At 44.5% G+C, this 60706-nt stretch overlaps 2 protein-coding genes across 5 annotated transcripts; one reads left to right on the top strand and one right to left on the bottom strand.

Annotated features, from left to right (window-relative positions):
* The first annotated feature begins 3085 nt into the window (after nt 1–3085).
* On the top strand, nt 3086–31090 carry BEST2 (bestrophin 2). The gene is made up of 10 exons (XM_048490385.1): nt 3086–3163; nt 13040–13219; nt 15004–15098; nt 16633–16866; nt 25151–25305; nt 25763–25840; nt 27078–27230; nt 29738–29818; nt 29992–30146; nt 30514–31090. The coding sequence occupies exons 2-10, from the start codon at nt 13068–13070 to the stop codon at nt 31088–31090; spliced, it is 1680 nt and encodes a 559-aa protein (XP_048346342.1). The 5' UTR covers nt 3086–3163; nt 13040–13067.
* A 1932-nt stretch (nt 31091–33022) lies between these two features.
* On the bottom strand, nt 33023–56634 carry HOOK2 (hook microtubule tethering protein 2). 4 transcript variants are annotated; one of them, XM_048490381.1, is made up of 23 exons: nt 56565–56634; nt 51315–51400; nt 50442–50514; nt 49843–49893; nt 49196–49328; nt 48799–48866; nt 48036–48098; nt 47682–47762; nt 45046–45203; nt 44817–44957; nt 42871–43072; nt 42192–42302; nt 41939–42026; nt 41681–41750; nt 40889–41026; nt 39926–40013; nt 39854–39859; nt 37064–37098; nt 36751–36833; nt 36450–36556; nt 36154–36261; nt 35188–35259; nt 33023–34209 (listed from the first exon to the last, which is right to left on the bottom strand). In XM_048490381.1, exons 1-23 carry the CDS (start codon nt 56610–56612, stop codon nt 34036–34038), a joined length of 2184 nt encoding a protein of 727 aa, XP_048346338.1. In that variant the 5' UTR covers nt 56613–56634; the 3' UTR covers nt 33023–34035. The 4 variants fall into 4 exon arrangements, with proteins under 4 accessions (XP_048346338.1, XP_048346339.1, XP_048346340.1 ...); XM_048490382.1 differs by having other exon boundaries at nt 36450–36553; XM_048490383.1 differs by lacking the exon at nt 39854–39859.
* Between the last annotated feature and the right edge of the window lie 4072 nt (nt 56635–60706).

The raw sequence follows: 60706 nt of genomic DNA, 5'->3' as shown, positions 1-60706 counted from the left end.
TACAGCCTCATTCCTCAGCCACAGCAATTGATAAAGACTCTCCTGATTGGTGCTACTCAAGTACAAGAGCATCTAGTGTGACCACACTGGCCTGAACCTCATAACTGAATTCAATCCCTTTTGGATCCTGCTTGCCAACTACTGCCCCCAAAAGACTTTCTCCTAATAGTTCTGTCTTGCCACGGATGAGACATGTTTGTGTTGAGCCAAGTACATGGCAGACATTTTAGATTAGGCACCTGTGGCTCTTGCATGTAAACTAAAGGATGCTGATGCCGAGCCTCAGAATGAAAGGTTGCCATGCTGGCTCGGTCACTTAAAAAGTACTCAGCAGGAGTTCTCATAGATGCATCCACTCAACTGGCTGGGTTGGGTTCCAGCAGGTACGTCACTCACTTAGAGCTGTGCAAGTCACCACAATAAGCAGGAATCTGGAACTGCTGCACACAGATGCACCTTGAGGAGTTTCTAAAGGTTTGGAATGACCATTGGGCATGTATAGACTAGAAGGGGATGCTGAGCAGCTGGCAGGGTCTGGATTGCTGCTTGCTCTTTTCTGTATGGATGGTGGGAATTTTTCATCAGTCTAGCTGAAACAGCAGGCAGTTCTCAAGTGCAGCTGTACTGTCCACATTGAGAAAGGAATGGTCTACTGTTGATGAGAGCCAGTAGAAAGGGTATTAAGTGTAAGAGTATGGATGCTAGTTCCAAGATGTTTGGGCATACTCTTGAGCAAACCACTCACATCTAGCCTCAGTTCTCTGCTATAAAATGGAGTGACCGCAATTTAACACTTAAGAGCAGTGACAATATTTTATTAGTAGATCATAAGCCTTCAGATAGTCCCTACCTACTTTATAAATATTATTGTTATTGAATGGTAAATTAATTTAAAATGATGGTTTACTAAATTCAGAGAAGGAAATAATATCTAGCACTTGTTCAGCATCCTAGAAGTGGCGCAGTGGCACAGCTGTTCAGACAAGCCTGTACAAATGTAGAACACTTTGAACTGTATTCCCCCTCCTCCCCTCCTCAGACTAACTGAAATGTGGTCTGTCTGGTTTAGGAAGATGGAATCTAGTCCTTCTCTAGATCAAATGGAAAGCTTTGTCTGTATTCTGCTAACTAGTTCTGACCTATCACAGCTGCATGACTCTTCTAACAAAGAGACAAATCTGCTCCCCCAAGTTGGGTACTTGAATCAGTCTTGCTTTTTTTGCTTCATGCCGATTATAAAGGCCTCACCACTGACATTCTCCTACTCAAAGGAGCTGGTTGTGAGCAGCGTGGCTGGGTGCCAGTGTTTTCCAACACCAGTTTGTTCCTGAAGTAGGTGGTTTATTTGCTGTTCAGGCCACTCATGGGAGGGGCACAGGGAACTCAGGATGGCTGAGGAGTATTATAACACAATAGAATTAATTCCAAGCACCCAGGAGTGAATGCATCAGAGCTCAGTCTGGGAGAACCCCGGATTCAGGTTTCCATTTGCTCGGGATTTTAATCACAGGAAACACATCCTCTTTCACCAGGTTGGAAACAGAACACAGGGTTTATGGCTTTCATGTGGAAAGATCCAGGCAACAAGAGGAAGAGAATAGACTTTCCCTACTCCTACCTCATTTTCATATTCTGAACTTGTTCCCTCGGCAGTAGGATTGTTTGCCTGATTATTTGCTTGGCTTGTCACTGACACCAAACCCCGAGGCTGTTGACTTGTCAAAAACTGGAAAAGAAAAAAGCCCCACCACAGGTAGAGTGGTTCCATCAGGTGCGCAGAGGAGATGGGATTAAGAATGTTTATACGGACAGTCAATGGACAGACTCTGGAGATGCTCCTGGGACTTATAGCCAAAGACCAACTCCCCACCCCCCCAACCCAGAGCTGGTAATTGGTATAACATTTCTGGAACAAGTGCAGGATCTAGTGGAATAAAACCTAGTCAGATGGGAGAGACTCAGTACTAGCCTATCAGATATTCATGTACCCAACTCAGTGTTAACACTCCTCATATTAAGCTCAGAACCCAGAAACCATGTTTAGATATTTGTGAGAATCTGTAAAAGGTCATCTAGTATCCTAGGGAAGTGGAAGAACTAGCACTCCAACTAATAAATAAGCAGAGCCCTGAATTTTCTCCCTCTTTTTTTCAGTGGAGCACCAACCCCTCAACTGGAGACCAGCATGGTGTAGTGTTTAAGAGCAGGTGGATTCTAATCTGGAGAACTGGGTTTGATTCCCCACTCTTCCACCTGTAGGGCAGAGGCTTATCTGATGAACCAGATGAGTTTCCACACTCCCACATTCCTTGGGCTAGTCACAGTCCTTCAGAACTCTCTCAGCCCCACCTACCTCACAAGGTGTCTGTTGTGAGGTGAGGAGGGGAAAGGAGTCACCTTGAGTCTCCTTACAGCAGAGAAAGGTGAGGTATAAATCCAGACTCTTCTGCTGCTGCTGCTCCAGCCTCCAGATTCCTTTTCTACAGTAGGTGTGTGATCTGAAGACACCTTGCTATGATAGCAATGCTATCCCACCCGCTTGCCAGAGTCAGGAATGAAATGTTAGCTTCATATCAAGACATTCTTTATGTCTTCCCTCCGAACACATTGAAAATATGCCCAATTCTGCTTGTAAGATTGGGAACAGAATGTGGGAGCGATTCTGGCTCTTAATTCACACAGTAATGCCACAACCTAACCTGGGATATTCCTTCCTCCCTTTATACCATACATTCCTCCTCTATTACACTATTCCCACCACTCTATTTCTGCTATATTGGAAAGCTAGTTTCCTAGGGTTTTTCACCCTTTCCCCCTTCCTGCTGGAACTGGGGAAGAGAACTCTGCATCCTCACCACCCTCTCTGTGAAGCACTTCCAGGCTATTCATATCTGCCTCCCACTCCTCCCATCTCAATCCTCCCTCCAACTTCTGGTGCCAAGTCTTGGGAAGAGGTATAAAAGGTCAATACAGGGAGCGGAAGGTTAGGCTCCTAAATATTTAAACACCAGCAGGGGCTGCTTGAGTTGTTTTTAGACACCCCGCCTTGCCTAAGAGCAGCTTTCCCAGTTGCATTTGGGTTCTAGGGAAAAGGGTGTTGGCACTCTGGATATTCCTGCTTGTGAGATCTTCTCACTGAAGGTGAAGCTGCGCTCCTGTACAGGTTAGTGTCGCAGTGTTAAATTTCTTTCCTTCAGCCCAAGGATATGGACATGTTCACTTTGTCCTAGCCTGGGAAACAGCTGCTTTTCTTACCATTGGCACCTTTGATGTTCTGGTTCCACTGTAATATTTGCAAAACCTACGCTTCTTTCGGTGCTCTTAAATTCCATTCAAATTATTATTGGAAAATGTCACCTACTGAGAAGTAGAGATGTGAATGCTGAGGGGTGGTCCAGATATTTTTTTAACAATGTTTCCTCTCTTTTTGAGGATCTTTTAACAAATTATTTTTGAATGGAAAAATTGGAAAATTTTGGGAGAGCACTGGAAAAAATCCCATTAAATCGTTTTTTCTCCTTTAAAATGAGAGAAACGCTTTTCAAGGCACAATTTTCTTCACTCAAAATGTTTAACTCCTTTCAATTTTTTCATTGGGAATGTTGGTGAGCACTAAAAATCTTATGAAACAGATTTTTTTCTGGTTGTTGTGGGCTTTCTGGGCTGTGTGGCCGTGGTCTGGTAGATCTTGTTCCTAATGTTTTGCCAGCCGCTGTGGCTGGCATCTTCAGAGGTGTATCACAGAGAGAAGTGTGTTACACACTGTGTCCAGTAACACACTTCTCTCTGTGATACACCTCTGAAGATGCCAGCCACAGAGGCAGGCAAAACATTAGGAACAAGATCTACCAGACCATGGCCACGCAGCCCAGAAAGCCCACAACAACCAGTTGAGTCTGGTCATGATAGCCTTTGACAATAGATATTTTTTTCTTTTGCAGTTAGTGAAATGTGTAGGACTTGGTTTATATGCAATGCTATAAGTTGTGTACTTTATGCCATGAAAACCTCAAATATGTTTAGGTTTGATAAGAGAGTAAATATTATGTATTTTTAAAGTTTTTTTAAAACTCTCTTTTCTCCATGGCTTTAAAATTTTTTAAAAAGTTATAATTCTTCTGAGAAGCGCAGTGCCTTATGGTATATTTTATGTGTGTGGGGGTGGGAGATGGTAAGAAGTCTGCACTTCTGAACCAGTGTGGAAGCAGAGGTAATTTGCCCCAATTTACGTCTTAGAGTTGTGACTGTCTTGTCTTGCAATTAAAACTGAAATCTCATCCTGTAGATTTCCTTGGACAAGTCATATGCCATTATCCTCAGTTTCCCATCTGTAAAACAGGGATCTCTTGGCTGTTTTAATGCTTTCAAAATAGAAATGTTGACATCTATCCTGGAAATGGAGTGATGGTTACAAAGTGGTTAAAAAACTCATTTGGGTTTTTTAAAACTTTTGTTTGTTTGTTTGTTTGTTTTAATGGCCAGAAGCAGAAACAAGGAAGAATAGTCAAACTCTCTTGGGCTGATTCTAGTATAAAAGAAGATTTTAGAGCCCAGATCTGTCTTACAAATGTTTAATCAAATGTTTAATCAGAAGTAAGTTCCACATTTAGTATGTTTAGGTTTCTAAGCTTTCTGTCACAGAGGAACATGCATGACTTTGTTCCAAATGGACTGGCTGACGCAAAACATAAATGAAAATGTAACAGTAAAGTAATGCCATTATCAAGAAATGCAATTTAAATAAACTTAAGGATATTTTTTCCTGTGGTACTGTGATCCTTTTGTTGCAGCTCTTGTATATAATTTAAGAGCAAACTGGTTGCTATCATTTGTAAACTATTTTTATTATTTAAATATTGGGAATGCTTGAAACTAAAAACACACACTTTTTTGTTTAAAAGATGGTTACTAAGGCAGAATGAAGACTGATGTTTTCTGCCCCTTGACTCTGGTGAGAATTTATGGACAGAACTGAAACAGGCCCTAGACCCGTGGTGCTCAACCTGGAGGTCGTGACCCTTTGGGGGTTGAATAACCCTTTCACAGGGGTCGCCTAAGACCAATAGGAAAATGGTCTTTTTCTATTTTATATATACCAATTTTATGGTTGGGGGTCACCACAACATAAGGAACTGTATTAAAGGGTCATGGCATTAGGAAGGTTGAGAACCACTGCCATGGAGCTTTAACAAGTTCTCTGAAAGAGTGGCCACCTATGGTTATGTATTTGTTTTAATCTATGGGTATATGACTGTACTCACCAGGGATCTGCTTTCTACGCTGCTCATGGTGCTCGTATCTGCTTACTGTGATGTAGATGACTGGATCTCACTCCTAGAGGGCATCATGTATCCTGGTAAAATTCTACATTGTAAGGACTCCAACATGATTTTCTTCTGGTAAACACTTGCCTCAGGCAGAACAAGCCTGTTGTCCAGAATGGTTTAATAACCCCAATTCAGAGCAGTTAACACTTTATGATCTTTTTGGCCTGCAGACATCTTCCCACACCACATTGGTGCATACTTACTTTAGGGTTACCAATGGCCTGGAGAGAAAGCATCCATTGCTGCCCCTTCAATAAAGCCACAATAGGATTTTCTTATCAGGTGATATTGTTTTCATAGAATCATAGAGTTGGAAGAGACCACAAGGGCCATCAAGTCCAACCTCCTGCAATGCAGGAACACACAATCAAAGCACTCCCGACATATGCTCATCCAGCCTCTGTTTAAAAACCTCCAAAGAAGGAGACTCCACCACTCTCTGAGGCAGTGAATTCCACTGTCAAACAGCCCTGATGGTCAGGAAGTTCTTCCTAATGTTTTCGTTCATATCATATGTGGCCGCTAAAAGAGATTGTCCAGAGTTTGAGGGTTGAGTGTTATCAATATGCATATGGCACCCAGCTCTGCATTTTATTATCCAAGCCTCCAGGTTGTGAACTGGGGCTTTGAGGCTATGGTCAGGTAGCTAAGACAGAAAAAGCTAGATCCAGATCAAGACAAGATAGATTTAATGCTGGTTGGAAAGGCTAATATTCTACACCAGTTTCACTTGTTCAAATTGAAAGATGTTGGCTTTTTCAGGGCAGGTTAAGAGCTTGGGGTGCTCATGGATCTTCTTGCCTTGCTTTTTGAAAAGCAAGTTGACATAGTGGCCAGGAGAACCTTCTATCAGCTGCATCTGATTTGCCCACTTTCTTGTTTCCTGGACTCAGCAAATCTGGCTATGCTGATCCATGCTTCTGTAACCTCATGGTTGGATTGCTGCCATGTACTCTGTGTGGGGCTTCCCTTGAAGAGAACCTGGAAACTACACCTGGTCCAGAATGAGGCAGTCCAACTATTGTCACTGCCTGGGACAGAATATTTTTTCTCCAAGTTACATTATTTTTAAAAATTACCTTCCAAACATGATGTTTGGCTGTTTGTTGAGGGAGAGAGTTCAGCTCACACAATAGCCTTAGCCCTTAGATCTTTGGTGGGAGGAAAATGGACTTTAATGAAAGTGCTCATTTAGGCATCTGGGAGGAGGCCCCCTTCAACGTTCTTGACTGGAATTGTTAAGCCAGGGAGGTTTGATTGCAGTCTGCACAGTGGGGGAAATCTGAATTCTCCATTTAACTTGAAAAAAAACAAGCAGGCAAAAAGGAAATGGAATGTCTCAAAGGCATGCGGGGGGCAGGGGAGAATGCTACCAGGCTGCAGCTGGTGATGATCTCAGGTCAATGGTTACTTCTAGGCAAGATGATGCATCATCATCTGACTTATCAGGATCTATCCAGTTGCATTCTGGGAGTCCCTTAACAAGAGCAAATTGCAATGCAAAGAAAGACTGTTGTGAGAAGACAAGACAGGCTTTCCAATGGAATGGGACCTACACAAACACTTTTTTTCCTGAGGCCTCCTTTACCATTCAGACTAATAGTGAAATCCACAAGGAGGAGCATGAAAAGGCTGTGGAGGCAGTGTGGCCTCAACACCGGTATAAATGGCCAGCACATTGGCTCCAAGGCAATTATACTGGTATCAGGGCATGGCTCAGGAGGGTAAGCAAGGGTGGCATTGAGAGTATAGCACTGGCACAAACCCCCACACTGGCGCAAAAGGGGACGGAACCAGAGGACAAGCCAACGTTAGCCCCAAGATGTCTTTGGGCATAGGAATGCCCATTCTTCAATGAGTAAACCTGCAGCTATGGCTCCAGTCTCGTGGCTGACTATTGAGGACCAGTTCTAGCCCAACATGACGGACATCAAGAAAGTGCACTTGTTTTGTTTGGTGGTTGACAGTGCCAGAGACACTTGGCCTCAGACAGGCAGGTCACCATCACAGCCTGTCGCCACGACTTCTGGCAGATAGCCCCTGAACAAGTGTTGGAACTTGGTTATGCTCAACTGTCAGTGGCAGACTGCAGGAAGTGCTGGAATTATTCCTTCTGCTAGGCAAGGAAGAGTATGGGGTCTGATGGCCATGGGGGCATCCTACGAGTGAGCCCTCAGGATGGCCTGGCCAAACCTGATGTGGTCATGCGAACTGTCATACCAGTTGCTGTAGTCACTGGTTGTAGCATGGAGGTTCTGAATGATGAATAGCTCATCTTGCCTGCCCTTCCTGGGACTCACCTGCTATCCATGCTCTGTGTGACACCCCCTGCCCCTCATGCAGGTGCTGCCGGTGGAGGTGACTCCCTCACAGACCCTTCCTCTCTGGAGAGCATCACCAGCTCTAAGATGTCCCCCTGCTTCCCCAGTAAGCTGCCCTCACCAGGCAGTGGAAATTTGGGTCCCACCCCCAGCCCCCTCCCTCTCCCTCTTCCCTAGATGTTCTGATGAGGGTCCCGCTTGGAACTGCTGCCATCTCTGCCATATTCCCCTGGGGCGAGCTGATGGAGGTGTTGACTGTCAAGGGCCCCACGTGTTCCTTCAGGATGGCATCTAGTACCAAGTGAGTAGGTGCTGGTGGGGAGATTGTGCTGGTGGGGACATCTTCATGGACTGTCTCTCTGTTGTAGATGCAGCTCCTGTATTCCTGTCATTTGACCCTTTGGTCATTGAGTACCTGAAGATGTTTGCCCCTGCTGAGAGGTCTGCCATCTCCAGATCCATGGTTCTGCAGTCTCTCAGCATTGCTGGGTCACCAGGGGCCACTGAGGGAGGCAAGCCATCACTGTGGGTGGCTTCCAAATTGTTGGATGGGGTCCCTACTCCTGGCTAGGCATCTGGCAGGGGCCAGGTGGCCATCGAGCCTCCTTAGAGCCCACAGACATCTCCAGGTGACCCTGCCCCTCTTGCCATGGATGACAGTGCTGGTCCCCCGCCCAGTCGAGGCCATTCCTTGACGTGGTTATTGATGGGGCCACTATTGAGCAGAAGTGTCTAGACAGGGCACTGTGAGTGGCTTGAGCCCACCTCCCTGGTGGATTGCTGGGTGGAGGTTTCTCAGCCACCATCACAAGAGCTGCTGGCAGCCTTGAAAATTTGCTTTTCCTGGTGTTGGGTGTTGCTGAGGGGCAGGCACAGATGAAGAGGGTCTTGGACCCCCTCTCCCACTCTCTGTAGGTGCCTGTGGCAACTGTGCTGACCTTCCTACCAGCACACGAAATGGACTTGTTCAGAGGGGTCACCTTTTCCAGCATAGCTTTCCCTCTAGCTGCCAGGGTCATTGTTGACCCCTATGGCCCTATGTCACCTCTGCAGTTTCCCAATACTTTCCTGACACCCCCTGGGGGTGCTCCTCCCGCACCTCTGCGGTCCCCCTTGGGCACATGTGGGGTGGCTCTTCCCTCAGCCCTCCTTTGCCTGATCCTGCCCCTTCCTCACCTCTGGGCTGGCTTTGGCATCTCCCTGCACCCCAGTTCCTTGCCCCCCCCCCTACTGGCTGTCAGCTGACCTATCAGTCACGGGCCAACCCTACCTCCTCCTTGCTGTCACTCCTGCACTAGCATTCCTTATCCACAGTGTGTGTTTCTCCTGTGCCAACCAGAGGCTGACCACGTGCAGCTACACTCCTTGGGAGATGGCTCATCTGCGCTGTTGCTCCACTTTTTCTTGCTGTGGCATAGCTGCCTCCCCTCAGGAATGCACAGCCTGTGACCAGATGTTTCTACAAACTCAGTTACGAAGCACATCTGAGATAATATGATTCAAAGGGTTATTTTTTCCTAGAGTTCAGTTTGCTTCATTAGGCACAGTACAGAAGTCTGGAATAGCTCACACCACAATAAGCTTGCAGTCAAAATGGTTCCCAGACAGAGGATTTCTTGGGTGTTCTTCACTCTGATCCAGCACCCATAAGTGACACAGATTTTTTGTGCCGATCTTCAAACTGATCTCTAGAAGTCCAAACCAAAGGCCAAGGGATTGACAAGGTGCAAACCCAAAATGGGACTGTTGTGCAAAGCCCCTATAATTTAGCCCTTCTCTCCCCTTTTTTAGGTTTCCTGTTCTTCCAGTTTCAGACTAAATCGTGCAACCAGCAATGTGGGGAGATGCACTCTGAACATACCTTAGGTCTATAAGATGCCACAGTAATCTCTGCTGTCTGTCTTTGTTCTCTTAGCCAAGTAACAACACCCTTATTTCTGAAATTTGTTTTGTATAAAATCTAACTATGAATGGTTTAGGAATGATGTATAATCCTAAGCCTGGCATTTAAATTTACCCAGTTTGCAGCAGACAATGCTATGGTGGGTGGGGAGGACTTCATTGCTCCCAAAAGCTCTTCCGCTTGTAATTTTAAATTGAGACTATTAATTATGCATGCAGTCCTCAAACTAGGCCCTCAAAAATGAAGGTGCTGCATATTCATGTTCCTTGGTTATTGAAACTGATCTGAGAACTTCAAAGGAATGCATGCAATTTCCCTAACTTCTAAGTCTTCTATTCATGATTGAAAAGTTATCACATCTCACCTGCGCCACAAGGGCATGGCATGCAAATGCATCATAAAATGCAAAGTGTGAATTCAACCCTTGGGAATGAAATTTAGTACTACAGTTTTTAAAAGAATTGTCTTCAGGAGTCAGCCAATTTTACCATTACCCATAGGTTTTAAATGTATGCACACTGAGCAGGGCAGCAATAAATCATTCTGTCCTTTGAAACCTTCATTCCATCCAGGTAAGTAGCATAATTTCCAAGTGTGAGGACGTGTTCCTCTGGAAAGATAAGGTGCCATGCAACACCTCCTTCTCCCGGTCAATTCAGACCTCTCATTTTCTGATGGTTCTTGCAATTGGCCATTTTTGAAATAAGGCCAGGGTGGTGCTGATGATGGCGATTGTCCATCACTACTAAGGTATCAATTCTACTCTGCATCATTGACTTTTTACTCAGCTCCAACAATAACTACAAGTGGTAACCACTTCTGTGTTGTCCATATGGTACTTACTTTGTTTTGATTCTTCCCAATTTCCAGTAGCTTCTTCTGGAAATAATAGACCCTCATTGAGGGTGTGTGCGTGTGTGCGTGTGTGTGTGTGTGTGTGTGTGTGTGTGAGAATGTGGGTGAAAAAAGTTGCTTTGGTCAACTATTTCTAATCAGGGAGAAAGATAGGGTTGCCAGTCTCGAGGTGGTATCTGGAGATCTCCTGGGATTACATTTGATCTCCAAGCGATCTCTCCATCTGGAGAAAATGGCCACTTTGGAAGTTGGACTCTGTACCATTATACCCAGTGGTAGGATTCAAATAATTTAACAACCGGTTCCGGTGGTGGGATTTAAATAATTTAACAACTGGTGGTTTACAAGCACCATTTTAACAACCGGTTCTGCCAAAGTGGTGCGAACCTGCTGAATCCCACCACTGATTATACCCCATTGAACTCCCTCCCCTCCCCAAGCTCCACCCTATTCAGACTCTACTCCCAAAATTTCCAAATATTTCCCAACCTGGAGTAGGTGACCCTGTGGACAGAAATTACTCACTCCTAAAACTACCTGAGACCCCAGAGCTACTGTTACAGTGATACTTTTGATCAAGTTTAATGTCATAACTTTAAACTTTTCATAACTGTCCCTAATTTATCTGCCCAGAATCAATTTACCTTTGGACTATGGTAATTCCCTCTATGTTTTTTTTCAAAATCTGTCTGTCCTTTCATGGTAAAGTTTAATATGGTAACCAGTAAAAGGGATCAGAATGGGACATGCCTTAAGGAAGTTCCAGTGCTAAACTGTATTCTCTTTGGCGTCTTTACAGGGTCAAGTATTGCTCTTTAGCTGTTTGTTTACACTATAGATTGCAAGTTAATGGGGGTGGGTTACACCCATGCTCATTTGATTACATTTGGCATTAATTTGTGTTATGCATACCACTGGGACACACCTGCTGTCTCTTACGTTGTTTGACCTTTTGACTTTGATCTAGGGAAAAAATTGTCTTGGATAGTTGTGTGCGTGTATGTGTGTATAGTATGTACATGGATATATTTACTTACCCAAGTGACTTGTTCCATGCATTTATTGAGATGGGCTTTGGCTAATGAAAACGTGTTCCAGGCTAAACACATTAGGCCCAAAAAGACTCTCGTCTACTGCTTGTGAGAAATTTGGGAGCAGGAATCCCATCTCTGTATCTTCTCAGTCATGTTCAATTGACTGCACGGCAAAAGGCACACCAACTTCATGTAGCAGATAAGAGGAAAAAGTACAGACAGACAGAGACTACTCTCCATTGTCAATTACATCCTTGCAGTGGAAAAAATTAGGTCCCTGAAATGATTTCTCACCCCCTCCAGGTCAGTTGCTTGGGTCAGGGAGAGCTATTTGGAAACGATCAGGCTTAACAGTTATACTGGGCTGGATCCAATGATTATCGTGAACAAAGATTATGGATCTTGCCCGTTTCTGCCTCTTTACCAAGCAGTCTCTTATGTCCCCGGGAAAGTTAATTCCCATAGTTTCAGGACCCACATGTAGTAATAGCTGGGCACCCTGAACTGTGGTAAGGAGAGAAAACTTCAGCGATCTAGCGCACCTAACCCTTCCTAAACAAAAACCCACTATTCATGCACCCACCCATTTTTCATAAATAATAACATTCTTTATTACTGAGAAGTCATCAGTATGGTTAATGACATGAACTTTCTAGATAAGATCACTGAGGCTGAAAGACAATTATTTACCAATGGTCAGCTGGTCTCCCACAGTGTTACTTGGGAAGTTGAAATTGCTTACTCCTCTCTGGACATTACATGACCTCCCTGAGGTAACAATAAAAACAGGGAGGGATATTGGAGCAGCTGATTTATAGTGACCCCTCATGGGGTTTACAAGGCAAGAGATGTTCAGAAGTGATTTGTCATTGGCTACCTCTGAATAGTGATCCTGGAATTCTTTGTTGGTTTCCCAACAAAATAATAACCAGAGCTGACTCTGCTTAGCTTCTGAGTTTGGATTTATACCTCACTCGCCTCAACTGTAAGGAGTCTCAAAGCAACTTACAAACTCCTTTCCTTCCTCTCCCCATAACAGACACCTTGTGAGGCAGATGGGGATAAGAGAGTTCTGAAGAACTATGATTAGGCCAAGGTCACCCAGTAGACTTCATGTGTGGGAGCAGGGAATCAAATCCAATTAATCATATAAGAGTCCTCTGCTCATGTGCAGGAGTGGGGAACTAAACTCATCTCTCCAGTTTACAGTTCACCTCCTCTTAAACACTACACCATACTAGCTCCCAAGAGATCAGGCTATCTTGGGCCATCCTGGTCAGGAATTACCTGCCCCTTGGGAATAGAGTTCCCCATGGGGCTTTTGGCTATCCTTCCCTTTCTCAGTGCTCTTGCTGTCTTTTGTATCTCTTCATATTCACTGGAGAAACAGAAGGAAGGTTTTGATGACAATTAGAACAGTAGTTCCGCCCACCCCAGATCCCTAAAGGTTTCCCTCTCTAGAGGGAGCAAAGCAGGAATATGAGGAAAATGTGAGTTTGCAATGAATTAAATGCTAGTATATCGTTGCAGAAGCCTAGAAGGTGCTGCTGGTGGGGTGCTTTCAGTTCTGGAGACCTAACCTTGCTTTTTCCTATGCAGGAGACCCACTTAATCTCTGTATTCAACAATGACGGTGACATACACAGCCCGTGTGGCCAATGCCCGATTTGGCGGCTTCTATAAACTCCTGTTGCTCTGGCGAGGAAGCATCTACAAGTTGCTCTACAAGGAGTTCCTGGTCTTCTTCGTCTTATATGTAGGACTCAGTATCACCTATCGGTAAGTGGATGTATTGGTGAGGCGTACTCCTATTTGTGGCAAATGTTGACATCCCATCACTGCCCAGGGACTGGTGATACATCTTCTGTTTGGTCCAGTTACCCTTGAAACAGCTCCATAAAGCAATTCCGATTTCCTAAGACAGTTTCTTTTTAGTGGTGTGTGTGTGTTTGTTGGGAGGGTGTTTAATGTATAAATATAGCACTCCCCAGAGGGCCATCGCCCTGTTTTATAACATCAATAATTATATTGTTTCGGAGTGATCTGGAAATAATTGGCAGTCAGTCAGAGCCTATAGAAGAGATTCAGCTCCCCCCCTCTGCCCCGCCCAACCCAGGAGAATTTGTTTATGTGGCTGTTCCTGCTCCCATTTCATTATGGTGTTGAATTTTGGAAATATTAGTATTGAGGGGTAGTGTTTGAAAGCATCTTCACGCTTCCTTTGTCACGCTGGTTGCAAAGTGCCATCTGACTGAATTCAGATCCTCACCCTACTTGATTTTCAGCACTAGACTATATAGACATATTTTCCTATCCTGCTACCCAACTGTTTTGGTCTCATGCTGCAGGGGTCTGTTTGTCAGTTTTTAAAGAGTTTCCACATGACATCATGGTTCTTTCATGCACCGTCTGGATTTTCTGCTGCTTTGCCATAATTTTTCCTAAACCTGCTGATATCTTTTTAAAAAACTGTAAGTCAAAGTGGGATAGCTGCCATAGAGATGGAAAGTACAATTTTTCCCACTCTCACCAACATCAGTGCCTTTTCCATGTCCAAGTCCTCCATGGTTGCCATACTCCTCGCCCTGAACCATCAGAGAGCTTTTTTTTTCTTGATTGGTAATTAACATTACCAATTATAGCAACATTACCAATTACAGCAATATGTGGGGGGTGGCCCTAGGGAACCAGAGTCAGAGAAAGTGTGTGGAAACTCACCTCACGCATGCACCATTGCTGCTATGAGTGTATTTGCAGTAAAAGAACCTTCACAAGGTGAACACATGTGAAATATACTGAACCAGACTGTGGTCCATTAAGGTTAGTAGTGGCTACTCAGACTGGCAGTGACTCTCCAGGGCTTCAGGTAGAGGTCTCTCATATCACCTACTACCAGTGGCGTAGCTTCAAGGGGATGGGGCGAGGTGCAACACACCAGGCGCACACCCCTGTGGGGGTGTGGCTTGGGCGTTCCAGGGGCGTGGTGGGGGTGTGGCGTGGTGGGACGGGGGCAGAGAATTCATTGGTACACTGGGCATTTTTCCCTCTTGCTACGCCTCTGCCTAGTACCTGATTCTTGTTTTATCTGGAAATGCCAGGCATTAAACCAGGGACCTTCTGTATGCCAAGTAGATTTGCTAGCAATGAGCCATGGCTCCTCCATCTGGAAACAGCTTTGGTGTCAAATCAGCTCCCAGGTCTAGGACAGCAAGTGATCATGCATATCACTCGCTGTTAGTAGAAGTGTATGTGGAATAGACGCTCATGCCCATTTTTGCATATCTGAGTAATAGAAGTCCTTAGCTCCTGGCTTTTGGGTTTTGAAAAACACTGGTGTAAGAGGTCTCCCCAATATTTATGTGCAGGTCCATCCTAATGTTTACAGACAGTCATTGTTTGCATTTAAATGCCTGTCGTTGCCCTTCAGGCGAGACTCTCCTCTTGCACGAGTGTGAACAGGTGAATCTTGGCAAGCTTGTCCCTGCATGTCCCGGTGGGTGTGAGAAGCCTGCTGCAAGCACACGCCCTCTTAATCCTTGTCTCCTTTTTATTCCCACCTCTAGCTTTGTCTTAAATGAAGATCAGAAACGGTCTTTTGAAAAACTGGTCATTTACTGCGACAACTATGCCAACCTGATTCCCGTCTCCTTTGTTTTGGGTGAGATGCTGGAACGGGATGTTCCACCCTGCCGCATGTGTCCTCATCCAGCTCCATCTGTTGGAGAAGTAATCTGAAACTGGCAGAGTTCAATCTCTTGTTTTCCCTTTGCCTGCTGCATAGGGTTGTTCAGGGGTGTTGAACTCCTCTGAACTCATGACATGGTCCAGTTGGGGCCTGGTGGGGAGAGGTGGCTGCCTCAGCTGGTGACCCTCCCAGCAGACTCACCAGCTTAGATCAGAACCCCTTGAGATGGCTTATATCAGGTCCTCAAGCCAGTGCCAGGCTGCATGTTTGACACTCCTAGGGTTGCTGGATGATAAAGGATAAAATTCTAGGCATAGAAGCAAAGAACAGCTCCTGGTCTGGATATGAGTTTTTGCAGGCTGTCAAAGCGGGGCACAGCAAATGGGCTCTAATAGCTCTACCTGAAAACTGGGTGGAATGTGGCTGGTTAATACATGTGCAAGTCATACATCTAGGACAGTGATGGCATACCTTTTCGAGACCGAGTGCCCAAACTGCAGCTCAAAACCCACTTATTTATCGCAAAGTGCCAATTCGGCAATTTAACCTGAATACTGAGGTTTTACAGGTTCTGGTGGGTTTTCCGGGCTGTGTGGCTGTGGTCTGGTGGATCTTACTCCTAACGTTTCACCTGCATCTGTGGCTGGCATCTTCAGAGGTGTATCACAGAGGGAAGTCTGTTATACGCTGTGTTACACTCTGTGACTTCCCTCTATGATACACCTCTGAAGATGCCAGACACAGATGCAGGCCATGGACCCTGTGATCAATGGGCAGAGAAAGCTTGATGGGGATGGGGGGTGGAGGGGGAGGGGGAGAGGGGGTTGGCTGCTTGGTGCCGCCGGCTCCCGCACCGCGAGAACAGGTGGCCCCAAGCAGGTCGCAGTCGCCATTCCCCCTCTGCCCCAGGGAGAAGGTGGCTGCCTTCTCCCTCGGACAGAGGGGGAATGGCGGTGACCTGCTTGGGGGAGATTCGGGCATGCATGTGCCTGGCGAGAGGCCGCCGCGTGCCAGCTGTGGCACGTGTGCCAAATGTTCGCCATCACGGATCTAGGAAGTGATATTGGAGCTCAGAGCTATTTGAAAGCAATGCCCTGTACCCAGGCAGCCGTTGGCTATTGTGTGAAGCAGGATGCTAGACTCATATGTTCCAGAAGAACTATTCTTAGCCCTGCTCAATATTATCCTATATCTAAAAGTCTGGTTTCTTAATTTTGTGTGTATTTGGGGTCTGGGTTTGGTTAGTCGTTGCAGAGGGAAAGGCACTTTGCAGATGTTCAGATACATTCTTGCTATTTTATGTTTCCAAGACTGAGCTATAGTTTGCAAACAGGTTCTGGAACTGAGTCCAGGCCTTCTATTTAAGCCTTCAAGTTAGCTCAGAGCAGACTGCTTGACTGTTAAGACTTGACTGCCAAGTTTTATTGGAGCCCTCCCCTTCTCTTACATCTGGTCATTGACTGTAAATAAAGTCTTCTTCTTCTCCCCTTCTCTTGGTTTCGTTCAGGCTTCTATGTCACACTGGTGGTGAACAGGTGGTGGAGCCAATACACCTGCATGCCGATGCCTGACCCGTTGATGTGTGTAATCTGTGGGACTGTGCATGGCACTGATGAACGTGGCCGGCTTTATCGGCGGACACTCATGCGGTACAGCAGCCTGTCAGCAGTGTTGATCCTACGCTCAGTCAGCACTGCAGTGTTCAAGCGGTTCCCTACCATTGACCATGTGGTGGAAGCAGGTGAGTTCTTCACAAACAGGACAATCTTTCTTCCTATTAAGGCAATGTGATTACGGGGATGGGAGTGCTGTGGGAAAGATGGTAAGGTGACAGCTTTAGATGTTTTCCTCTAGTGTTGGGGCTGGTCAGATAGCAAGACTTAAAAAAACTGTTTTCTAATAGTGATGCTCAGAACACCATTTAATCTGCTATGTATTGCTTATGAATGCCACTAATACAGTTAAAATACATTTAAATTAATAACTTGGAAGTGGAAAGTATACTTCAACTAGAATTAGTCAAACTACAGGGGCAGAAAATACAAAAATAAAACGTAACTGTCACTTGTGGAAACAGACTTTATTTTATTGATTTATTATTGAATGTATAGGTCTCCTGTCAAGATGGACTTAGAGAAGTTCACAACATTCCTTACACAATGATAAAACCTAAGAGTAGCCAAATGAATAAAAATGACTGAAGGCCTGTAACCATCCTTGAGACAAATCCTGTTCTCTTCCCAATGCCTGCGATGGGCCTCTTGACAAGACATGCATTGACAATAGTGTGGGCCCAATTTGGATAAGGACTGTTGGGAGACAATGTTTAACCTCTTCCTCCCAATGCTGTCTTTGCTAGAAACAGTCCTGGGGATCTACTATTTGCCCACCTGGGGAAACGTATGTGTAGTCTATCAGAGCATGTAGATGTCCCCAATGGGAAAAAATATTGGATCCCTGTGTCCCTTTCAAGTCAGGAAAATGGCATTGGATCCCTGTCTCCCCATGCACCTTGCTTGCTTGTAAATTAAATTCTGAGCACAGAATTGTTGAAGTAAATAAGGCCTGGTGTACAACAAGAGAAGAACCACCCTACAGGGGATAGTAAGAAGAAAGGCCAGTTACATAGGATAGCGAGGTCAACACCTTCTTTCCTTGTGACATTCCTTGATTGTCTCCAGATTGCTACTCTGAGGGAAATATCCTTCTTCTTCTCAGAAGTTCCACAGCTCACAGATCTCTCTCAGCTGGGGATGTAGCCAGAAACAGATCTCTATCTTTATTCCTCACAGTCAAGTATGTTAATTCCTGAGTAAATCTTTCTCTCTACTTTAATCATTTTGTTCAGCTCTGTTGCATAAATGTTCAGCCAAAAGGGTTACGCACAGAGGTGGGATCCAGCAAGTTCTCACCAGTTCCCGAGAGTGGGTTACTAATTATTTGTGTGTGCCAAGAGGGGGTTACTAATTGGGTCCGCTTTTCCGTCTCCACGCCCTCGCCTCCCCCTCTCTTCTTCTTTCTCGTAGCCCGGAGCTTGCCGGCTAGTAAGAGGAGGGGCCCTTTAACTACTGTTGGGTCCAGGGGACTCTTTACTTGCTTGGTAGGCTATTTATTTTGGCACTCCGTTCATTTTATGATACATTGTGATTTACCATGATGCTTGGCCACTTAAAAGCTCTGTATTCCTGTATGTGAGAATGTTATACTAATCTGTGTCTCTAATCCTGGATTAATTAATGTGAAATATTTGCAGAATATACAGTATGGATTGCGAATTCTAGTTCACAATGGATGATGTTCTGGTTTATTTTTTACTTTAAACAGAAGAAGAAGAAGAAGAGTTTGGATTTATATCCCCCCTTTTCCTCCTGCAGGAGACTCAAAGGGGCTTACAATCTCCTTGCCCTTCCCCCCTCACAACAAACACCCTGTGAGGTGGGTGGGGCTGAAAGCTGTGACTAGCCCAAGGTCACCCAGGAATAAAAAGGGAGTGTTAATGACTGATTTTAGATATTTCTGGGGCTAAAGGATTACAAAGCATTTTGTATAAGTGATAGGTTAAAGGTACTAACTATTAATGCTTATTCAATTTTTTCAAAAGTCATGACCTGTGTATCCTGGCAGTAGCCTTGATATCTAGCTCTTGAATATGCCTATGCACTAGGAATGGTCCATTGGATCCATGTTTTAATGAATTTGTGTCTTAATGTAAAATGCAATTATTTTGAGTATTGAATGTATTAGCCCTTCAGAAAATAGTTAACAAACAGTGGTGATGGTGAATCTTCACTAAACTGTAGTGACCACTCATGATTTCACAGTTGGCATAAAGTCCTGTTGTTTCCTATGTGGCTGGTTAGCGAAGGTAGAAAACGGGGTAATTCTCCCTGTTGGGCTGTTTTAAAAACATGTTTTAGAAATATGGTAAAATTCCTTAAGGAAAGTATCCTTCTTTTGATTTCTAGAAACAAAATTAAGTATTTGAAAGTATTAAGTATTTGACAGGCAGTCAATTAGAGAAGTAGTTGTTTCTGTTGGCAGTAGACGATAGGACTTGCTATAATGAGTTTAAATTATGGACAGAAAGATACCAGCTGGAAATTAAGAACTTTTTTTTTACAGTAAGAGTTTTTTACAGTTACAGAGAAATTATTAATGCCCCGCCCACAGAATGCCCTTCCACGCCCCCGTCATGCCCCGCCCAGCCCCATTGGTGCCACGCCACTGTTTGAATCCCACCACCATGGGAACCTGTTAGTAAAATTTTTGGAACCCACCACTGATTACACAGGCCCAGGTTAAGCACGTTTTCTACAAAGGTAGAAAATCACCAGAGACTTTTAAAGTGCCAGCAAGGCAGGAGCAAGTGAGACAAAGGATCAAAGATGGCAACATTCTACAGTCCACAGTATTAAGGAGAAATGGTGCATTTTGTTGCTGGGAAACCTCCTAAGACCAAGGGTTCCCTGTAAAGTACTCTGGTAATCCACCACCATCACTCAGGACCTCCTGAATACTTCTAAACTGACTCGCTCAGAAGGCTCTCTTCTATGGTTAGCTGGTTCCTTAGGGCTTGTGCAGAATTCCTTGTAGTAATGTGAAGTTGAAGGAGTGCTTAACCCCTACCCAACTTCCTGTGGACCCAGTTTCCACTGAAGGCTGAAAACTGAAGACAAATGTGTAGATATTTATGTTAAATGCAGCCAAGCTTCCTTTCTAAGACTGGCCAGTGGATTTCTCCAATCCCTTGCAAATGCCTGTCTCTGATGTAAGACACTACTTTGACAATCGGAGCCATATTTCAGGAGTTAAATCAAGCATTGGTAATGGCTCTGAAATTTCATGATAAATACCTAATCTTTTCTAAACTGGTTCATTCTTTGCACAAAAGGGATGGTCAGCCCAATCGGGGGTGGGGTGGTGGTGGTGGGGTGGTGGCAGACTCATCTCTGGAGCTGGTGCAACCCTGCGCTGGTGTGGGTGCCCACCCTGCTGACACAAGGGGCAAATGCAGCAGTGGGGAGTTACTCTGGTGACCAGGTGCTGTGTGCTTCCATGGTGCCTGATGCAGAGAGGGTGGGGTGGCACTGGAAGAGGGTGCCAGCCCCCTCTGCCTGCCAGCCCCCTCTGGATTGGGCTGTAAGTCTGCTAGGATAGTCCAATGGGGGTGAATTTGAATACCTTCACTGTAGTGTAATCTAGGGTCCTAGATGCTCTAGGTGGTATGCCTGAGCCTTAGCAAGTTTTAGGATTTCTGTCACATGTTGCATAGCCATTGGATAGAAAGAGAACAGTTATCCAATGTGGAGAGAAAGAATGAAGACCTGTTTGATCAAGAGAGGCCTGTGGATGTCACCCAGGCCAGGGGGCCAGCCAAGAGAGCTAAGAGCCAAGCAGCTTGGGACTCCACAAACAATAAGAGGAGATCAGCCATTGTGTCAGGTCTACCAGCTCATCAGTTATTAAAGGTCATTTATACGCAAACAGCCAAAGAGGTGTGGGAGAAATTGCAAAGTTTACATGTCAAATCCTCCCTAAAGTGACCGATGCATCTTCAGAAATGCTTATTCAGTTTAAGAATTAAAAAAAAAGTTGAGAAATCACTTGGATGAGATGCTGAATTCAACTCAACAATTGAGAGCTACAAGAAAAGAAATTCCAGATCAGGATATGCTCTTTTTATGAAAATGTTATCCATGCAACAGAAGCTAAAGATCAGTTGTCAATGAAAGAAGCTAGCTTATGGGTCAGTTAAAGGAGGATACAAGGAAACGTAAAAGATCTGAGACCCGTCAAATGTCTCTGAATACAAATAAAAAAGTTGAGTTAGCTTGCTATTCTTGCAACAAACCTGGACACAGCAAACAAAATTGTCCCTCAAGTACTACTCAGAGAAAAAACTATTCCTGTAAAGAAGAGGGAAGCAGAAAGTCTTGACTTCAAAGTTAATTAACAGCCAACAAACAGAAGCTTTTTATTATCTCAAGAGTGCACAAAAAGCACTACTTGGTACATTGACTCTGGTGCTACTTTGCACATGTTTTTTTTAAAATATGAGATGAATAAAGAAAAGAGAAACTGCCTGTTGCAGATGAAAAAACTGTCAGAGGTGAAGGCATTTAGCTCTGGGATGTTGTATTGCAAGCTTCCAAGATTGTATGTCCTGAAGCTAGAGAATACTCTTATCTCTGTATGAGCAATGACAAAGAAAGGAATAAAAGCCACTTTGGGAGATAAACATTTTATCAGAGACAAAGGTAAATTAACTGCTGCTGGTTATGTGAGTGAGGATTTGTACAGACTTCAGTGGCACACAGAGAGAATAAGCTTTGGAAAACAGTGTAATCACTATTGTTCTAGATAGTGTTATAGGAGATTGGGTTACAGGGACAATTATACAATAAGCCAACTTGAAAGCAAGAATTTAATGAAAGGGATGCTAATGACCAAATGTGCTGATGCAGAGAAGTATATGTGCTGTATCCAAGCAAAGGGGACTAGACCAGGGGTCTGCAACCTGTGGCTCTGGAGCCGCATGCGGCTCTTTCAGCCTTATACTGCGGCTCCGGGTGGCCTGGAGGTTGGAGGGTAGCATGGGCGTGTCCCTCTAGCCCTCCAGAGCAGTGCTGGAAGGAAAGGTGAGTGGAGGGGCTGAACCGGAGGCTCAGTAGATCTTCGGGGCTGTGGAAAACAGGTCCAAATGGCTCTTTGAGTGGTAAAGGTTGTCGACCCCTGGACTAGACCAAGCTTTAACAAGCAGAGCCCAAGCCAAACAGTGACCTCTAGGGCTAATATACAGTGATAGTGGACCCATGAAAACTCAAGTGCCTAATGGAAATAAATATGAGCTAACTTTTATTGATGTCTACACAAAATATACTGCGATCTGGCTGTTGTGAGTTTTCTAGGCTGTGTGGCCATGGTCTGGTGGCTTTAACTCCTAACATTTTGCCCACATCTGTGGCAGGAATCTTCAGAGGCATGTCATGGTATGATGTCTCTGAAGATGCCAGCCACAGATGAGGGCAAGACATTAGGAGCAAAAGCTACCACAGCTTGACTGCACAGCCTGGAAAATCTACAACAGCCAGTTAATTCCAGCCACGAAAGCCTTCAACAATACATTATACTGTATCTTCATCAAAGAGACAAGTCAAGTACTGGAAAAAAATTAAACATATGTGGCAACAGATTCCAAAGTAAACAGATTCCAAAGAAAGCTTATAGTGATTTGGTCTGATAATGGAAAGGTATACAAGGGACATGAGATGACAAACTATGGTACTTGACAGAACAAGAAATAAAGCACCGACTTACAATCTCATACAATGATGTAGCAGAAAAGAGACCACCGCTGTATCACTGAAATGTCAATATGTATGCTCCTTGGGGCAGAACTACCTGACAAATTTTGGGAGAAACCGTCAATGCTATTACCCACCTACAAAAGAGACTACATACTAAGGCTGCATGAAATGCACCATTTGAACTGTGGCATGGGTACAGACTCACCTTGAATCATCCAAGAGTGTTTGGATTAAAAGCCTAAATTTGCATTCCTGAAGAAAAGTAAATGAAGATGGATCTTAGAGCAGGAGAAGGCATATTTGTCGGCTATGCACAGGGATGCAAAGGATACAGAATCCTCAACCCAGAGACAGAAATGGTCAAGATCTGCAGTGTGGTCTACATTTATGAAAGGGAGAAATCAAACAACACTGAGAAAATAGACATTTAAAAAATCTGTATTAACAGAGAAGCATGAAATACAGCAAATAAAAACAATGAATCAAACATGATGGATGGCATACATGACACTGAAGAAACTGGACAAAATGAAGAAGTCAAGTGTCAAGTGTCAAACATACAACCAGGTCAAACAAAGGAATACCACCAAGAACACTTTCCTGTCTAGAAAAAACAGAAGTTGGACCTAAATCTAAAGATATAGCCAGAATGCCTGCCAAAGAAGCCAAGAAATAGAGAAAAGCTGCAGAAGAAGAAACTGGGGTCTATCAACAAACCAGATCTGGACACTTACAGAATTATCACCAGGGAGAAGGCAGTAGGATGCAAATGGATCTGCAACACCAAGCAGAATTCAGAAGGGGAAATACAAAGATTCAAAGCCAGATTAGTTGCTAAAGAATACTCTCAGAAATATGGAGAAGACTGTGGTGAAACCGTCATACCAACATACTTCAAAATGCAAACACCTGAGTGGATTGTCAAAGGCTTTCATGGACAGAATCAACTGGCTGTTGCATGTGGCTGTGGGCTGGTAGTTTTTGTTTCCTAATGTTTCACCGGCAACTTTGGCTGACATCTTCAGAGGCATGTCACAATAAGATGTATTTCTGTCCGTTAGGAGCAAAAACTACCAGACCATAGGCGCACAGTCCGGAAAATCTAGACACAGAGACTACTTTTCTACATGGAGAGATAAAGTAAGATATTTACATGGAAAAATCTCAAGGATCAGAAACCGATTTCTATCTCTATTCTTCAGTCTCAAGTATGTTCATTCCTGAATAAAGCTTTCTCTACTGTGTGGCATAGTGGTTAAGAGCGGCAGTCTCTAACCTGGTGAACCAAGTTTGTTTCCTGGATACACCCCCACACCTTCCACCCCCACACCACTTTCCCGTCCTAAAATGGTTCTACAAAGCTAATATTTACCCACTGGGGAAACACAGAGATCCTTAAGCATTAGCTACTATGAACACAACGCAGACCAAATTAAGTCCTTTTTTTATTTAAACGGAAGAATTAAGAAATCAATCAGAATAAAAAATATTTCGCTTCTGCTGGATCATGAGTTTCTATTTTTACAGTGTATCCTAGACATTTAATTTGAATGTAAATATAACTTTCAATATGTGACAATTTTCTGTACTAGCAAAATGCTTAGATCTGGTATGCAAGTTAGAAGGCTGCTATAGGTAGAGGGGGAGAAGCTGTTACCCTACTGCAGTGTTTCCCAACCTTTTCGAGGTCAGGGTACCCTTGACCTCATTCTTCGTATCTCATGGTACCCCTGCCACCACCCTCCACCTTCCCCTCCCATTGCCCCTGCTTGCCACACACCCCACCTTCCCCTCCCAGGGTGAAGGGAAGCACTGGGGGGGGGGTGGCTGCTGACCTTGTGGCAGGCCCTGCCCCATGGGCCAGCTCCATGTCCTTGCTGGCGCCGGTGGGAGACACCACAAAAATGAGGGGGGCGGTAGTGTTGCCGCGGTTCTCCCAGGGACATGCTCACGGCACCCCAGGGTACCAGGGAACCCTGGTTGAGAATGGCTGCCCTACTGTATTGAGTGTCCCCAGTCCCTATTAAATAAACCACTGGTTCCCAAACTTTTCAATATGGTGGTCCATCCAGGGCTGGCTCAAGTTGTTTTTTGGTTGGTCGGGGTAGGTGGGTGGGTGGGTTGCACTGTAGCTAAACTATGATCTTAGCACCCACCTCAATCAGCATTCCATTTTCTACAGTTGCTAATCAGATGTTTTTGAGAAACCAACAAATATCACACAAAAGGCACAACTGTCCCCACTATGAACTCCAAGAAAGTACCATTGCAACATACACTGCCTTTCATATGGAAATTACATTCCAGCTTTTGACCACCTTCTCCATTATTCCTTCTAATACTCACTAAGATTCTCACTCATTCTAGTGACCATCTAGACATGTTTTACTTGATCAACAGGTATATGCAGTGAAGAAAAAATATCAACTAATGTATGACAAGAAAGATATCATTTTCAGGGTCAGATCTGAATTTCCAAGATGCAAAACAGAGCAGTGGAAAGGACAGGGGTGATCATTAGAGAGGACTGGGTCTCAGTCTACTTGCAGAGGCTTTGCAATCTACCTCTGGGTCCTGACCCACAGGTTGGGAACCACTACAATAACTATACTGAATAAACACTGTGAAAACACAAGAGTGAACCTACTGACTGGATATAGCTGAAGGTTGTGCAGTCTTTGTCATTCTCCCCACCTGCTCTCTGTCTCTGCTTTTCAGGGTTTATGACACGGGAGGAGCGCAAGAAATTTGAGAACCTGAACTCTTCCTACAACAAATACTGGATCCCTTGTGTCTGGTTTATGAATTTAGCTGCACAGGCACGCAAAGAGGGCCGCATACGTGATAATAGTGCACTTAAGCTTCTCATGGAGGTGAGGCTGGGATCACCATCATGAGAGCCTGTGTGTTTCCATAGTTAGACTGTTAACCTAGAAGCTGGGAGAAGCAGGTCCATACCCCTGCAAGGAATCCTGCTTGGTGATGTGGGGTCATTCTCATTCAGACAAACTTACCTCACAATATTGATGTGAGGATAACAAGGAGAAGGGTGGACTATTTACACCATTATGCTGGTCTATGACCATAACGTTGATATATACACTGCACTGAGCAGTTACCCTTGCGTGTTTGGTGTCTTGAAGGAGGTTGTGGATGATCCCTCATTCCCTGTAGCCTATGCTTTACTCTGACAGGGTGCCTCACAGGATGAACTGAATATTGAACAGAGGGAAAGTTTTTAAAATGTCTTTTCTTGTTCTGGAAACATAAAGAGCTCTCGCTGAACAGATGATCCCATGTCTGTTAGTAATGGCTGCTCTCTTTGTTCAGGAGTTGAATATTTTCCGAGGAAAATGCAGCATGCTGTTCCACTACGACTGGATCAGTGTACCACTAGTCTACACACAGGCAAGTTATGGACCTCACCACTGATCTGTGACTGGTCTCACACTTGTGCATGGGGATATGATGTACATCTTGTGAAGCAGCTTCAGTGTGCCAGGTTGGGCTCTGTTAAAGGATACAAAGGGAGAAATGCTTACGTTCATGTGTGTCTTCTCTGCCAGAACTTCCAGGGGCAGAAACTGCATATTAGCTTATCCAATCAATGTTTAAAAAGATCACACAAATATAGGAACAGGGGAGGGGATCAGGGAGACCACTTGTAAGGAAGGATAAGCATGTGGGGAGGGGTGTGTATGCCCTAAAGGTGGGCTTACTTAGGATTTTAGAGCCCAACTGGAGAGAACTTTAACATGATATGGGATTCACTTGTACAAGAGAATTTGTATGTGGCAAAAGGGTTAACTACTTCCCTCTCACATATTGATTCCCCCCTCCCCCCATGTAGTTTAGTTCCTTTCACATAGCTGCACAACACGGATCCACTGCTGGAATTCACCTTAGAGCCAAGAAGCCAGACTCTAGGAATCTTTTCTTCATATGAGAAATGGTCTATTTAATCTCTCTGCTGATGAAGGAACTACCATATGCTGAACTATTGAGAATATTTTCTGCTCCAAAAACTCACCCGTTGATCCAGGCCTGCCTCTGCCAATTTGTTCCACAAAATATGATTCTATGTATGGAATAACAATCCACAAACACTAGTGGGACATATGAGATTTGGGTCCCTTGAAGTGCATACTAGCCGAGAATAATGATTATTCTCTAGTTGTGTGCCTACAATCACTACTTTGTACGTCTGATAATTGCTATAGATCAGCTACCTTTAAGAAACACAAATAACCTTTGGATTAATAATGTGAATCATTCCTATCATTTCCACATCCACTTCGAAGGTGGAAATTCTAGGTCATATTAGTAATTCTACGTGGAATGAGAGGAACTAGCCATTTGAGATTTATTTATCAAGAATGTGTAGGTGGGATCTTCTGCATGAATCCAAAACTTAGAATTCATCCGTATAAACAAGGGCTGGAAGAGTATTAAAATTCATTGCTTCTGCTTAGCAACACTGAACTCGGTGTACAAAAACGTGATTCAAGTGTGTTAAATGCTAGGATGAACTGTGAGATCCTGAGTCTTTCTTGCCTACTAATCCAAACCCACACGGAGCAAAGAAACCTTTAAACCTGCCAGGACACTGCAGTCATTTTACTTGCTCCTTGTCTTGTTCCCACAGGTGGTCACTATTGCAGTGTACAGCTTCTTTGTAGCTTGTCTCATTGGGCGGCAATTCCTTGACCCAACTCAGGGTTATAGAGGACATGATCTGGATCTGCTTGTCCCCGTATTTACCTTGCTGCAGTTTTTCTTCTATGTTGGATGGCTGAAGGTATGACAGGTTTAGAAAAATTAGAGATGTGAAAGGTGATTCTGGAACAGTTACTGTGCTTGTTCTCACACTGTTATGGCAACAAATAAGGCAAGTGAAGGAATGACTTCCCCCTTAACATGAAATGTTGCCTTCCCATAACCCCCCTTTGGTTAGACCAATGTTTTGTGGGCTTGTCAGCTGTGGATGATAACTTTCCTTGAGTTAAATGGGATCCTAGCATTGAAAAAATTGTCATCAAACTATTTAATTTGAGCTTCCTAAAGGAAAAACTGTCAGGATTCTAACCAGTGTAAATGATTCCATGTCCCTAGTTAGTTATGACAACCCAGTAGAAGATATATGGAGGGCCTTGAATAGCATAAATTCTAATCTGAATAGAATACTTTATTTACGGTCAATGACCAAATATATTCTAATCTGAGGAAACGAACAGATTCTCTCAACTCTGGTTTAACATGGAATGCAAGTTCCTTAGAAAGGCACTCAGAGATAAGTGTTCCTACTATAGATGTAATCTAACTGCTGTCATTATGAAGAAAATGAAGAAACTCAAAAATCGATATAAAACAACCTTACAATTCAAAAAGAAACTGGCCCCAATGAAAACTTGGGAACAATTTAGACAAGCTGTGGAATTTTAAAAATTCCTCCCAGTTTTGAAGTGTGGTCTCAGACTGCCCAAAAAGACCTTTCTCATATGCAACACTTCTCCCCGAAATCTGGGAAACTCACTTTAATGCATTGTATTCCTGATTAGAATTGAATTTACCTCAAATAACAGGTTCTGAATCTATTGATAAATTACCCATATGGACAAAAGTTAATACATCTGAGGTAAGGAGATTGAGTGAAACTCTTAGATGTGGGAAAGCTCCAGGCTTTGACTTAGTACCCCTGGATCTATTTAAAAGAAACATGGGGTCCTCCCCATCCTAACTAAACCCTTTAGATTAAAAGAACAGGAGTCTCCCAAAAGGGCGGGAAGTGGTAGCCATAGTACCAATCTACAAGAAGGGGAATAAGAATGACCGATATACATGATTAAGTTTGCTCGTTTATGCAGATGACTTAGTCCTTTTTTTCAAGAACTCCTATTGGCCCGAGGAGAGCTTTATGTGCTTTAGCCAGTGAGTGCCACCCGAACCAGTCAGAAGTCAGTTCTGAGAAGACCAAAATAATGGTTTGTGCAAATAAACCTAAAGTACATTCATGGGGATTAAATGGGTTTCCCCTAGAATGGGTCTGGTTTTATAATTATCTAGGCATTGTCTTTCAGGCCTCGTGTTCTAGGAATTCCCTTATGAAATACGTCTCAACGAATGTGCAGAAAAGCTAGGGTGCTGTACAGATTGTTTTCTGGCATAAAGACGGATGTTGTGTTCCAGCTGCTGTTAAGTTATCTAAAGACAAACCCCTTGTCTGGCTATTATGCAGGGCTTTAATAAGTGTTACTGGTTACCCCCCAAATCTGGAGTGAATACAATCTAAATTTCTGAGAACAATCCTAGTTATCAAACACCTCAAATGCAGCTGTGTGTGTAGAGATGGGAATGGTTATAGTCCAGATAAAATTATGGGTTGCTACCTTAATGCTCTGGCTAAAATTGTATTTTTGCCAGAAAGGATTAACCTTAATTTTCCTAGGTATGTATGTTCCACCTTGGCAAAAAGCACGAACACAGATGTTTGCTTATTATGGTCTCTCTCAACAAGTGTCTTGGATTTTGTTAGGGCTAAAGCATTTGTCAAATTAAGGGTCATGGAGGTCAAAAGGCAGCATGACCGTAACAGGATATTAGATCCCTGCTTTGATTAATCCTTACTCAATAAGTTTACCCTAATGGCCTACCTTTTTAATCCTTCAATTCTGAGTATTGAAGAGTGTTTACTCTTCTACACCATAATGCTCTACCCTCGGCATATTTTGAAGGAAAATACACTAGGCCCCCAATAGAAGATTGGACTTGCATCTCCCAAGATGGGAGCACAGAAACAGCAGAATATGTCCTATTTGAGTGCAAGATTTGTAATCAAGTACAGAAGGGTCCACTGTCACCAATTCTCATAGATTGCCCTCTCACTCAGAGAAAACAGAGGCATCATAATTACTATCAGACACAAACCGGGAGCTAATTTATAAAGTTGCCAAGTATGCCTGGCTAGGAGCTGGAATCAGAAATAACTAGACTAAGATAACCTGACATAATAATCACTGAGCAAAGTTAGATTTCTCCTCACTGTTGTGGTACTGCATCCCCGGATTTAAAATTTTAATGATTTGTAATTGTATTTTAATGTGCATGTTCTGGTCATTGACATACTCTATAAATACTCTATAATGTTTTGCAGAAATGTTTTGTGTTAAGCTTATAGCATATTTATTTATTTGAATGTACTGTGGTCAATGACTGTAATTAATAAATGAAAATGAAATGGAAGAATGACTTAACATGTAGCTCAGAAAGAGAGTATCCTCCTCACCTTGAATATGTATCCCCTTGCAGGTGGCCGAGCAACTCATCAACCCTTTTGGGGAGGATGATGATGATTTTGAAACCAACCTACTGATTGATAGGAACTTGCAGGTCAGTCCACTCTTCTTCTCTTCAAAGCCAATCAACTGATCTTGTAAACAAAGGATCACCTCCGCCATCCATTAATTAGGGCCTAAGGATATGAAGGAATGCTAATTCTCAGCTCCTGACCCTGTCACCTCCTGCTTTTAAGCTCCTCTCTTTGTTCCTCCTCTTGTTACCAGGTCTCCATGATGGTTGTAGATGAGATGTATGGGGACCTGCCCCTCCTGGAAAAGGATCGGTATTGGGATGCCTCAAATCCTCGAGCCCCTTACACAGCAGCTACTGTTTCTATGCTGCATCAGCCATCCTTCCAAGGATCCACCTTTGACATAACGTAAGTGAGGGCAGGATAAGGATCCACCCTAAGAGCAGGCCAGTTGGTCCGTCCAGTCCACTGTCCTTGTCTCACACAGTGGCCAATCGCGGCTGCATGTGGTGAGGGTGGGAGAGAGAAAGGAGGAAAGTTGTACTATCAGAGTAGTTTCCACTCAAAGAAAGGTCAGCTGGCATTGTCTTCACATTGTGTCTGATGTAAGGTCAAGTTTTTGCATGACATGGTTTGAGAACACACCAACTTAGTTCACCACCCACAGTAACACTGTTCTACTATAGCATAACATTTGAGTGCAGCATGAAAAAACCTGTCCCAGAAGTCATACTGCAAACTGGGGTCTCTTTAATATTTTTTTCTCGGTTTACAGCCTGGCCAAAGAGGATATGCAGTTCCAGCCTCTACATAACATTCCAGAGGGCCTTGAGCACGGCCGTCATGTACCTGCTCATCTCCTGAACCGTTTACTTGCCACAGCCCCTGCACCAAGTGGCTTTGGACGCCGACTGTCTCTGTTGAGGCGCAAGAATAGCTGCGTCTCTGAAGCATCTACCACCTACAGCTGCCTATGTCAGGATACGCAGACCACAGACTGCAGCTGTGGGCCTCTTGGGCAATCTGTGCCTATCAACAGTGTTCATTTTGAGATAGACAGGGAGCTTGACCCTGATGCCACTGACATACATGATGATCTCCCAGAGGCCCATGATGACAAGCTGAATAGCCAGAGCTCGCCAAGCCAGAAGGAGGCTCATAACCAAGAGACAGTGTCTCTTCTGGATACAACTGTTCCCACTACAACTGATACCTCATCTCAGCCTCTGCCAGATCCTGATTCAGATGCTGTCTTCTTTCATGCCCAAAAGGAGACGCCCAGTAAGAGCCTTCCCCCAGTCAACTATCCAGCCTGGCTACAGAGCCCCATTGAGGAAGAAAATGTGGCATGAGTTAATACTTCAGTCTTAACAGTTCCGACTGCTGCTATATCAAGGGTTGTCCCATAATTATGGTACCACTCATTTAAAAGAGAGCAAAACTGAGGGGATCAGAGCAATGAGACAGATAAGAGTTTCTTTTGCAGCTGTGGGTGCCAGGAAAATTTAATCTCTGCCCTTCCTCTGAGAGATCTGGCATTGGATGAAGATGCTTATAGAAAGCCACCTGCAGTGGGTACCTCTCTCGACTGGCAAATTGTGGCACAGGCCCAAAGCATGAGATGGAACACAGTCGTCTGATTCTTCCTCTTTCCAGCAATACACACATTTTCATTTGCTCTTGCCTTACATCTGAAGGTCCTAAAGTGGTCAGAGGTGGAAACAAAGGCTGCTCTAGCAGTTTTCTATTCTGTCCCAGACATATGAAGGGCTTGTTATTGCTTCTTAATTCTTTCTTCTTGAACAGTGATCAGAATGGGGGGGGGGGTGAGGAAGGAAGGGGGAAAGAGCAGAGAAAAGAATCCAGAACTTTTTTCTTCAGACCTTTCTCCATGAATGTGTTTAATAACATTTTAAAATAATGATTTTAACATTCTGTTTGCTCTAATGCTTGGGGAGGGGAGGCATGTACCAGTACGACACTACCCTTTAATACGGCACTCCAGTAAGATTCGACTGCAAGATTATGGAGAGCTAGAGTCAAATACAGTCACACCTTAAAAGACCAACAAGTTTTTAAGGGCATGAGCTTTGGAGAGTCAAAATTTCTGCCTGTATACTAGTCACAACATCCCTTGTGCTGCCAGTTCTATCCCACTGGATGGAACATACGTTGTAGGAAAGGGAGGCAGAATCTGTGCTTTGTATCTACAGTTTCCCGCCGCTCCAAAGCACACACCACCTCCATTATACCAGGCAATAAAGGTCAATTTTAAGAAAGTTCTACTATACTTGTTTTAGTTACAGTGGCTTTGAAAGTCAGCAACCTGTATTTTTCAAGTTCCCAATTAGCAACAGAAAGTAGTTACGCATTGCAGCAGCTATGTTACTGAGGATGCCAGAAAATTGAACTAATTATTGCAATGTAGAGATGTATTTTATTATTGGTATAAGAGTAAAAAATAAGTTTTTAGGCTTAGTATCTGTTCAGGTAGCAACTAACATGCTTGGAGACACAAGTGGAGGTACTCACCATACAACTACGATAGAGATGGCCTTTCCTTTCTAATTTAGATCAGTGCTGCCACCTGCTGTGAGAACAAGTTAATTAATTCTATTTTGAAAATTACTGGCAGAAAGGAAGAGAAGTCCTAATGCAAGCTATTCTGGACAAGTCTCCTTTAACCCTTCTATGCCAGTAACTGTCCCTGTGCAACATTGTTTCCTGTGGATTTGACATCCCTTATCTGATTTGGAGTTATTTTCTGAACCCTCTCTGGTCTGTCAATCTGACATGTGATTCTAATGAAACCCAGCACTCCTGCTAAGTTTTGCATAGTAAGAACAATTAATCATAGCCTGTTGTGGGATAGGAAACATCAGGGCAATCTTTGTTGTTTTAGCAATTCACCTGTTCCATCCAGCAGTGATCAGAAGAGTTGCATGTTCTCTTCTTTGTATACTGCAGTTCTTCCTCTCAAGGAAGTTACAGTTTTTAACTTAATTTGTCAAACATTAACAAGAGTGCTAGAATTTTATTCAGATTAGAAAGCATATCTGACATCAGACATTCTCTCCATATTAATTCCCCACGCTCAGTGTTCACTCTTTGCCTGGCACTTTTTGAGGCCGAAGCTGATTAATTTAAGACACCACAGGTTAACTGCAAGTTGTCACGATCAGTGCTGAAAACCAAGTCAAGGAATTCCCAGGGCTTGCCCTCCTAGAACAAGATGACTCCCAAAGCAGCACCTGACCCTGCTACAGAAATCACAAACTACAGGAAAGATGTTAGTATTTTTTATTTGCAGTGTAAAGATTCCAGATATTTTCCCCATATCATTGTAAGCCAGGAGTCTATCCAATAGAAAAATAAAGAGATGCCTGCCTGAATTGGTAGGACAGCTTTATAAAACATATAATTTACATAATTAAAACTATGGTTTTTTCACTAAAAATCAAAATCTTTAAAGAACAGATTTTAAAAGGATACTGCATCTCAATAGTTCCCACAAGAATGGGAACATAATCCAAAAAAGGAAGGTATGCTAACTGGTAAAAAATACACATTAAAAAAAGGAAGAGGGGAAATCCAGACTCAAAATATTGCTGTAGACACAATGTGCACACAACCTATTTACAGGCAGGACTGCAGGTGCTCATAATTTCTTAAATCAGTTAGTATTGGTTGTTTTTCAAAGCCCAGTCCCTCCTTGGAAGGGAGCCAGGAGCCACCTAGGGAACGTTCTGGCAGGGGGGGCTCAGACACTGCAGGTGGTTGCAGGAAAAATAAGGGATAAAGAGGCAGATGCTACCTTTGAAGCAGCATAGGGGACTGAGAATGAAGTAGTCACATCTGTACACACTAACCACCAAACCTGGTGGCACCTTCACAGATGCCATCAGAGTGGTGGAGACTGCAGCAGTCAAGGAAATCCCTGGCTGGCCCACACGAGATGAGATCCTCAGGGAAGAAGTGCTTTAAAATCTTAAGATGCAGAAGACACCTACAAACCAGAACCTGAGGAGAGATGGGCTAGGAGTGGCAGTGAAGGGAGCTGGGAGAGGGAATAGGCAAGGGAAAATTCATCCTCTGCTGCCCATGATTCTTCACATCCCAACATGCACACCTCAAATCACCAAGTCTTAGCCTAGGAGGAATCTTAAGCAGCAGAGAATAAATTCCAACAGTGAAATGGACACTTGACTTTCCCCAAGGAGATGCAGGTTAGGTCCACTTTGAACACTGCGCCCAAAGAAAACATTCACCAGAAGAACCACAGGATGGCTTTGCCAGATCAGGACAACAGAGAAGCCTTGTCAGGACCAGTGTATCGGAGCAGCAAGGGCTGAGCCCTGCTTAGATGGCTTCGTCGAGCATTGGTAGCCAATCTTTGCTGGGCCAAGAAGGACTGGACATTCGTAGGGGTGGATGATCGCTCCTCTGTGGCTCGCTGGTGCAGTGCCAGGCCCTGCAGTGGGAGACAAGGTGTGGGTAGGAAACAATATTTCAGAGCCCTCGGACCAGGATCTTTCACTCTCCCCCTGCAACAGGGGTCTGGCCAGGACTGCATGCAGTCATGCCAAAGAATTCTAAACACTGCCTTAAAAATGGTGAACTACTATAAGAGATGCCAAAGAATGCTCTAACATACCTGCACCACATTTGCTGCATCTAATCAGCATTTAGAACAGGGAACAACAATGTATGTTTGGAATGACCTTTCCATCTGCTTAATAGTTTTGCACAATCTCTGCTGCATGCAGAGGAAGGGCAAGACACACACACTCACCTTCCCAACTATGGGAAGTCCAGCAAACCCACCCTTTGGACTTCAGCAGTTTCACTGGGCAAAGCCTGCGTGGTTCCAACCACTGCATCCCAACAATAATGACTAGAAATGTGTCCTAGAAGACTGAATGTCTGATTCCAAATGTGCACTGTTGAACTGCAGATGTGAACAATTCAGACAACCCACTGCTGCCATCTCTGCAGCAACACTGGCATATCTATGGGGGCCAGAGGTGAATACGACCCAGGCATTTTGGGGCCCCCATCCCCTCTTCCCCCCCAAGCCCAGGCGTAGGCCAAACTTCCCCTCCCGCTGTCTAACTCCCCCGCTAATGCCACATTGCCACCCCTGCACCCCCCCCCCCAAAAAAAAAACAAACGTTTCCCTCCTCTGAGCGGTGCCAGCTGGCAACACACTTGGGGCAAGGACAAGACCAGGGAATAAGCACACCATCCCCAGCCTTGTCACCACCCCCAGTGTGTTGCCAGCTGGTGCTGCTCTGAGGAGGAAAAGGATTGTTGGAGTTTTTTGTGGGGGTGACGGGGGGCGGAGCTTGGCTGGAGCCTCAGGGCAAGTCTCAGGCGCCATTTTGCTGTGCGGCAAAGGAGCATGTTGGACTTCTTCTCACCAAACCCCTTGTGCTATTGGCAAACTTACCATGTTATACCAGGCAGAAATTATGAGCTTTTCTTCTTGTTCCTGTCGAGATTTTGTCTTCTCAAAATCAGTCTAGTGAGGTAAAGAGAAAGGTTTGTGTAGGCCAAACTGCCAAATGGGCCAGACAGGTCAGGGTGATGGGAGCCCCAAGTGCTGATGCATCCCTATTCCAAAATGCATTCATCATCTCAAGACTGGCCAAAATGAAAGAGTGGAATAAAGAAGCAGAATCTGTTTGCCTCTTCCTTTGTGTTGCACACATCTACAGACCCCGAGCCTCACTGTCCAATTGCAAGTGAAAGCAACAGAGTCCACAGAGAGGAGCAGGCAGGTCGAGACAGGCAAGCCACAGTCTGGCTCATTATGGCTCAGGTACCTGCACTGGGTGGGCAGAGGGCCCCAGAACACACAGCCTTGTTGGGTTTAGAAACCTACCATCAGAGTCAGGGTGTTAACTCCATTTTGTGAGTGCTGCTGGGAAATGGGATTCCACGTCACCTAATACAGAGGGTGGACCCCTCACCACCCCTGTACAAGGTCAGTCATTCCCTCCCTTTCCAAGATACAGAAGCTCAGTGGGTGTCTGAACTCTTCACATTCTACTCCATTTCATTTTACTCTAACTTACTTTCTTTGGTAAAGGTTGGGCAGGCTATTTAGAGATCTGAGTCGCAACCTTTACCACCCACCATCACTTTCCACTGCCCGCCCCCTTCCCCCCCATAACCCCTCCCTGACCTGAATGGAATCAAATTCCCAAAGACTCAAGCACTATGTGAGCCACAAATTACAAGCAATCCAATGGAATTCATCAAAACTCCCCACAGCTTTCCTGCCATGTCAGACACTCCAGCCACTTAAAATACAGCTTGGAGTTATGGTGAATCCCAGGAGAGCCTCTCCCACCCTGGGTGTGCAAAAGACAGGCAGAAATCTCTCCCTCATGGCAAAAGAAGAGGCACTTGCCTCCAAATGGTTTATCTTCTTCTCCTTTTCCTGCAGCTGGTTTTTCAGAGCCTGGATCTCCAAGGGAACGACATTTGGCTGTTGCTTGGGATCCAGTTTTTTAATGACCTGTGGAAGAATCCACACGGCCTGCAGGTTAACTGGAAACTGTTTAGTCTCCACACACAATGGTACTAACGGAGTTACACGGACAGCAAGGGTACATGTGTGAGATGCCAAGACATTCCACAAAACTTTATCTCTGAACACAGATATGCGCACACTGTTAGGCACAGCAGGAGGAATGCTTCACTTACTGTGCAGGCCTTGTCCATATAGAGCTTGTATCGCTCCTCCATGGCTCTCATATCCTCGTCCTTCTTCTTCAAAGACTGCTGTAATTCATCAATCTTCTTCGCAGCTGCTAAAAGGCAGGGACATCAGAGTCACCCAGAATGCCAGGGGTGGGGGAGGAAGGAATTTGAATTCCATTCTGAACTCAGGTCAAGTCACTATTTCTAGGTAGTCACAGCTAGAATTCCACCTCACAATACTTGAAGTAAAAGGAGGCAGGCCTTGCCACACAGCTGGGAGTCAAAACTCTGTATTCTTACTTACTAGTGCTATCCACTTTGGGCTCCAGTTGGTCAAGACATTCCTTCTTCTTTTGCAGCTCTGCATGGGCTTCGTGTAATTTTTCTCTGGCCAGGAAAAAAGAGGCAGGAGTTACACATGAGATGGACTTGAACAAAGGGGATAAAGGTCCTGCTTTGCACATACAGCAAACCAAGCCTAGCATATGTAATATACCAGCTTGTGAAACAGGATCTTGGATATATGTCAGATACAACATAAACAAGTCCCTTGATCTTTGCGTGCAGGAAACTCCTTTTCTGGCCTCACCCCAAATACTGTGAATGAGGTCACTTACAGGTGCTCCTCCAGCTTCTTCTGCAGCAGAGAAGACTAAAAAGAGAAGAAGAAAAAGGCTGACTGCTTAGGATCTTTGATCAGTTTAGTCAGCTACCCTGCTCACTAGTCACTTCACTAAAATCATAGAAAGTCAGATGCTATGAGTAGGTTGGCCACTAGAGTGTGTCAGTGCTATATTCAGTGAAGGCAGCATCGGAACGAACACGTCATTTTGTTGGGTCCAATACAGGGACCTATGAATCTCCACACACAGGTTTGGTCAGTCAACTGATGAGATTTTAAACTGGCATCAGAGACATCATAAGTTTTAAAGCTCCCAAGAAAATGGGATGCTGCTAGAGTCAAAAACCATCTTAGCAAAATGGAACAAAGAGATTTCCACTTGGTTGGGCAGGTAGGGCAAATGGCAACAGGAAGAACTAAGAGCCGAATTTGAAGAGCTTTTTGCCATTAAGTCGCAGCTGGTTTATGGCGACCCCTTTTGGTATTTTCAAGGGAAGAGATGGTCAGAGATGACTTGCCATCGCTTATCTTTGCATACCGACCCTGGATTTCTTTGGTCTCCCATTTAAATACTAACCAGGGCCAACCCTGCTTAGCTGACAGTGGGCTGTTCAGGTTAGGGGGGAAAAAAATAAAATTATTAAAAACCCCAAATCCTACTGTCTGTGAATGAACTGCACAGAAAGTCCAGGAAGTGCCTGGAGATGAATTCAACATTGGGGTGCTTTCTTTCTGGGAGACAAGGTACAGCTGAAGCATGTACTTAAAAGCCAAAATGACGGCAAATAGTCTTTGGATGCACTGAAAATGTTCTTTTATCAAAGTAGCAAGCCTAATGGTGCACAGAATAAAGGCTTTGACATAAACAGCACTTTAAATAGCTTTTTAAATGCTATTGGAGAATTGGGACTTTTTAAAATTGTGGGAGGCACGATGTTCACTTCTGCTGCATCACACACGACCACATTTTTTTCTTTCATAGAGAATGGTATAGTCATCAACACAGCCAAAGAGCAAATATCGGGCACTAAGTTCTGACCCATGAAAGTTTTGTTCAGCTTCCCTCTGGCTACTGAGAGTCCACCAAGCGTAGTCAGCACACTGTCAAGTCTCATTTAACAGCATATGGGCTAAAAACATGCATAATTCAACTTCCTGAAGAAATTTTTGCTTTTTTAAAAAGCATGTTAGCTATTCATGCTCTCAGCTTGCTTGCTCTCATGCGTTCAGCTTGCTTGCCATAAGCACATTTTGAGAGCCAGAATGGTGTAGTGGATAAGAGCATGTGGATTCTAATCTGGAGAACTGGGTTTGATTCCTCACTCCTCCATCTGAGTGGCAGAGGCTTATCTGGTGAACCAGATGTGTTTCCGCACTCCTACATTCCTGCTGGGTGACCTTGGGCTAGTCACAGTTCTTCTGAACTCTCTCAACCTGTTGTGTGGAGAGGAAGGCAAAGGAGCTTGTAAGCCACCTTGAATCTCCTTACAGGTGGGGTATAAATCCAAACTCCTCTTCTTCTACTCTTGTGAAGGATTCCCATAGATTTCCCACAGAGTATTTCACTAGGTTTCTGTGGCCTCTGTAATACTTTTTCCCACTTGTCTAACTTATTCCCTCCCCTCTCTCCAGAGGCAATTGGCCTCTAAGCAATCAAGAACACATGGCCTGCTCACTCCCTTTCCGTGATCTGAAAAGGGATAATACCTCACTATTTGGGAGACACTTTTTAGGCATGTTAGTTCCCAAGATGCACTTTTTAGGCATGTTGGTACACAATATGTTTGTGCACCATGTGCTATGCCTCCCACACCAAATCCAGAAACAGTGAAATATAGTGAACAAATTACAGGAGTGAAAGAGATCACCTTTGTCATATCCAAAAAATTTAGGACTGATAAAGTAGTTACCTGGCACCATGTCAAATATTATCAGACTACCATTTTAGAACACCAGACACTGAGAAGCAATAACCACCTCCATGCAACAGCCATGCTTTGTCTCAGGTTCAACACTGATAGACCTGTGCTTGTACCACTCCTCTGAGCCTTCGGAACAGGCCCCTTAAAAGCTTGTGAACCCAGAGAAACTGTTACACCCTGATGCACTAAGACATGACACTGACAGTAGAGAAGCAATAGTGAGTGACAGTAGAGAAGCATAGGAGGTTAGACTGTGCAAGTACTTACAATGGCCTGAACAGGACAGATCAGCCAGCAAGTCAGAGGGGGAGAAAGAGAGCAATATTAACACACTGAGAAGGGAAGCGTCCAGTCAGGAGATCACGGGGAGTTTCAACAGGCCACAGAGGGAGGATATTTGGCTTCTAACTAGGGCAAGAGTCAAACTACACCCCACCCTGGGAGTCCTAACAGTCCTGTTGTTCTAACAGGCAACAGGTCTCCTCCCTCTGAACAGGCAGCACCCTCTTTTCCAGCACAGGTGGGCCAGTCTAGGATTTCACAGCTCCCAAAAGTGTGGGCCTTGAGCCATTTACTATGCACATGCTGTGATCGAAGGTACCTTTACCAACCACCTAAGAACAATTTTGCCAAGTAATACCCATAGCTTCAGCATCAAGATAATTGCAGGGGAAAGAGGGAACAGAGAATACAGAGACAATTTTTCACCTTACACACAAAGAATCCACACAATCTCGCATAAGACAGTGCATCACAAATATTACACATCCCAGTACCCAGGTAATTTAAAGTTCCGCTTTAGGCCTGGCAAGAATGCCTGCTTCCACTAGTGCCAGCTCTAACCTCTGGGATGAAAGCAGCACAATGGCCTCTGCGAAAGCCTTCTCTGACACATTCCCAACCACCTCTGAGAAACCATTCTCCAGCAGACTCACGTCCTCTGCCTTGCTTCCTTGCTCCTGAAGGGCCCTCTGCAGCTCTTCCACTTGAGTTTTGAGCTCCAAGACTTGCTGCTGACTCAATCTAGATGAGGTAAAAACGCACAATTAAGCAGGGAGAAGGAAAGCCAGCTGCAAATAACAGTGAAAAACCATGACCTGTTGTCATTATAAATTATTCTCAGCAGGTGGATACTAAGTCACCAGACATTTTTTTCTGCTTTAGTATGGCCCCACTAAGCTCCCATCCCTATAGACCATCCATAATTTTGCCCTGCTGTCTAGAGATGGAGCACACTTAGTTATCTAGTTGTAAAGTTGCAAGGAATATGAAGTAGTCTGGATGTTAATTTCTGTGAACTAAGTCAAGACTGGAACCATATTACACAAGATCCTTAAAATCGGATAAAATACACAAGCTAGAAAGAAGCATATTGGTAATAACATTCATCTTAAATCAGGCAGAGAATAATTAAATTCAAGTGTCCTCTTCTTGAATGACCAAATACTTTATGGGCAAGCAGTAGATGTTGCCCCCACTGGTTTTCTTTTTTAAAAAGGAGATAAATATTATTACTTCAGCCACTAATATAAAAAGGGATCTAAAATTCTGTGTTTAAAGTGCCACTTTACTGCCACAAGTCAGTCTTGCCAATGTGGCTGTTTAGCATGCTTGCTAGGTATTCTGATGTACCAATTCCTTCCCCCAACATTTTTGCTTGGCCTAAACAGGATATACGAAGAAAGATGGAGTTTTCTCAGACTGGTTCTCCCAACAGCATGAACAGGAGGTAGCAAACTTCTAAGCTAGGGGTGTCCAACTTTGGCCCTCCAGATGTTCATGGACTACGATTCCCATCAGCCCCATGCTGCCAGGGGCTGATGGGAATCATAGTCCATGAACATCTGGAGGGTCAAAATTAGACACCCCTGGTCTAAGCATTTCAGACTGTTGGTTACCTTTGCTGGGCCTCCAGCTGATTCTTAGTCCTGTTTGATTCTTCCAGCGAGGCCTGCAATTCCACTTGCTGTGTTTGGTATGACAACTCCTGTGCGCAGAGCATCTTGTTCTCATGCTGCAGCCTCACAATAGTCTCCCTGAACAGAAACAACATAACATGTTACAGTATAAGTGGCAATGAGGACCAGCATCAGCTGATGGAGTGGACCAGAAAAAAAGCCCTCCATGTATATAGGCCATTCTCTACCACCACCACCACCACCAGGAAGGAATGAATGAATAGTTGCACTTGAAAGGCACAGCAGCTCTTGCAGACTCTGGAATATGATAGTTGTCACAGAGGCCACCATCTTAAAACAGAGCAATGCATGTTGGGATATAAAATCTTCAGATAATACATCTCTGTGTAACGAGGCTACCCACAAGAAACACTCATTGATGCTGGAAAAGTCAGAACATAATACGTAGTAAGCAGGAAAAGATCTGGGATGGACAATCCCACATAACAGTTGAAGACATCCTTGAGACCGATGCTTGTTCTTTCTACAAAGATTGGGAAAAACATATCCAGAAAAATGCCACCCCCCACCAAGAACACCACACATGGTGGGATCACTCCATCTTACAATCCTTCCAAGCTTGCATATTTGGGCCTCACTAATCCCAGCTCTCAGCTAATGCAAGTAGACACACAGAAACATATGAAATGGTAATTCCCTGACGTGGGCAGACACCACAGCCTTTTGCATTCCCCACCCCTAGAACAAGATGCCCAAAGATCATAACTTTACTTGAGTTCTGTTGGCATGATCTCAGCAGCCAAGTTGTCCACAGGAGAAGCAAGTTCTTCTAGCATGGTATCTGCAAAGGTATTATGCCAGAAGAAATACATTAGATAAGACCAGAAAATTGGGCTGCAAAGTAAAATCAAAGGCAGCAGGCCAGTGGGATAAGTCTTCACTATGGCTGTTCAAATATTTACAACACTTAAAATGCAACTGTTGTCTCTCCCAATATAAATACTGGAAGTCATTCCCCTAATGACTTACCAGCTTGGTTTAGGGATTTTTGCTGCACCTGAGCACATCGCAGTTCTTCATTGGCCTCCCGGAGGGCATCCCGTTCTTCAATCAGCCTCTGAGAAGGATCAGGCATCAGTCCAGAGAAGACAGTAGTACTTTGTTCCCAAAAGACATAACCCAGATGCCCTGGACTTTTGCTCCCTCAAGTCTCCCCATTCTTCTACCAGAATTTCACCCTAAGCCTGTACAGTCCACCGAGGACAGCCAAGCCCAGCATTACCTGTTTCTCTTTTACCAGTGCCTCAAACTTTTCCTTCAGGTTCTTGAATTCAAATTGCCACTTCTCTGCTTTCAAGGCTTCTTCTGCATGCTTGCTGTGGAGTTCCTGCACCTGGATGGGAATGGGGGGGGGGGGGGGAACACACAAGAGTCTGCTATTTTATGTCAGTTCTGGCTCCTCTTTTTTACTCTTCTCCTGTTGTTAACCCTCCATATAGATTTCACAGATATCCTAGATCTATTTCTAGTACTACTAAAGCAGATACTTCTCAATGTCCATGCAAGAAAAGATGGTTGAAAGACGAGGTTTTACCTGAACAGTCACACAGCTACCAGTTCACCTCTGATCAAATGGGTGTTTAAATTCTGAAGAATCAGCTGTGGCTGCATAACACTCCAGTGTGGCTTTTGAGCACCTTCTGCTCAGCTAGAATGACACTGCCTTCTGTTAAGCGTTCAAATCCTTCTGAAGGATTGCAAATGCCTTAGCAGACCAGGTGCTCAGGAGCAGCAGCAGGCCATTGCGTTCACATCCTGCATGTGAGCTCCCAAAGGCGTCTGGTGGGCCACTGCGAGTAGCAGAGTGCTGGACTAGATGGACTCTGGTCTGATCCAACAGGCTAGTTCTTAGGTTCTTAAGGTGTCCCACAGCTTGAGAATGGCTCCTCTTGTCACCTCACCTGCCTCTTATGGGACTCCAGTTGTGTGCGCACTGCATTAGCACGCCGCAATTCCTCCTCCAGCTCACAAGTGCGCTGCATATAAACTGTGTTCCGCTCTTCGAGAAGTCGGACCTGTCGTCGAAGGTCACCCAGGTCTTCCAGTTTCTTCTTATAGGAGTCCACCATGGCCTCCAGTCGTGCCACCTTATCTGATGAATGGCTGCAGTAAATGAAGGGGAGAGCAGGCAAATGAAAATGTTCTATCTTTCAGCACTAACACTGAGTGCCCACTGTATCTCTTCCACTGCTTAACCGACACACTAACTCTTCTGGACATGAAAAATATCAAAACATAAAGCACCAGAAGCTGCTGCAGCAAGGCTGAAGTGTACCAAAAACTGAAACAGGCATAAATAACTAATGTCCCCTTCATCTATATCCAAGTTCTGTATATATTCCAACAGAGGATTATTTCATAATTTTCACTATCAAAAGCCAACTTAATCTACACATTCTGGGCCTAGGAAATGATCATAGCATCCCTTGGAGTGTTCAACTGAGAAGATCAACCAAAAAAACGGACAATGGATCTGGAAATCGGCAGAAGGCATACATTTTCCATGAGTTATCCATGTGAGTTGGGAGGCTGCAGTGGTGAGAGGGAATAAAATGTCCTTGCTGCCTCTGTTGTTAGTGGAGTTCCATTGGCAAGAAGCAGAAGGGATTGCTTTCTCCCCCTTTCCAATGCAGCCTTCTCACCCACATGGCTATCAGTCCACACAGCCCCCAAGATCCTAGGAATAAATTTTTCCAGAGTCAGAAAGTACTGCAAGGTGAGAGGGGAACATGGGAAAGGTCTGCAAGTCTGCTAGATCCACCCCAAGGTTACTGTTGATCTAACATCTATACTAGAACTCATCTAGTCTATATTCCCACCAGTTACTCAAAGTTGATGGAGCACATCTACAATTTGACAGTTTCAGAAAATGCAGACTGCGGTCCTGGAAAAGTCCCAGTTGCTTCAAATAAGCAGCCAATATGTTTTCTATAAAAAAAAGGGGGGGGGCTGGAACAATTCTCAGCAAAAGGCCACATTCTCCATGTGGACACAAATTATTCCACTGTCAAAATTATAACCACAGGAATGCAATTCTTTCCCCAAATGTCCAGACTTGAAAAAAGCAACATTTCTTTTCAACTCTGTAATAAATGTACATGAACGATCCTTGAACCCACAGGTTTTTTTTTCTGGATTTCACCTTTCAGAGGCAGCTCCCATAGAATTCCCAAACTGACTTGAAATCAGTAATACAAGTGCATCTCTTCACTGAAGCCCAGTACTGAAGCCCAGGTCTAAGACTCCTTGAAAGCGGCTGCATCCAGTGTGTCCTATGAACACACAAAATTCTATGAACACAGATGATTTCCTCTCTCCTGTGCCTATGTTCAGCCACCACTGGCTGTTTCGGATTCCATAGCATTGCCTTAGGTTGACTCCATACTAAACGTATACAGATTGGAATGGCAATTTATGTATTATACGATTTAAATCTCATCTTTCCCTGGCCTGCATACTTGGAAAAAGACTGTTTTTATCAATGGCAGGGCTGTTGCCACTGGTGTCCACCCCACCCCCAACCACGTCTTATAAATTAGTCTGACAGGAAACAACATTTGTGAAATCTGGCTTCCTGCTGATGCCTTTTTGTCACTGTGAGTCTGCACTTAGGGGGGAACATTGGGTTAAAAGTGTCTGAAATAATTAAATAAGGTAGCTTACAATTCCACATTACAACTGTACACAGTACAATAAAGCCCCTTTTAATTTTCCCCGTCCCCAAAGGAAAAATCACATCTAAGAATGGCTGAATGTGAAAGAGGTTGAGTGGACTCTAAAAGAGGTCTGGCAGCCACCAGCAAAGCCTTTGCCCAGCATTCAGAGGCACTGCATTAGGCGCACTCACCGCAGGACGTCCATTTCGTCTTTCAGCACTTGTGCTTCCTCAGCCAGGCTAGTCAGCTCCTCATTCCGGTGCTGCAGCTCCTGCATCTCCCTCTCCAGATCTTCACAGCGGGTTCGGAAGTCATCTCTGCCACTTTCCAGCCTGGCCAAAGACATCTCTTGTTAGCGAGGCCTAGTGTTGCCCACCGAGCCAGCTGTCACAGGACAGGAGCCCACAGCACTGGCCCTACCTGAAGTTCTCCTCCTGCAGCTGCTCTATCTGAGTCTGAAGCAGAAGCAACTTCTTGCCAGAGAGGCCGGCAACATCTGACTCCAAAGAGTTTTTCTGATCCTGCAGGGTTTTGTTCTCTAGCACCAACGAACTCTTCTCCTCCACCAGGAGTGAGATCTGCACAAAGGGAAAGAATCAGACACTCCAGAAAGCAGGAACCATACAGTTCCAACCCAGTGGCCATTGAGACTTTAGCAGACCCTAGCTCAGGATTCGTGTAGTGCTAGAAGGCCAGAAGCCTCATCCTAGAGAACCACAACAAAGCAGAAGGAGAGAAGAGCCCCTCCTATCTTGGCGGCTGGCTGCTCTCGTTTGCCCTTGCCTGGTAAGCCTTTCCTCCCACCTCCTATCAGGCTTTCTCTCAAATGGTTTCCTGCTACTGTCCTAAGCCAGTCCCCCCATTTCTGGATGCTGAGAATCAAGGAAAACATGCACCTGGCAACAAAGAAGGATCCACAAGTACTTGTGCAAGACAATTTCCATGAATGGCCTCCAACATACACACAAACACACACACGCTACTGAAACTAGTCCCATCCAGCATTACTGACTGCTGTGGGGTGAAATTTTTTTCATCTAAACAGGGATTTGTAAAGCACTGATGTGCTGTTACAGACCATGAGGATCAGGGCTGCCAACAACCTGGAGAAAAAAGATGTCCTGTCCCTTTAACAAAGGCCCAATATGCAGAAATGAGAGGTATGGGGGCAAAAAAACCATCCTGTTAAGCTTCATTTCAAGGGCCAAGAAACCATTTCTCCAGGCTGACGGCATCCCAACAATGGCTTATCTTTTCCTCCATGGATCCAATAGGCTTGGCTCAAGGCCCGAGCTCCCTGAAGGGGATAGGTTGGTCCTGCTTCTACTGTGCTCGCTGCAGGTATCCTGAGCTGCTACAAAGATTAATGCTGGCAAGTGAAGTGCTCCTCATTTCTAAATCTATTGTACTACCTTTATTCCCTGCCTCTCTTCTCAGTGGGGACCCCAAGCAGTTTATGTTGTTCTCCCCTCCATTTTATTCTGCATTAAGAAAGACCCCTTGACCTCAAGCAATTAAAACCTAGATAAGAAAATGTGTGTTCACAGCTGGGAATATAACGGGGAGGATCCCATTAACTTTTTTTTTTATTCGTTTCAGATCATCTGATGGCCCCAATGGCTTTGGACAAACAGGTGCATTTGCAGAGAGTGGGAAGTCTCCCCTCTCTCAGTTTTTACTCCATCAGTTTCCCAAGGAGTTCACAGTGGCCTCCCCCAGTCCTAGTCTAACTGCTGCACCACACAGGCTCTCTCCTGCTTCAGCAAACACAAATCCTCTTCTATACGCTGTGCAACCAGCCCTGCTGGCCCTCTCAAGCAGCTGTTAACTGGTCAGCATAGTGCATGCTCATGCAAGGAGGTTAAGAGGGCCCCGTCAGGCGTAGGGGGCCCACTGCCGGGTGAGTGGCACTGTTATCATAAGCAAGAGCTTGGGGCGGAGGGATGGAGGACACTCACCTTCTCGAAGGGGGAGGCATCTCCAGGGGCACTTTAGCACCTTGGAGGAGTAAAGGGGGTGTTTAAGGGGGAGCGATCAGTCCATCCCTTTGTGGACCCCTTACTGCCCACACAGCTTGTTATGTTTTTCCATTCAGCCCCTCAGTAAAACATTCCCACTAATGGTGAGGGGAAGAAGAGTTTGAATTTATACCCCTTCTTCCTCTCCTGTAAGGAGACTCAAAGGGGCTGACAATTTCCTTTCCCTTCCCCCCCGCCCCCCCACAACAAACACTCTGTGAGGTGGGTGGAGCTGAGAGACCTCCGAAGAGCTGTGACTAGCCCACGGTCACCCAGCTGGCATGTGTTGGAGTGCACAGGCTAATCTAGTTCCCCAGATAAGCCTCCACAGCTCAAGCAGCAGAGCAGGGACTCAAACCCGGTTCTCCAGATTAGAGTGCACCTGCTCTTAATCACTACACCACCGCTGCTCCTGGACAAGTCCAGAATCACACAAAGCAAGAACTAAACCCATGGGCCAGAATCACCAAGCTTGTTTTGCTCTCCATTTAAGCATCAAAAACAATGAGGGGAGAGCAGAAATGTACTGGGAACAGTGGCAAATGCTCGCATACCACCGTACCACAGGCAATCCCAGCTGGCTCCATGCAGCCCAGCAAGCCCACACCACACCATACCATTCAAGGAGTGCTGACCCATCCCCCACCCCCCAAATACGTAGGCCTGCATGGGGAAAAGGGGGAGACATGGCAAAATCTTCAAGCACTCTGAATTTGGCTAGTCTGAGAATCCCCCTCTCATACCAGCAAAAATGAAGTGCAATATGAGAGAGAAATGTTCACTAAAATGACATGTCATTCAGAACCGGAAGTCTATGACAGTTCAACTCCCCAATCAACCACAACATCCCTGGAAAACATCGTCAGGGAGGGACCAATCAGCCAATACTCCAAGCTGCATAGCTCTGCCTTTGAAACTGCAGAGCGAAAAGAGGTTTTTGCTCACCAGCTACTGCCACCATGTGATGCACATTCAGAAACCACTTTCCTTGCAAAGCTGACCATCTACAAGATCCCCTTGCTCTTAGGAGGCACTGACCTGCTGCTCTAGCTCATGACAGCGCTGACGCACGTCGTCTGTCTCTTCAAGGTCATCGCTGAGGAAGTAATATTTTCGGGACTGCAAGACAAAACAGACTAAAAATGAGGGGAAAAAGGTAAAGAGGCAGTCAGTGAGAAAGAGTTATTGCCACAGATATTGGCTATTGCAAGCAATTCAGAACACTACACGTTTCACCCTCCCCCTACTGCCCATGCCCCCTCTTCTCTTACTCCACAAGGAAAGGGGTTTCCAAGCAAACCAAGCTCCTCCAGCCCCCTTCAGCTTAAGTCCATGGCACTGCTTTACTTAACCCTCCCCACAACTTCACTATTCAGCATCACAGATACCTACCTGGCTGTCAAAGTTCCCATAAGTTTCTGAGCTCAGCGTGTCTGATGAATCTTTGGTCAACAGCTGCAGGAGAAGAAAAAATTAGTATCTAGCCACATTCAATTGTCTCAGCTTTCCAGGCAATGTATTCTGAGAAGCGGGCATACATCAGGCAGCAATACTGTAGAATTTCATCTAGGAGAGGGGGTCTCCAACCTTTTGGAGTCTCTGAGAACATTTGGAATTCAAACACAAGATAGCGGGCACAGCTACAGTATGGCCATCATGGAAAGTGGAGCCAACCACAAAATGGCTGCCATGAGAGGCAGAACCATACACAAAGGAAGTCCAAGCGCAGGGTACAAGAGGAGTAATTGTTAAAAATACACTGGGAAAGAACAGTGAGGAAGAGAATGAACCAACACTGCAGTGATGGCTGCCATGGAAATAACGTTGTTTTAATTTGCACAGCCAATCAGAAGCCCTGCTGGACAGGAGCCTCATCTAATACCATCCACTCTCTAAAAACCCTTGGTGGGCGTCATGGCACCCACAGATATCATGTTGGGAACTGCTGATGTAGGAAACAAGAGCTGGCACTGAGGGAGTAATTATGGGGATATAATGTTTGCCTCCTCCTCACCTATCCCCAATACAACTCTGGAGCGAACAGAGAACTGAAGGGTACTTCCTAATCAAGGAGATGTTTACTTTGAAAAAGGCAAGCTAGTTCCACGGTGCAAAAGCTTATGCCAGGCTGCAGACCAAACCAAGTCATACCCACCTCCTGTATTGCTGTCATAACAACATGCTGCACAGACTCCTCCAGGGTCATTATTTGCTGGATATGATCTGCAAACAAATGAGGATGGACACTTGTTAAACTAGACCTCACCCCTTTGCCCAGGGGTCCATTGTTCTTCCTGTGAGAGTCATGTCACTCGCAGGGTTAGAGAACAGCCGACAGAAGCAAATTAGAAGTCATCTGCAGGAGTCTTGTGGGTGTAGCAGAATGCTGGATGCTATAATGCCAAATGTTTCTGCCTAAGATACTTTAAGCATGAGCATCTGCTGTTTCATTGGGTAACAGCAGTGAAGAGGTGGCCTCCTAGCAGCCAGTGTAAATGTATCCAGTTGAATGATGCAGCCCCACTGCTACATACACATTGGTGCATACATACCTTGCTTCCTTTCACAGCTGATGGCACAACCTAGCACGAGCTGTAGTAGCTTGGCCAATTCAGCTGTGTGAGACAGCTCTGCTACAAGGGCCACATCAGGCAATAGATGCTCAGGGACTTGGTGGCCCAAGACCTGAGGGAGAAGCACTGGAGTCAAGTGAAGGACGCAACTTCAGACAGCCCCACAGTCCTCCCATGTTCTTGCCACCACTATCCAGCTCAAGGTAAATATGCCTGTGCAAGGCAAAGCACAGGAGGAGGGTTTGAGTGGTAGATGTAAAGTTGCTTTAAAGTAGCCCAACTTGGGCTTAAACACAGCCCAGGAGACTGTGTCAGTCACATCCATATACCCAGGCAGAAAAACCTTTGAAAACAGCAGGGAAACAAACACTACTTTCTTTGGCAACGAGCCACAAGTGAGGGATGTAGGGATGTGCAGACACATATCTAATCAGAACTTTAGGTGTGTGATTCTGGCAATTTTATTAGCAAGGCTTCCACAGCTTCAAGCTATTAGAATTTAGAGATAGGTCTGGTCTGATGCACACAGATTGGATTTCATAGGAGGCTTATATCATGCTCTGCAATACCAGGATTTGCAACCACCCTGCCCCATGCTAGAAACCCGAGAAAGGAAAGATACTCACATCCTGGGAATATTCAACTACACTCTGAAGAACTTTCTTCAGGTTGCTCATCTGAAAGCAAGATGGAAGGAAAGGACACATATATAGACAGACCTGCACAAGTGTCTTGAGACTTACTTCCCAATAGCCCAACTTCTGCACTGTTTTCTCCAAGTATAATTATGTGCCCATCAAGAATAAGCCATGCAGCTGCTGAGATGGAAAGGGACTGAATTGAACACATTCTGTGCTGGAATGCAAAGAGAACAACTGGTCGAACGCAAAGTTGCTCTGAAACAACCAGATGGACTCTAGTTGTTCTATCAAGAAACAGAGCCTAGGTCTTCCATACTTAATGGCAGGCACACCAAAAGCCTCCCGACTAAATTGCACCCCCACATCAAATCTCACAGGCGGGCCCCCATCCCAACAAATCATTAGAGTCCTGACTGGTGAAAAAAATCTGAACATGTCAAGGCATCCAGTAATCCAAAGAGAACCTTTGCTTTCAAGATCCCAAGAGTCTCCAGAGGTCATGAGACTCTTATCTCACAGGTATATTTGGCTTGCTGTGTACCTTGGCCTCTGGGATGTCACCTCACCCTGCCCCCACCTCATACCTTCAGCCTCCTGTTGTCACCAGCATCATCTTTAATCCTCAGAAGCCACGCTTCATTGAACCAAGAGGGATCTCTGGAAAGGAAAACCACAATGCCAGAGTTGAAGATGCAGACTCCAGCAGCTGGCCACAAGTTCTCAGGCTTTCTGGGACCTCCCATTTAAAGCTTCAGGTGACAGACTGATTATACAAGAACTATCCCATTGTGTCAAGCTCTGCTTGACTTCCACCTCACAAGCCACGAATTCCTTCCCCTGACCCTGCATGATTCACTATGGCAAAGGGAGACAACTGCCAACTTCTCTCCCTCTGCCAAGCTGCAGACTGCACCAAGCCATCCAGTTACAAAACACTTGTTACGATGATGAAGAAGAAGAGTTTGGATTTATACCTCACCTTTTTCTCCTGTAAGGAGACTCAAGGTGGCTTACAAGCTCATTTCCCTTCCTCTCCCCACAAGACACCTTGTGAGGTAGGTGGGGCTGAGAGAGTTCAAAGAACTGTGACTAGCCCAAGATCACCCAGCAGGAATGTAGGAGTGTGGAAACACATCTGGTTCACCAGATAAGCCTCTGCCACTCAGGTGGAGGAGTGGGGAATCAAACCCAGTTCTCCAGATTAGAATCCACCTGCTCTTAACCACTACACCATGCTGGCTCCCTGAAAGGCAGGAAGAAGGTTCCACTCTATTTCTGTCCTCAATCTCTGGTAGAGCATACTCGCTAGTCAATTTGCTGGCTGGGGTACAGGCCGAAAGGCAGAGTGGAAAAACTCAGGCAGCACACAGAGAGAGGTTTCTGTCAGATGGTCTCTCAAGAAATCTCTTTATAATATATCTATTCTAGGCTAAAGCCAGAGATTCCATAACACTCACATCTTGTGCAGCACCTGGGCAATGGTGACCCCGCTGACCAAATCCTGTTCTGTGGCACATGGAGAAGGAACATTGAATATCTGCAGCTAGAAAAGAGATACATCAGATGAGTGACACAATTTGTACCCAAAGAGAAAGAACTCCTTCACCTGGGAAAAAGGAAACATTTTAAAATGAAAACATTGGCCTTTTCGGCAGGCATTCTACACAGTGGCACAACTCCGATCTCTATTGTCGTGTACGGTTCTTTGTATTATCAGCGGCAGTGCTGAGCCCAGTGCATACTTTTCCCATGGACAACCACAACTGATGCAGGAACACAAGTACACAACATTTGGCATAAGGAGGAATGTTCTCAGCCTGTTGAAACCCTTTGCCGAGTTAGATGAACTGAAGACCACTGTTTGGCTACCAAGATCTAATCGTGAGATATCACAGAGAATGTGAAAGTCAATGCTTACAGACAGATTTTCAGCAAAACAGTGCCACGCATCCCACACATTCAATGAGCTCAAACACGAATACTCCCACACGCCTGCTTGGCTGACACACAGGCAGAGTGAATCACTGAGCAGAAGCAGACCAGCTGCCACACGCACAACAAGGGCATATTTGGCTATAAAGGCACAAAGGTAAGTCTCACTGGCCACACTGTATCAGAAAGGAAGGAAGAGATGGCTAGAGAGGAGCTACGGGAGTTATTGGTAGGGAAGGAGAGATTCTGGACTGCGTAAATCATGTGGACTGGACGGCTCTATTGCCTTAGTACTGCACATGTCTGCTGAGCAGCCTTAGCTTGCTCCTGCAATGCACACAAAAGACTCCCCTGCTTGTCTTCCACCCACCAATCTTGTACCTTCAGCTGCTACTGAGAACTTTATGAGGAACTTGAAATGTTTCCTTCAAACAAAAATGAAAAGAATGTAGAAATAAACAAGTACATTTCCCTCCTTTCCACAGTCTAATCCAAATTGGTGGTGGAAAGTGCTGTCAAGTCACAGCAGCCCTGTCAGGTTGTCAAGGCAAGAGAAATTCAAAGGTGGTTTGCCATTGCCTACCTCTGTGTATGCTGAGTGAGTTCTGAGAGAACTGTGACTGGCCCAAGGTCACCAAGCAGGCTTCATGTAGGGGAGAGGGGAATAGCAACCAGTTCTCCAGACTAGCACCTGCAGCTCTTAACCACTGCACCAAGCTGGTTCTCAGTCCAAATTACAGTTTAGGATTCCCTGGTTACAGAACTCAGCAACTACTTGCTCCTGTCTACCTCGGTAAATTGCTTGAGAGGACTATTCTTCAAGATGAACATATCTCTTTTTAATTAACTGTTCATTTTAAGTTTAGCTTATAACAAGAAGAAAAAACTAAAAATTCAACAGCAGTAGGTTAAACATACTAGAACAGTAAAGATATGTTCCAATAGTTGGCCTATTGTATATCAATGCTTTTTACAGAGATCATACCATTTGTCACTTAGCTGTACTTAATAAATCCAAATCATATGATAATTTTGTGGGCATCATTTAAACATGTTTGTTTTTGAGGCCATTTACCAATGTTTTCACCACAGCCAATTCATTCCACAGACTGCCTACAACAATTCATTCCAGAGACTGCCTATAAAGCTGGCAGGGGCTGATGGGAATCATAGTCCATGAACATCTGGAGGGCCAGAGTTGGACACCCCTGATCTACAAGAAGAGAAACATCCTTTCCTTGAATTGTTGAGAACCATCTCTTTGTTAAATGATGTCAGACAATCTCCCAGTTATCATAATTTTCAGTGTAGACCAGGCAAGCCAATGGCAAAATCCTGATCTGGACTGATTTCTGACTGCACAAGTCAATGCTTTCAAGTTATTTATTTACTTCATTTATACCCTGCCTTTCTCCTCCATGGAGACCTCAAGAGGCTTACACCGTTCTCCTCTCCTCCACAGTACTCTCACAATAATATTGTGGGGAAATAAGGCTGAGAGTGTGTGACTAGCCTGCGGTCCCCCAGCAAGCCTCATGCCGAGTGGGACTTTGAACCCAAGTATCCCGGATCTTAATCACTGTACCATGTTAGCTCTCAGACCCTTGTATGCATCATTTGCCTCAATCCCTGAAATCAGCATGCCAGTATTTGAAGGAAGCTTAACACTTTGGGGAACAGCAAGTGCCTGATCACTATACACTTTCCCCAATGATGTATGATCTTAATGGAGTCCCATTGTCAATCTCAATACTGGAAAAACAGCTTGCTGCACCACTGGCCCCACACAAGCACTAACAGGCTAACTACAGCTTCAGGTTTCAACTCTTGACTCCCCATCCCACCGCAACAGTTCTTCCCAGGTGAATGTATCTTAAAACAAGTGATCTGGTGCCTTAACCTGGCCAATAACAGCAAAGAACACCGGCAGCCACCTTCCTTACAGAATAAGCTTGAGCGGACACTAGGTACCATCTATAGCTGTTCCCACATAAGCCTGACATAAGATACCTAGTTCTTGTAGGAATCAGTCGTCTTGCTCTGAAAATGGTGGCATTATCAATCAGTCTGCAGTTCAAAATTATTCCCTGTGTTATCCAAGTCTCTGATAAACGAAAAATCCTGCTCCTCCCCCAAGAGCATTTGTGGTTCTAGTCATATAGATTGAAGAAAAAACTGAGCTATCAACTCCAATTAGAACTGCTTGATTTGGAATGGGAGAGGACTCTGTATCTTTAATATCTGTACAAAGAAATAAGGCACCACTTTTCTTCTCAGTGCTCTGCTGGGAAAAGATGCTTATGGTGACATTCCTTTTTCGACACATCTGTGTCATACCAAATCTAGCCACACTGCTTTAAGCGCTGGGCTGAGCAGCTGGTATCTTTGGCAACCACCACATGATGCAAGGCAGAGAGAAGAATAAGCAACATTTTTCAACTTGCTATCACTGATAAAAAAAGAACAGAGGGGGAAACTCCATATAAGAACAAACTAATGGAAGAATAATCACTCCAATAACAACAGCCAAGCATGTGTAAATTCTGGCCTAGTTAGTTTATTGTCAATTTTTCAGTTTAAAAATGTAAATGTAGAAAGCAGGTATCCAAAACAATATAAACCAGAAAACATAATAGAGAAGCATAGAAAACAATTGAACAAGTTCAGTTTGCTCTGACTTTATAAAAAACATTAAGTAAACAACTAATGATGTTCCAGCATTTATCTATTTTCTGACCTCATGTGCTGAACAGAAGGACAGTACAGAATATTATGTAACTATCACACCTGGGGAAGAGGGCATAAACAATGGTCAACAGATGTGATTAACTCAATGGACAGACCAATTCTATCAGGCTACTCTCAAACTCTGCTTACACTTTGCTAAAGGATTCAAAACCAACCACCAAACAAAAATTTGCTTCTAAGACAAAGAAGTATTCACCAAATGGAAACAAAAGCCACGCCACCTGGAAGAATAATCATTATTTCACTTCATTTTGGAAGTCGAACATGAACTTATTCAATAAGGTTTTTTAATTTAAGAAATGTCTGTCTTTCAGGATGTGTCAGTTAAGGGAAAAGCTTATTTACTGGGTGAAGACAGTACATTTCTTCAGATAAAATGCATTAGTGTTTAAAATTAAATAGAAGCAGTGACTCACAACATATTTTGTCACAGAGATGGGCAGCTTGAAAGCAGTCCCCAAAACAGCCTGACATTGCTGTCCTAATATGAACCAAAATATTAAAACACTCACTACTTTCAGTTTTCACTACTGCGAGAATGTCCACTATTTTCTAAAGCATTAAACAAAAAGCAACAATAAATATAAAATGTATCATTTTTCTTTTCTGGACTCCTATGAAACACTTCAGGGATCATACTGTCCCCAGCCTAATAACTAAGATGACCTCTTGTCCTGCAGTCTTGCCTCCTAGAATGTTTAAACAAATTAGGCCAGATTTAATGGCTGAATACAGATGTCACAAACAACCCAGAGTTTGTTCATCCTGAGTTAACTGTCAGGCTTACATATTCCTCTCTTACGCAGGGCGCCAAGACTGAAGTTTTCAGCTAATATCCAAATGCAGGCATCTTCACTGAGGCTTATTCCTTTCATAGTAACCAAGATTAACCATCAGTGTATAAAGACACCTGCATTCAAATGTCAGAACTAAGATGAATAGCCTTGACAAGCCATGCAAGGGGGCAGGAAGGGGGTCCCAAGATCAGAAATTAACTACATTCATACCCACAGTCTTCTGGTTTGTCTATGATGCCTGGATGCAACCTATAAACTAGCAATAGTTACAGAAATTCCAAAATAAGAAAAGAATTTGTCTCATGACAAATATAACTTTATATCTGTAATTATTGCTTCACTCCTGGGTACTTTTAGAGCAGCCTGAATTAAACTTTCCCCCTATAAATCCCACTGGGAAACCTGACCAGATGAAGATTTAATTCCATTTTCCAAATGAAGAGTAGAAGGCAGCTAAGAAAAAGTAAGACCCTGTTCAAGCAGATGTCCAAAGCAGGTGGGACAAGATTATTTTAAAGGGTTGGCTGGGGCTGAGGAAATAAAATCCTTTAGAATACACTGAAATCCACCACAACAGGTAACAGAAAGCTTCTGACATGTATTTGAAAGACCAAGGAAGGGTAGAAGGAGCTGCTAAAATGAGATCATCCCCATAGCTAGGAAATTACAGAAGATGGTTAACACATAATAGTGGCATGACAAGAGTTACCTACCAAAATAGCCTCAACCTTGAAAGCAGATTTGTAACACTAAGATTTTGAAGGGGCTAAAGAGACTAAAGCACAGAATAAAGGCGGGGAGGGGTGGGCTGCAATGGAGAGGGCTGAGGTCTACTGCGAGGAAAGAGCTCCAGGGACCCAGATCAGCTATGCCTTCAAACACTTTTACCAGATTTTTAGTACTCAGAAACTAGGGCGGCTAAAGCAGAATTTATTTCAAGAAATAAAAGTTGGCAGCTATTCCAGCATGATAATAATTTGTTTAAAGCGCAGTCTTGTGTGCGCATTTCAAGGCGAAAAGGGAGCACCTGGGTTTGGTATCCGGATTAAAGGTGCCTCCATTTGGGAGGCGGACAGGTGCTGGCGACAACATGGGAGCCTCCTACGAGAATGCTACGCAGAGCAAGGGGACAGGAGGCGGGTGCCTGCGGCAGTGCGTCGTGACAACTCCCCCGGGAAAGCCTCTCCAGCCGCCAGCAAGCCTGGCTCCCACTGCCGGTCGGCGCCTTACCCAAGTAATGAGCGCTCCGCATCGCCCCACCGAGCTGGTCTCGCTCATGGCTCCGCCAACACTTCCAACGCCACGCCCCCTAGTGGCCTCGGACGGCTCTTACGCACGCTATATGACGTCACTGCTCGCTCGACGCCATTTGTAACCCGGGCGGAAAAAAGGGCGCCCCGCCTATAACACAACAGACGCTCTAGGAGGAAGTGGAGGAAGGCGGGCTTTCATTCTTGTATCTGACGAGAGACTCATCTGAAGGTTATTTGCGTACCAGTGCTTAACTTTCTAATAAAACAACAACATTCAGAGTGCATATCTTTTGCCTTAGTCCATGGTCCTAAAAAGGCAATGACGAGCTGTGGGTGTTACATTCAAATTCACTTTGCGCATGCTCAGAGGGACTTTAATTTTAAGCATATATTTTCGAGTCAACCCGGACACTGAAAGCAGAGGCAGGATTTAACCGCAGTACTCATTAAACAGACCTGTGATGTCTCAGGCTACCTCAGTCTCATCAGATCTGAGAAGCTAAGCAGATCAGCCAGCATAGTGTAATGGTTAAGGTCAGATTAGGGTCTGCGACATCAAGGTTTGAGTCCCCACTCTGCCATGAAAAACTGCTAGGTGACCTTGGGCCAGTCACACACTCTCAGCATCGACACTGGCAAGTATTTGGATTGGAATCTTCTAGGAATATGCAGAGGCAGGCAATGAAAGTCTCTTGCCTTGAAACCCCTATGAGGTCACCTTTAAGTGAGCTTCGACTTGACAGTACTTTCCACCACCACTAAGTAAAACCAACTTTTGACCTGCCTTGACTAGATGGCTCTGCTTTCACATGTAATCGATATGGTTAAGAGTCTCTTTGCCCTGTTTCAATAATCCTTGCCTGTACCTTGGAGAAGGAATAAAATAATAATAATAATAATAACAACAACAACAACAACAACAACAACAACAACAACAACAACAACAACAACAACAACAACAAAGTACAGGGAATGCAGTATGGGAGCAAAAGTTTACACTCCAGGTGCTGCAGACCTATGAACTCCCACCAGGGGCCAGTCGCGTTCCAGCCCACAGATGCATATGCTTCAACAACAGTCAGTCCAGAACATGGTGGTGGAAAGTGCTATCAGTTGCAACCAATTTATGGCTACCCCATAGTTTTCAAGGTAGATAATGATAAGAGGTGGTTTGCCATTGCGTATCTCTGGGCAGCAGCTCTGGGGGTTTTTGGTGGTCCCCTGCATAGCTTCAGAGATCTGACAAGATTGGGCTAGCTTGGGCCATCCATGTCAGGACTGAACGGGATTAATGCAGCCTAAACCCACTGATGTCAATGGTCATAAACTGGTGTAATTCTCTTAACCTGTTAGTTGTTACAATGCTGCTAGTGCTCTTGTGTCCCCTGGAACAGACTAACACAGGCTGTGCAACTAGAATTTGCTGGTTTAGATTTTTCTAGGAGGAGCTAGGTTAGCTCTTGACACAGAGCTCTGCCAGCTATATATTCAAATGTGTACATATGCATTTAGTCCTGAACAGTAATTTCCACTTGTGTTGTCAACAAGTGTTGTCAATTCTCTGTGGACAATAAGAAGGCAAAGAATATTGCCTGCTTCAAATTCCAATTGCTGTGGAGGATGGAGGCAATTCCACCTAGAAAGAGAAAAAGATCATCAGTAGCTACCTATCACCTTTCTTTCACAGTTCCCCACCTTTGCGTGAAAGAGTCACATATGTTTAATAGGCAGCATTCACTTGGGGTTCCAAAAATTACTCACTTTTTACTGCATAATGTGGTATCCAAATATGATCATTTATTGCCATAGAAAGTTCTTGTGAACACAGTACATCTGCTAGTATTTTAAAGTGACATAAATTTGCTTTTTATTTTTTGCTGTACAAAACTTAAACAGTAACCTCCCCCCACCCCTCCAGCTGAGATTTGGGAAAGGAAAGGAAGTCCCTTGAGTTCCATAGTACGGTCCTAGATGCCTTTGGTGGTTTCTTAGTTCTAAATCTACAAAGATAGCATACTGAGATTACAAGACTGAAGCGTGATACATATTTGCATGTATACATATTGTAAGAAACTCCCTTTAAACTCAATGGCATTCGTTAAAGGCATAGATTATAATTCCACAGACCTTCAAACACTGTAAAGTATCATGGAACATGTAATAAGTGAAAAATAGGTCCAGATACACTTGCAAGTAATTGAGCATTGGTTGTAAGTTTGTGCTGGTTGCTGGGAATCCCACTGTCAAGAGAGTATCCATCTTGGAGAAATTTTCCAGTCTGAACGAGTTTCTGCCTCTTGCAGGTGCAGAGTGCACACATCTCTCTCCCCCCACCCCCAATAAAAATCTCTCTCAAAGACATGTTCCCCAGGCAGGCTTAATGGAAACATATGCTTTAGCTGAGAATTTCACTTGGGAGGGGGGCAGTTCACTCATTCCTTTGAAGCTTCCATGAAGACAGCCGTGATTGGTTGAGTGGGGTCAGCAGGATAAGGCCAGCTTTGGCCATAAGAGTAGCCAGTGAGAAGAACAGCCTTTCATTTCTCCTTCCCTTTCCCTGCTGTCAGAGATACGCTTGTATTAAGCTCTGGAAACTCTATGCCTCAAGAACTAACTATGCTGTGTTAGGACTTCAGTACCGGTAATTAGACAGCAAGTTAACATTGTTATTTTTCTATGCATCCCATCATCATTGAATGGTATGCCTTGTTATAATATCTTTTTCTAATTGTTTCTAATAAAGCCCTTCTTAGTTTTTTTGGTGGGAGTTTACTTGTGCCAAATCTAGGTGAGTTTGATGACATTATTGTACAACAACTGGGCTGCCTCTACCTCCCTCCCACCCCACCCCCATTTTGTTCTTACAGGACAGATGATCTATTTGTTTGTCTGTCATCCTCCCTCCAGCGTGCTCAGTGTAGTGTTTACCCTCAAAACAACCCGATCAGGTGGTGAAGGCTGAGAGGCAGTGGCTTGTCCAGGGCCATTCAGTGCAGTTCACAGCTAGCTGGGGATGAGAGCCAGTGAGCCTCAAATACAAACCCAATCCTTCACAGTGCCACTCTAGCTGTTGAGCTACAAATGTGTGCCTCAACAAAACAGCCTTGTACTTTCTTCTCTCACATCCCCTGCCCCATGCAACCACTGAGATGGAAAACAAACTCCATGTGGGAAAGTTCCCAGGCGGGTTATTTTGGCTGCCTTGGGTGGAAATGTGTTATCGGTCTTTGTGACTCAGGAGCAACTCAGACACCGTCTGCTTCCAGCTTCCCTTCCTGGGATGGTCTAGTATTAACCCTTAGAATGCTAGTAGGAGGTCAGTTCTTCACCATGCATGGTTCCAGAGCTCTAGCAGAGGAATATTGGGTTTTTTGTCCTTCTGTTTTCATTAGCTTGTAATGCGATTGAATTCTCCTACTTTTTTCCTGTCTCTCAGAGCTGGCTAAGAGTCTGTGGTTCTATTCCCATCTCAGCCCTGAATTCACCAGGTCACCAAAGCCAAGCCAGTATTCTCTCTTGGCATTGCATCACAGGGAGGATTGCTGAGAAAGAGCACTGGTGGTGTGATTACCGAGATAACATGTGTGAAGTGCTTTGAACACTCAGGAAAGTGTTCATAAATTCTGAGATTATAATCTCCACAGGACAGCTCCTTAATTCCATTCCTTCTGTTTCCAGCAGTATTACTGACAGACTTCAGTCCCTTCTCTGAGCATTTTCAAATGTCAGTCATATCATCACAGTGGCCCTGCAGTCAACCATCTATGTACTTCATGGAGTGGGACTTTCCTGTTTCCCCCACTTGCTGTAGCTTACTCCATCTCCTGAAATTTTGTTCCTGGGAATCAAAGATCTCAGGAACAACATAAGGAGCAAAGTGAGGATCTGTAGTGGGGTGGGGGGTGGGGGCTGGTTGGCAGAAATTGCTGCCCCTTCTTCCACTGATAGAATAGCATTTCCATTGGAGAAGCTGCATGGTTGGAGACATGCCAGCAGAATTGCCATCTGGCCATTTTTTATACGGTGTATAGTTTTTAGCTGCCACGTTTCATATTGCCATTTTTAAAAGATGGAAGATTTTCCTTTCCCCACCCAGACCATTCTGTAATACACTTTACT

This window comes from Sphaerodactylus townsendi, linkage group LG03 (assembly GCF_021028975.2).
Source record: "Sphaerodactylus townsendi isolate TG3544 linkage group LG03, MPM_Stown_v2.3, whole genome shotgun sequence".
NCBI classification, from domain to species: Eukaryota; Metazoa; Chordata; class Lepidosauria; order Squamata; family Sphaerodactylidae; genus Sphaerodactylus; species Sphaerodactylus townsendi.
This window is presented reverse-complemented; position numbering and strand designations above follow the sequence as displayed.

Bases quoted from the DNA above. Each gene is read 5' to 3' on its own strand.
- BEST2 (XM_048490385.1), top strand. From the start codon at position 13,068: ATGACGGTGACATACACAGCCCGTGTGGCCAATGCCCGATTTGGCGGC. The intron at 15,099-16,632 runs GTGAGATGCTGG...GGTTTCGTTCAG, and splicing joins TCCCGTCTCCTTTGTTTTGG to GCTTCTATGTCACACTGGTG. The intron at 16,867-25,150 runs GTGAGTTCTTCA...TCTGCTTTTCAG, and splicing joins TGACCATGTGGTGGAAGCAG to GGTTTATGACACGGGAGGAG.
- HOOK2 (XM_048490381.1), bottom strand. From the start codon at position 56,612: ATGAGCGAGACCAGCTCGGTGGGGCGATGCGGAGCGCTCATTACTTGG. The intron at 49,329-49,842 runs GTGAGTATCTTT...CTTCTCCCTCAG, and splicing joins TAGTTGAATATTCCCAGGAT to GTCTTGGGCCACCAAGTCCC. The intron at 41,027-41,680 runs GTAAAGTTATGA...GTTTCTGTTCAG, and splicing joins ATCATGCCAACAGAACTCAA to GGAGACTATTGTGAGGCTGC.